The sequence below is a fragment of the Lycorma delicatula genome, chromosome 6 (genome assembly GCF_047948215.1).
Source record: "Lycorma delicatula isolate Av1 chromosome 6, ASM4794821v1, whole genome shotgun sequence".
In the NCBI taxonomy this organism is placed as follows: domain Eukaryota; kingdom Metazoa; phylum Arthropoda; class Insecta; order Hemiptera; family Fulgoridae; genus Lycorma; species Lycorma delicatula.
The window spans coordinates 58,573,794-58,645,882 of record NC_134460.1 but is presented as its reverse complement, the minus strand read 5'-3'; the positions used below and the strand labels follow the sequence as shown (position 1 = coordinate 58,645,882).

General features: G+C 33.2%; 1 protein-coding gene across 2 annotated transcripts; it reads right to left on the bottom strand.

Annotated features, from left to right (window-relative positions):
- Positions 1-15,653: 15,653 nt before the first annotated feature.
- LOC142326632 (uncharacterized) lies at positions 15,654-33,220 on the bottom strand. Of its 2 annotated transcripts, none has more exons than XM_075369224.1 (3): positions 33,146-33,220; positions 30,217-30,339; positions 15,654-16,163 (listed from the first exon to the last, which is right to left on the bottom strand). In XM_075369224.1, the coding sequence occupies exons 2-3, from the start codon at positions 30,313-30,315 to the stop codon at positions 15,900-15,902; spliced, it is 363 nt and encodes a 120-aa protein (XP_075225339.1). In that variant the 5' UTR covers positions 30,316-30,339; positions 33,146-33,220; the 3' UTR covers positions 15,654-15,899. The 2 variants fall into 2 exon arrangements, with proteins under 2 accessions (XP_075225339.1, XP_075225341.1); XM_075369226.1 differs by lacking the exon at positions 15,654-16,163 and adding an exon at positions 20,789-22,343.
- Positions 33,221-72,089: the final 38,869 nt, after the last annotated feature.

The window sequence follows — 72,089 nt, the reverse complement described above, 5'->3', positions numbered from 1 at the left end:
AAGTGGTATCACTGTTACAACTCTGAATAGCCGAACTGCAATCCAAAACTTAATTCATTAGCTCTATTTCAGCAGTTTATTTTTATTTTTTTAATTTACCTTAAGCATCGATTATTGCACTTATAAATTTCAAAATGTCTGTAATTTCCCAAACAAAAATAGTCAGAAGGAGCTAAGTTCGGACTATATGGTGGGTGATCGTAAATCTCCCATCCAAATGTTTTCAGTAAATCACGTGTCGGACCCGCAACATGTATACGTGCATTAGTGCATTATCGTGCAGCAGGACGACGCCGTCGGTCAGCCGATCACGTCGCCGATTTTGAATGGCGCGCCGTAACTTATATAGGGTTTCGCAGTAGGCTAATGCATTTATAGTCGTTCCACTTGGTATGAAATCAATCAGCAGTATGCCAAACCGACCCCAAAAAAGTGCGGCCATCAATGTGCGTCTAAATGGTTGTGGCTTGACCTGTTGGTTGGTGATTGAGGATGACACCATTCACTTGACTGCCGTTTTCTCTCTGGCGTGTAATACGAAATCCAGGTTTCATCGCCGGTAACAATTGAATTAAGGAACTCATCACATTTTTCTGTGTAGCGCATCAAAAATTCTAAAGCAGATTCCATTCGGATTTTTTTATGACGTTCTGTTAAGACGTGCGGTACCCAACGCGCACTAATCTTTCTGAAGCCTAAATGGTCATGAACAATGCAACCGATAACAGCTCCTGAAACATCAGGAAAAAGAAGGGCCAGATCGGAAATCGTTAAGCGACGATCTTTTTTGATTTCACCATCGACGCGTTTCAACAAGTCCTTGGTGATTATGGAGGGCTTCCCCAAACGTTCTTCATCATGTACGTTAATTCTGTTATTTCTAAACCTTTCACACAATTTTCGGACGTTTCTTTCATCCATTACAGTATCACCGTAAACAGCAACCAACTGCCTATGAATTTCAGCCGTTTTAACGTTTTGATGGTTTAAAAAACGTATGACTTCACGTATTTCACAGTCGACGGCAACATCGATTTTCCTATTCATGAGGTTTCGGCAATATAGGCACAGTTGTATGAGGCATTTCCGCTGCGTGAAATGTGGGAAGGGCCATCGGACAGCTGACTGTCCCAGAAAGGGCAGGAGCACTCCTGAAACCTGCTCCTTGTGTCAGTCCAACCATCCGGCAAATTACCGAGGCTGCAGAGTATATCAACAGATATTGGAAAGGAAGCGTAGGCGGAAAGCGAACTGAAACTCGCAACTTCCTCCGAGAATCGAACCCGCTAGCTATGATAAGAACTTACCTTCGTTGGATCGTAGGGTGTCGAGGACAGTGAACGCAAAGCCTGAATCTCTCCATTAAACGTATGCTGCGGCAGCTTGGCGTGCTAGTGAGGGCAGTGTGGACAAACTGGACATGCTTTCATCAAATATAGACTTCCTGGTTCAACAGATTGGGAGTCTGATAGCCTTGCTCACCAGGTGCTCTCCAAAATCTGTTGATGTCCAGATTTCTACGAATCACTGCATGGAACATTAAAGGCCTACTTTTTAGCCGTGAGGAGCTAGGGGTTATGGGAGTTTCTAATTCCCTGCACGTCATTTTGATATCGGAAACGCACTTTACTGACAGGAACTACCTCAGACTTCAAGGTTATTCTGTGTATGTGACGAATCACCCAGATGGGAGGGCCCATGGAGGAACCGCGATTCTGATTCGTAGTTCTCTCCGGCATCATGAACTTCCTGGCTTCTGCACTGCCCAGATTCAGGCAACCACGGTTGAAATTACAGACTGGTTGGGGCCTATTAGGCTGACCGCTGGGTACTGCCCTCCATGGCATACTGTAACTGATGATTTGTTTTCTGATTTCTTTGCGACTCTGGGTCCAAGATTTATTGGCGGAGGAGACTGGAACGCGAAAGACCCATTATGGGGTTCCTGGTTGATTACCAGCAGGGTTACATCTCTGAGGATGTGTGTTCAAAATTTGCACCTGGACGTGGTATCGGGATTCCAGTCGACATACTGGCCTACGGACCTGACAAAGATCCCGGATGTGCTTGATTTTTTGTTACCTCGGGTATATCATTTGCGTACTCTCTGGTGGAAAACAACTATGATTCACCGTCGGACAACTCGCCCATTCTACTTACATTGAGCACGACGGTATTAAGGAGGAAAGAGAGGCCTATTCTTCATTCGAGACGAACGGATTGGGTTTCTTACCAGGATTGGATCGAAGAGAAACTGACTGATCCGTTTCCACTCGATACCCCTGGGAATATTGATTACGTATGTACTTTTTGACGTCGATCATGCATGAGAGAGCATGGTGGTCTACATCTGTTGATTTGCACCCAGCCAGAGACAATATCTATCAGAGGGAAGTGACAGAACTAACGGTCTCGATGCGGCGTCTTCGGCGGAATTGGCAGCGTTTCAGAAGGCCAGAAGGTAAGGCTTCGTTACTGTCTATTTTCATCTTATATCTTAAGACTTCTTCCTTTAGATAAAATAATTCCCCTAAGAAATGTGTTTATTAATTTTAGTGTATACACGGCACAAATTCCTAATCACACACACACACACACACGCAGAGAGAGAGAGATAGAGAGAGAGAGAGAGAGAGAGAGAGAGAGAGAGAGAGAGAGGGTGAGAGAGAGTGTGTGTGTGAGAGAGAATAACACTTGCTCAGAATAACACTTAAGTTATAGATAACTTATCTTTGAAAGAACTATGTAATATTTTCCAAAAAAAAAATTGTATTTTGCTCTCAGAATAGAGAAAAACATTATACACCATAGAACTGCACACGAACTCTTCTATTTCGGTGTTGTTCCATAATCGATGTCCGCTCACTGCTTCTTTCAATAACCCAAACAAACACTAATCTTAGGAAGATCTTGATCTTACGGGCGATGTTTTAAGGTTCCTCAGTAAATTTCGTCCAGCTTATCCTGATTGCTAACGGCTATATGAATTCAGCGTTGTCATGATGAAGAATCACATTTCTGATCGATCGGCTGACGGTGCTTTTGTTTCTGTAGGCGGCTTACAGAAACCCGAGCGCCGGAACTATTACGTACCATTCATAGTGCAACGGTTGTGGAAAACATGACGTGCAATAGGCCTTCTGGTCCGAAAATATAGTCATGAGGAATTTAAGTAAACGAATGCGTTTTCGCCTTTACGATGCAAGGCTCTCCATTCCTATGAAACTGTACGAGCGGATTTAACTGACTCGAGAGTGTAATAATTACCCATATCTCACCATTTGAAATCTTGAAAACTACCTGTTATCTGAAAATTACCTATAGGTAGTCATTGTATAACTACCTATAGAGGTAAAGAATGGATGGACTACTAAAAATAGATCATACAAGAAGGAGGCAACATAAATGTAACTTTGAGTTGAGACACTACAACACAGGTGTATAAAAAAAAACTGGGGTTTTAAAGGTATGTAATATCAATTAATTTTGAATTATCGTATTGCATCACAAATAAAATAAATGAATAACTTTTATAGTTGTATTTCCCTACAAGTGATCAATGTCAAAATCTTTCTTCACAAGGATACATCCAACTGAAAGGATTCACTTTTGTTCCTTAAAAAGGGTAGATCAGAAGATTACGAAAACACATATATTCCTTATTTAATTTCCTAAAGAAAAAATCACATGGAGTCAGATTGGGTGATCTTGAAGGCCACCACAAACAAACTCTGTTTATCAGATCCATGATGATTGGGGAAAAGTCATTTAGCCAATCCCATACTCAGTTATGCTAGTGAGGAGGTGCACTACCTTGTTACCAAATAAAATTCTATAGTCCATCTTGCAGCTGAAGAAAGAGCCATGTGAAGCATATCCAAATAAGCAACTCCTGTTATGCTTGCTTCAGCAAAATAGAATGGCTCATAAACTTGCCATCAGGATATCACACAGAAAAGATTTAATTTTAGGGAGTTCTTTCGCATTCATGAAGAATTTCATGAAAAATGCGTTCATGAAGAATTTTTGACCCCAGTTTCAGATATTAAATATGTTAACTTTTCCACTAAGATGGAATGTTGACTCTCACAAAACACAATATGACTAAGATACTTTTCAGCTTCATGCTACAATTTTTAATGTGAAGTCATCATGCACAGCATAATCAATAGGTTTTGAAGCCTGTAACAGCTGTAAATAGAAAAATAACGAACATACTGAGAAATAAAATGAAATGATCCAGTGAAAAAATAGGGAGGAGAAATTTGATCCTCCTAATTTGATCAGTTCTGTAAATTAAAAAAAAATTCCTAGTACTATAGTTATTTGTAGAATGCACTAGACAAAAATATAAGCTTAGCTGTGAGAGGAAGGTGCTTGCAATACACATTATACTACTGTATTCGTAAATGTATTCTACATCAACTAGGTATTTTTCATGAGTAATTGTTTATAGTAATAAATAGAACTATTTGAATAAATGGAGATAATTTTTTATGTTCAGCTTTTTATTGTATCTAGTGAATAATTAGTAATTTTACATATAATTTACTTTAGTAAATTTATAGTGCAAATTTATTATTTTCTTTAAAAATGTTGTGTTTTTGGTTTTCGTTTCTCGAAACAAAACAAATTAATATTATTGTGAGGGAACGACCACTCCTTCCTGCTAATACACACTTGATATCTACGTCATTTGACAGGCAAGCCCCTACGTGTGAATTCCTACTTGTGTGTTAGTGTATTCTACCACGTAAGTGTAACGTTTTTTCGATACTCGCCCGTCTCGCGACCCTGTGTTGGTGTACACTGTGGAAATTTGAAGGAAAATGGCATGTGTCATTGTCATTCACCTATTCTGATCTACTCTCACCTAATCTAATAAGGCGGATCCCACGATGGGAGCCGAGGCCCCCATCGGGAACCCCCCTGGATCTTGAGAAGAAGCCGAAATTTTCTTTACCAACCCTCCGCTGGGGAGATACCCTTCCCGGTCATAACGTACGTTTAAGTTGAGGGGATGCATGCGCTTCCCCTCAACTTCGGCTAACTTGTTTGTGTTGTGTTTTTGGCATAATAACAGGATCGGAGCGGAGGTACCCTCTGTAAAATCAACTTAAAATTCATTCCAGTGACAAAGGCAGTTGTACGTGTATAATCTGTAACTCCTTTTAGAGAAATGAGAATTTATTAACAACGTTTCTCTAGAAACAAAATTAATCTATTTTTATTTGATTTTTTTTTTTATTGTTGAGAAATTATTTGATAATTTTAATAATTCTGGGACTATAAATTCCGTAATTTCTTCCCCTATTCAAATTATTTTAATATTTGACTTCCATCAAAACTTTTAGGCCGTGCAGTCCTATAGTGGAAAAGAACCATTCGTATCATCCATATACGTGGGTTATTTTTTTTCAAGATCCGATCGGTCACGAAATTTAAACCACAGTGAAAATAAAACATTTCTTATTTGTAACAAGTACTTACATAGTTACGCTATTTTTCTACATAGTCGCCACTCCGATTTAGACATTCGTCGTAGCGTAGTACCAACTTTCCAATATCCTTCTCATAGAACGGAGCCGCCTGTGTTTTCAGCCATGTTTCTACGCTATTCTGCAGCTCGATTTCTGTGCCAAAATGTTGTCCTCCTAGCCAGCGTTTCATGTGAGCAAAGAGGTGAAAATCGGATGGAGCCAAGTCCGGGCTGTATGGTGGGTGATCAAACACTTCCCAACGAAAACGCTGCAGGAGTTTCTTTGTTTCAGCTACAGTGTGCAGCCGAGCATTGTCATGGAGAAAGACAAAGCCTGATGACAACATTCCTCTCCGCTTATTCTGAATTGCCCTTCGTAGACGTTGAAGAGTCACGCAGTACGAGGCTGCAGTGATGGTCGTGCCACGTTCCATGGATTCCACCAAGAAAACTCCATTTCGGTCCCAGAACACAGTAGCTTTCTCCAACTTTCGGTTGGAGAAGGTTCGCTTGAACTTCTTTGGTTTACTGGGAGAATAAGAATGCATCCACTGTTGGGATTGTTTCGAAATGGACCCATGTCTCGTCCCCTGTGACAATTTTGTTCAAAAAATCTTCTCCTTCATTGTAGTAGCCCTGGAGAAACGTTAGAGAGGCGTCCATTCTCATTGTTTTGAAATGGTCGGACAGCATCTTGGGAACCCATCTCGCACACAGTTTGCGGTACTGAAGTCTCTCACTCACGATGGTGTAGAGAGCTGACTTTGAAATTTCAGGAAACGAATCACTCAATACAGAAATTGTGAACCGCCAATTTTCTCGAATTGCCTCATCCACTCGCTCAACGAGATCATCGGTTGACACTCGCTTCCTTCCCTGACCACCTGCATCATGAACATCTGTACGTCCTGCTTTAAAGTTCCTGCACCATTGTCGCAATTTGCTGTGACTCATTGAAGTTTTACCGTACACATTACTTATTCGTCGATGAATTTCAGCTGCATTACACCCCTCAGCCTGAAGAAATCGAATTACTGCACGCACTTCACGTTTGGCGGGAGATACTATTGTTGTAAAAATGTTTACGTGCTAGCTGCGTGTTCAGAACTAAACGAAGTGACGCGGCCTGATTGAAGGCCATACTAGAGACGCTGCGCAACACATATGCGCAAAGGTTCATCCGATTTTTGCGGGGGTTTTATTTCGCGACCGATTGGACCTTGAAAAAAAAATAACCCTCGATATATAATATATATCAGAATTCACCTTAAACAAGTGCAACATGTTTCTTAGATCTAAAGATATTTGCGAATAAAATGCATTTATAAATATTAAAACCAGTTGGTATTACTTATTCAACAAACCTTTTTTGTTAAACTTTATTATGACATGTATTTTTAAAATGCAATAAAGATCCTGTTTTAGATATTAATATGTGTCAATTAGCTATTTTTATTATTTAATGAAACTCGTCTGATTTATATAATTTATTTTCATTCCCTAATGAAAAATTGAATTACACTAACTTGTAAATGGGTATATAATCATATCAAATAAATAATTTATTTTTTATTTACATCATAACATTAAAATGCAGGTACTTCCTTGTGGATGTGAAAGGAGGTGTAAGGAGTAAAGTATGACATTGACTGACTAAAATTTTTTAACAGCTGGTTTAGGTATTATAATTTAATAGTACTAAAAGGTTTGAATCTTTGACTTATGATTTTTGTTGAATAAAATTATCAATACTATTACAGATAATATTATAAACAATTTTATTGTCTTTTAAATACTTAGTAACAGTCCAACTATGAATGTTTTTCCCTCACTCTGAGGCAGTAATTATTAATTTATTAGTATCATGAAATATTTTTAAATTGCATATATTGTAAAAAAATGGTGATTTTTTGAGCAGTTGATACTCTTCATTATTAAATTATTACGTAAGTAATTGTTTTTAGATAGTTATTTTTAATGTATGTATTTATTAATACATTAATATTTATTAACTAATTAATATTGTCACCTAAATATTCTTATCTGTCAGTAAATAATTTACGATTCTTGTGCAAATTAATGTGAATATTTTCAAAAATAATCATATTTATTAGATGTGAAGAATGTACAGCGTTTATTACAGTATTTTTTAGTATTTAATATGTCCTCCTCAGTATTTAATAACCATTTCAATTCGTTTAGTCATTGACTCTATAAGTTTTTTTTACATATTTCATTAATTTCTTGATCGGTCACACCTTTTCATAGCCACATTTATTACACACCTTTAATATAAACCATACTTTTATAATAATACAAATCATCTTTTCTTTGGTAGTGTAGTCCATTTTTCTCAATCTTTTTTTCTTAATTGCTCACAAATTTTCAATTGGGTTCAGGATTGGTAAATTTCCAGGCCAGTCCAAACACTGAACCCCTTTTTGATACATGAAAAGCTTAACTTTCTTTGATGCGAGGCAAAGGCCAAATCTTGTTGAAAAACAGTGTTTTTTACTCCAAGTACATCTGCAACTTTTTGAAGTTCTGGTAGAACTTATTCCAATAATGTTCTTTTCCAACAATAGGTTGTACATGTTACTGTTCATCATCCTACTAAACCTTTAGGTCCAAAGTAACTGAATCTTCCCCAAAACAAATTTTTTAAAGAAAGCCTTACAAATTGTTTGATGTGTTTTGGGGAAACCCATTTATCATTGCTTCTTCGCACATGTAACACTCTTACACCCTGAACTAGAAAATGACTTTCCTCAAAGAGAAAGACTTTTCTTCAAGTCTCAGCAGTCCATGTTTTGTATTTTTTTGGCTGAAAAAGCCTTTTCTTCTTCATGGCAACTGTAAGAACTTGTTTTCTTTCAGGCCATTGTGCTTCACAAAGCATGATGGCCAGAAGTCTTCTGCGTACAGTAGAATCGTGAATTTTCACACAAGATGATTCTAAGTCTTTTTGTAACTCAAATTTATTTTTCTGAGGGTTAATTTTACTCATTCTACGTAATGTATCATCATCTTTTAAGGAGGGCTTACTTATGTTTTCTTTCACAATGATCTTTTCGTTGGGGTGAAATTGTACACATCTCAAGATTTTGTCTAATTATCTTATTAACTATATCTAGACTAACCTTACACTCTGTTGCTAACTGTTTTTGCTGTCGTTGCTAGCTGTCATACGAGTATGTTTACTGAATGTCATTAAATTGCTTCTTTTCATAGAAGTTAAATCCATATTGCTACTATTCTAAATTTATTAATCGGATACTCAATGATAGGCTCCCAGGCTCTTACTCCTCAATGTGGTGTTAAAGTAAAGGAGGCTGTTCATGCTTCCTTCAAGTCTTTCCATTCATGCGTGTCAAGGTGCTCCTTGACGCATATAATGAGTGTCTCAAGGAGGGAGTCTTTCCGGAGCCCTGGAAGAAGCAGTGGTTGGTTCTTATACACAAACTCAGGAGAGATCCATCCAACTCAGGTTCCTATAAGCCACTGTGTTTTATGAATACAATGGGCAAGCTTTACGAGAAGATGATACCGCAGAGGCTGGTTGAAAACGTCGGCGGTGCAGTGGGTTGTCAACTAACCAGTATGACTTTCGCAAGGGTAGGTCAACTATACATGTTGTGTTGGGGTATATGCTATTGAAAATAGTGCCATCAATTACACAAGATCAGGATGGAATACCAAGTACTGCATCCTCGTCACGTCTTTAATAGCGCATACTGGTCAAGGATAATGCAGGCAGTGCCTAGCACTTGACATACCTGCATCTCTGAAGAGCGTAATACCCTCATTCTTATCAGACAGAATTCCGTTGTGCAACACCGATGAAAGAGTCAAGATGCATAGGGTCACCAGAGGCATTTGGGTGTTCGCCCTGGGGCCCATACTATGGAACCAGATGTATGACGGTATGTTCAGTGTTCCTCAGTCTGCCAGGGCAACTCTGTAAGTTTTTCCAACAATCAGGCATTGGTCGTGGTCTTAGATAACCTTAAAGAACTAGTTGAGCATGTCAGGCCTCTTACCATGCAGTACATCTTTGGATTGAGGAGGCAGGCCTGCAATTGGTGCCAGATAAAACTGAGATGGTTTACATTTCAGGTAAGAAAAGAAATGTAAATATTGCTGTACTGCTATCAGGTTGCCAAGTCAAGTCCAGGTTATCCACGTACCAAATGCCACAGAGAAGGCGAACAGAACAGCATGTTTGATTGCCATTTGGGTGTTACCTAATAGGGGTGGCCCCAAGAAGACGTGAAGAACATTAATACCTAGCATTGTCACATCTGTGCTGCTCTCTGAGGCCCCTATGTGGGTGGGGGCACCGAGCATTGCAACAACAAATGTATGGCAGCTCTGTATAAGTGCAGCTGCCTTAGGATCTGCTCCACCTATCAGACGGTGTCCAGAGGGGGCACTGAGGTTCTGGTGGGGCAGATGCTTATTCATCTTTTCCCAGAACTCAGGAGGAATGTATGTAAAGTTGTAGGGTCACCCGAAGACTGTTGTCTTGAGGGTGGGTGGCTCAGGATCTCCCTCATTGCCGAATGGCAGAAGTGCTGGATGATTGCAGAGAAGGGACATTGCATTTTCTGGCTCATTAGTATCGTTGACGTATAGTTATCCAGGAAGCATGGAGAGATGTATTATGCCCTAACCCAGTTTCTTCTGGTCACAAGGGATTTAGAGCCTACCTCTTAAATTTGGGCTATCCTTTGTCCCAGCTGTGTACAAATGGAGGAAACGGCACTGCAAATTTTTTTTGAATATCCTTACTTCATCTCTGAGAGGAACATACTGATAGCTAGACTTGAACTGGCAAGAATGTTTGCACTGGATGAACTGTCCAGTATCATGATAGCATCTGCCAGGAATTGGCAGGCAGTTGTGACTGAGCTAATAAGGTCATGACCAAACTGGAAGTCCTAGAAGACGCCAGGAAGAGAGGGACGGCTCATTAATGTGATGCCTGTGAAGTTCTTGGGGGGTCCTGGTTCACTGGGATCGTCCTAGTGTGACAATGTAGATAGCAATCCCTCAACCTATGGCCCTGGGTTTGGGTTTGGCAGTGGCATCTAGCTACAATACCAGGTAGGATGATGAGGGGGTTGGAGGTTTAGTCGGTATTCACAGCCATACATACACTCTACACAACACCTAGCGGAAGCTGTTGCGAGTTCAACATACTTGTTACAAGTGTCCATAAGTGGATTCCTCCACCTAAATTAAAAAAGGGACATAACAGTTTACACCTTACCAATAAATTTTGATCTATCTCTTTCAGACCTGAAAAGTTTGATGAACATATAATTGTATTTTTGTTGTTTTTTTTTAACACAAATTTAATATCTATAATTGTAAACTACATTAATTATATATTATCACAAAATTATATTTAATGGTGTAAAATCAGGGAAGAATTGGTGGGATGGCATAATTAATTTATTTTAGTTAGATATTTACTGTGTATTATGAAAAGAAACAGAAATACAAAACTGTACAAAAAGTGAGTTTTACAGTAAAATAATTTTCCAAGTCTTCTATTGTTCCTGATGTAACCCGAAATAGACAAACAAACAAACTCTAATTCATTATATGAGAGCTACTGAGAGTGTAAGTTACATTTTAAACATAGTGTGAGGATTAAAGGTAATTATACTACAATTCAGCAGTATATTGGGCTCAGTAACTAGCAGTATGCATCTAGCATTAGTAGAAACATGTAGGTGTTGCAATTATTCTTTAAGTATGTGCCCTGCAAAATCCCTTTCCCCTTAGTAGGAATTACATTTGGTAATAAGATTCCTGTCATAAAAATTATAAAGTAGCTGAAATCCATCATTAACTTTGCCAAGTTTATGTGGAGTGTGTGTTTATAATTGCACGCACTCATAACACAACACACATTTTCACACAGAATATAATTAAATTAGAAAGGTTTGTGTAAGACAATGCGATTTGTTATATTTAGAAACAGGTGAACCAATCTCCATAATAAAGAGAAACTGGATGACTGGCCATCATGACTGATGAATTGTTAACAATATGATTCAAGATAATAATGAATCATTATTTCAAAACTTTTTGACCTTTTTTCACATTTCTCACCTAGTTTTTCATTAAGTGATCATATTAATCCTATGCTTTAATTTTTGTAGCCAGTAGTTCATAAACTTCTTTTACAACACAAGATACAAAGTATGGCATTGACATTAATTTTTCTTAAATATTTCATAACTGTGATGATTCTTTTTGGTTATAACTGATATTAGCACTGAGATTTGGATTTCTTATCTAAACATAAAAAATAAAATCAATGTCTAGAGTAGAACCTTAGTCACTCACTAACAAAACCAAAAAACATCACAAAGTGTAATGTCAGAAAAATCATAGCAACTGTCTTTTATAACACAAGAGTCTTGTTGGTTGTTTTCAAAGAATCTAGCACCACATTAAATTGGAAGTTCATTGAAAAACTTTAAAAGAGTAAAGAAGGGCCATTTCAAAGCATCATGTCATGATAACCTGTATTGTAGATTTCTTGTCCACCCATGTAAAAAAATATATATACTAAACTTACATACTCAAAATATAAACATTCTCCCAAAAGCCAAAATCTCACTCCTAGTGATTATCATTGCATCATCACACGATGATAAAGTAAATACTGACAGATTTGATGACATGCTTTTATCCCAGCAGTTTACAACAATGACGATAAGCTACCATCCAGTAAGGAAGATGGTTCAAATCACAGGTGATACAATTTAATATAATGGAATTCAAAATCTTATGAAACACTATGAAAAGTGCATCAACTGGCTAGAGGATGTTGAAGACTCAGGATTATTTAAATGACTTATTTCATTTTTAAATACTCATAAATGTTTACTTTTTTGTTGCTCCCATTTAAATGTTGGAACTTTAATTTATATTTAATATAGGCCTTTTAAATTTTAAGATCTTCAGCTTCAGTCGGATTCACTTGGCTCTTTACACTTCGCTTGGCTCCTTTCAGATGCACTTGGCTCCTTTCGGATGCACTTGGCTCTTTACAGTTCACACAGCACCTTTTGGGTGCACTTGGCTCGTGACAAATCAGCGAATCCACCAACAGTGTATAAGCAAACTCTTACTACATTTGTAGTAATTCTATGCCAGTCCAGTTCCAGTTCTACAATTCAGTTCTAGTTCTAATCCAGTCATTTCACTTAGAGAAATATTTGCAATTACAGTAAAACAGTTATATTTCAATCATACTCAAAAAATTAATGTTATATAATATTTCAACCACAATAAAATATTTATAATAACAAAAAACTCAAGACTTAAATTATTAAAAGAATCGACACCACTTTTCAACATACAATCATTTTTTGGTCCTCCAGGCCAGATATACGTCATAATCAGCATTTTCAAGAATGCTACATTTTTTAATCTACCAGAACTGTGGACAATTACAAAAAACATCATTCAAGAATCACCAACTTTGGTCTTCCAGCATCGCAGATATAAACTGCAACCTTTTAAAAATATTCATATACAACAAACTTCATACAACCAGGGATTGCAACAATTATATCTACAACATTATCTATCGTAATATCTTTTAATTTATTATTACATTTAATTTACATTGTCACAATTATAATCCTATACAAGGTAATATTTTCACCTTACAAATTAACTTGAGGAATCTTCTTAATTTGCTAGACAAATTTAACACCATTCAATCAGAACTTGAATTGGAATACGATGATGAGGTTTTAGAACCTGATCGTATACAAATCAAAGACAATTTGTGTACTATAGAATCCAAATTACAAAATTTTATAGATAATAGCCAAAAAAATCTAATCAAGACAGTTCAATTGTAACAATTAAACACAATTACAGCCAATTAATGTACCTGTATTAAGAGGTAATGTGTTAGAGTGACAGCACTATTTTAATATATTTATTGATTTAGTTCATATAAGAGATGACTTGACTAATATTCAAAAATTACACTACTTATATTCTTCTTTGAAGGATTAAGCTTTAGCTATAATTAAAAATTTACCACTGACAAATGAAAATTATACTATAGCAGTAGAATTGTTAAAAACACGATTTGACAACAAATAATAATTGCAGGTCATAATGTTGAGCGCAATATAAGATCAAATTCTATAAAAAGAAGAATTCATAAATAATTCATCCAAATATACTAATGAAATTTCATCATATGTGAATTCGTTTGAAGCAATGCAACTTCCTATTAAGACATGAATTTATTGTCGTTCATTTTCTAACATCAAAATTGGACTACAATACTTCAAGATTATGGACGGAAAGGTTGCCAAATCAAAGATTTCCACTTTTAAAGATTTTATAGAATTTCTAAATTCTAGATGACAACTTTTAGAAAATATTAATCCATCCACATCAAACATGCACGTCAATATAGATAATGAAACCAAGGAACAACGTCATAAAAATACAACCGATTCTTTAACCAAAAGTTTTAATTTAAATCCTAATAAGCAAGATAAAAGACATAAAATTTGTTATTATACAAAATCCAGTTCTAATTAATGTTCATTTTGTAATTAAAGTCATTACATATTTCAATGTAAGGAATTTTTTAATTTGTCCGCTGATTATTGTAAAACCTTTTTGGCAAGTAATAATTGTAGTTATAATTATTTGTGTAAGGGCCATTCTATTAATCAATATTATACAAAAGGCCTGTAAGATTTGTAGAAAGAAACTCAGTACTCATTATATGGCCAAAATTAATCATTCTAAGATAGATAGCAATAAGCCTAAAGTATAACTTATTGTTCATTTAAAAATCAACCAATTAAAAATATAATTCTGTCAGCAGCTGTTTGTAATACCAATGACAAATATTTCAGGTGTCATCCATGTAGAATCTTATTAAATTCAGGCAAATTTTTGTATGTACAACTTTGTTCGAAAATTAGATCTTAAACTTAAAAAAAATGATCTATCATTTCAGGCATAAATCTCTCAATCCAAATACAATGTAACACTTACATTACACTCTTTAAATAAGAATTTTTCATTCAAGGTGAAATGTGCTGTTTTACATGTTCTGCCTTCTTTCAACTACGTTAAAAATAGTACTTCTAATCTTAATCTTCTTCATAATATATTTTTACCAGAGGATATGTAGAAAAATAGGTGGAAGTTGTGGTTTGAAGTTGAATATAATAAAACATAGTAACGGTTTTGCAATTTTTTATACCCTCGTATCCCCTCTCATGGCTTTGTCTGCACTATGTGTATATAGAACTTCAAAATATGGAAATAATTTTTTACTAGTTATGTGTGGACTGTTGCACTTGTAGTTATCACTGTTCACAACTTACCGGATAAAATAGATTTATTTGGATGAAAAACAACTTTTCAATAGTTAAATATGTATAATGGTTGTCATTCTTCTTTAATTTTATTAGCAAACTAATTTGTTTTTATGTATATTACGATAATACAAATTGTTCTTTCATAGACAGAGTTTAATTTAGACAATAAAATTAGATTTATTAAAAAATGTTCTGGATTATTTATTTATAATTTTTTTTTATTCATGGCTAATACTGAGTGAGTGAGACTGACAATGAGGTAGAAAACAGTTGAGATGAAATAGTGACTCACTCTCATAACAGGGTAAGGAACAAAACAGTTGTACACAAATTTTGAACTTTAATTCTTAATAATTTTTGAACTAAGGATGCTATTAGAGTCAGGCAAATTGCACTTTGTAGCGAATTTTATAGGATTTTAGAAAATCACCACTTCGGTCAATCTCCTCACCATTCTCAAGATATTCATAAAAAACCCTAAAGCTGTGCTTAAAATTTTGCATAAGTGGTTGGTTGGAAGGGGTGTGGGAGTAGTTTTTTCAAAATGTATGTGGATAAAAATTTCCCTCTTGTTTGGTACTGTTGTGCAATATTTCATCATGACTTGGAATAAGGCTGTGGATCTGTAAAAAAGGCAAATGGACATACAAAAATTTTTCTTTAAATCTATAAAAAAATTAAACATTAAATCATTTCCTAGGTGACCCTCAAATAATAGTATAAATTTCAGTCAGTGCTAATTACTGTCTTTTTAAAGATTGTAAGGTTTAGTAATTAATAGAACCAAATATGATTTTAGTTGTAGGATTTTACTTACTGAAAAATAAATACATAAACATGAACAAAATAAAATTTATAACATTTAACTTAATATATACCCTCATTAAACATTCCATCCTGATACAATTATATTTCATAACTATTGTTGAACATTATAACATTAATATCAATATGACTTTAGACTTACAAATATATCTTCTTCTATATCTTCCTAAAATGTAGTTATGATAAAACCATTTAACCAATAAAGTCATTTATTTAGGCCACATACTGCGAAAAAAATTTTGCATACGATCTGCTATCTTACTACCTGCATTACCACCATTACCATCTTCTCCATTACCAGCTTCTCCATCACCACCTTCCCCATTACCAGCTTCTCCATCACCACCTTCTCCATTACCACCTTCTCCATCACTTCGCCGTTTCCTATCATGTACTTTTTCAACATTATCTAAAATTCTGTAAGGTTCCACTGAACGTATAAATCTATTTCTTTCTATTTCACCTCTAAGTGCCTGAAACATAAACAACTTTTATTAGTTAAATCACCACTTAAAATTAAAAACTGAAGTTTTAAATTAATTTTTTAAATAAATTCTTAATGATTCCTTGATCCTTGACTTTTTTTTGTACTTCATAAGAAAAATTAGGCTATTAAAAATTCATGCAAGGCTAATGAAAAAAAAAGTTTGACCAAAAGTAAAAATGTTTGTACAGCTGTACCACAAAGAAATGGAGAAACTTTCAGTGCATGCTCTAACTGGTGAAAGTATTGAAAAAGCTCATCTAAACATATTTATGGAAATGCTTTGTTTTCAAGTTATGGCTAGCGAAAGATTTCAACCAAATTTCAACTCTTCTTATAAAAAGAAACACTACTGTAATTTTGAGATCCAAATTAAGGAGTAAAGTTGGTGGTTTCTTATGTAATTTGATGTGAGAAATAGGATAAAACAGGTCCCAGAATTGTAACTCCAGTATCTTTTAAGATATCTGATGTGAAACACAAAGTTGGTGTCAAAAAACAAGTTTTTTTAGGTTTGTAGTATAATAGCTTTGTTAAATGACTTATAAATGCAGAAGAATTAGTAACAAAACTTGTAAAGAATTAAATTTTATGAAAATTAATGTGAATACAGTCAATAAACAAATCAGACAGAAAATTGTATTATTTATTTTAGGAAACAGGAAATATGAAAACTATGTTTTTTTGGTTAATAAATTGTTAGGAAACTACAAACATTTAGGATGTAGGATATCAATAAAAATTCATTTCCTACACTCCCACCTAATCTTTTTTCTGAAAATTTGGGCTTTGTGAACAATGAGCAAGGAGAGTGTTTCCATCAGGATATTCTGACCATGGAGCATTGGTATCAAGAAAGATGGGATCCAAAAATTATGGGCAAGTACTGTTGGTTTTGTTTAGAGAAACTGATCAAATATTATACAAGTGAAAAAGTTTGCCAACATATTTCAAAAATTAAAGGCAAGACAATTCCAATGAGTAAAATTTTTAAAAACCTCTTATTTTGAAACCTCTTATTAATGTATTTCAATTTAACTGTGTTTGAATAAATAAAAATTAATTGATTTAAATGAATTTTAAATGAATACATAATTTTTTTTTTAAATATTGATTTTACTGATTATACATTTATTGATAAGTAAATCATAAGCATCTAAAAAACATGTGACCTATTACACAAATTCTGATAACATTTTTGAATTCAGCATCCAAAAATCAGTTAAAATCACCTTTTACAATTCCAGGTAGATGAAAAATTATTTGTTTTTTTGACTAATGTAATCTAAGGCAATTATCTAGTTCTTTTATAAAATGCTGATTATAACAAAAATTGGTCTGCATTTTTCCAAAACGGACAGTATATTTTCAATTTTAAATGAGGTTGAAAAAGCATTCCTCATCAAATAAAGATTGCAAGATATTCTATACAATCAGAAGAAAAATTATCTTTCATTAAGGAGTATGGAATTTTATACATTCAGATAAAGATTAAAAAAAAGTCTTTATAAGAGCTAAAATTTAACAGTACATTCATCTAACTGAAATATGTAGGAGGTATACTATCCATGTAACAAGATTAGTTTATTGTTATTGGTATAAAACCTTATCATCCAATTTGGTTAATAAAAAATATGATCAATAAGTAGACTTGTTAAGTTTGTGAAGCTACAATTTTAAGCAGAAATTGCATTATATTGCCTTTCATTCCTTACTAATTGCCAGTTTTCATTTGCTTTCTTAATGATTTGGTGAACAAAATTTGGAGAAAAAAGAGACTGTTTTTATAGAATTACTTCATGTGATTCTAGATCAAAAGTAATCCTATATCATTTGTTTTAATAATTTATTTTTAAGGCATTTCTTAAGATAATTTTATAATCACCACATAAGCTTGAAGTTTGTGCGTGAGATATGGAAATGTAGCATATGAAAAATTCCATGAATGACCAGGATGTAATCATAATAAATCTTCCTTACTATATCAGATGTCATGGGAAATGATAATTTGCTGGCTATTATTGTATTAATTTATAATACAATATATATCTATTTTTTATGAAAGATTCAGATTATTCTGGTAACACTGATAAATTTTGCAGAATTCAATTTTGGTTTCTATCAAATCCTAAGTACTGAAAAATAGTTTCACAGCTTTTTATCACTCATGTAATTGATTCACAAACAAATCTAGAGTTTTAGCACACTTAACTCACAGATGTTTTAGTATAAGTTTTATAAGTTTCTGATAAAACTTAAGTTTTTTCCACCCTTTCTAAGTTAAGTTAGCTTAGAGTCAAAAATTGGATCTAGTTAAATAAATGAAATTATTAAAAACCTCCTCAGTGTTTAACAATACAAAGCTTCTAAGATGATTAGAAGAGACATATGTAAATAAATAGTTTAATGATATACAATGTCAAGATGTGAAAAGAACTGGCAAAATTAGTTTTATGCTGCAGAAATGAGGCAAGATTGAAGGACATAATAAAGAATAATACAATAACAAAAAATTAAATACAGTAACAAGTTGGGAAATTATAAAACATTAAAGAAGTAAGTTTAAGTTGTATGAATATGTAATAAGAAAAACGGACTATCTCAGAAGAGTTTTTTGGGAATTTACTAGCAAGAAAAGAGACCAAATGATAAACAATAAAAATTGATTGTAGAATAGAAATAATTGTTGAACATACTTCTAGGAAAGACCACCCTAATTTGATGAAGTTCTTTGTGTGTGGGTTGATCATCTCATTCTTGAGTTCTTTTTGTTATTCTTTAGCTTTTCTTTTTTGATTAAGTGCCATGAGAATTAAATCTGCTGACATCCTAGCTTCATTAATGGAACCATGTCACAGATGATGACACCTTCTGTTAGTCAGGAGTTACTTAGAGCTCTGTCAGGTGTAAGATTAATTTGAGATATGTATATCAAAATGTCTAAATTCAGTTCGCTGTTAAGGGATTCGCTGAAATGCTTTAGTGTTAAGCAAAGAGATCACCTGCTCCTATTAAAATCCAGTACTCTGATTGTCAGAGAAATTCTCTCTAAAATGGTGTGTACAACATTCTCTAGGCCACTAGTGCAATTCTTTTTTTCTGAATTTTATTTCAAAGATGCTAGCAAAGATGTGTTTCTAACAAAGATTATTTATAAATTTAAATATTATTCATGAATTTCATTATAATTTAACATAAACAGAAAAATAAGTCATTTATTCTTTTCTTCAACAAAAAATGAAAAGAATGGTAAAAAATATGAGAAGGAAAATTCACATATTGACATTTAATGACTCACTTGTTGCTGCCAAATGACAATGAAGAACGATAATTGAAACAGACATCTGTTTAAAAGATATGGAACAGTTTAATTAAAAGTCCAAAAAGCAGTACAAAACAAGTATTTTGCAGATCAAAAAGGTGCTGGAAGACCAAGGAAACACATGAATTTTTGAAAATGGAATGAATCGACCTTGGATGAGTACCAAAATAATGTAAAGATCAACAATAATGTAAGTATCAATAATGTAATGTAAAAACAATAAATTAATATTTTAAACAACAATTTTCTCAAAAATGAAATTATTGAACAAATTCTGCCAAAAAAAGAACAGAAACATCAGTATACTGAATACTTTCATTAAATTTGAATTATAAAATCTAATTAAAAATTTGTAAAAGAAAAATAAAATAAAAAACAATCATTGTAAGTTATTTAGCGAAAAAATCATAGTATTTATTTTATTATTTTAAAATAGGATCTACGGTCAGGAACCTACAGAGTAAGTAAAATGTCTGAACATCAATTTAATATTTTAATAATTTTAATTAATTATTCCATTTTAAGTACAGTAATATAAATTATCATTTACAAAAATGTCAAATCAGTAATATCAAAAATAAAAATAAAAATGTTACACTCCGATAAAAAAATTATTGTTCTAGATTTTTCATTTATATATGTAGTAATTACAAGTCTAATTCACACTATATTGAAATTAGTTTTATTATACTGAAATATTTATTAAATTGAATTACCATAAACTATTTTTAAGAATATATTTTTTTTACAAGAAAATTAAATTAACATGATTAGCAAAAGAAAAATAATAAAGTGATAAAATAAAAAGACAAAACAAATTTTTAATAAGAATTTTTCTGCATCATAATAATCTTAATTAGATACAAATCATTAACGAGGTTCACATAAAACACATATGAATCGGTTAGTTACTTCATTTCAAATAATAAAACCAAGTGAACAAGTATAATTCATTAAATAGTATTATCTCAATTAAAATATATAATAAAATTAATAAATAATTAAATATCTAACTTTCAAACTAATTCAATCACTTCTTCCAAAGGATTTTTTTAAAGCTAATCAGTTGTAACTTTTTCAGTGGAATTACATCCATCAAGCAAGGTGATGTCAGTTAGCTTTGTAAAGTCCATTGGAAGAAGTTCCGTTATTTTCAGTTGTTTAATGATTTAATTGTAAACTTTTATCATGTTTCATTATGTTGTTTAATGAATTTTAAATATGTAAGTAAGAGGTTATTTATTTTGCAGAGAATAAAGATAGTGTAAAAGAAATTAATTAAACAAGTGAAATCTTTTCAAATGGCATAAAATACCTTTTATTTTTTTACAATAGTTAAATTTAAACTTATTAATTTTTATTATTTTATTATATTTTTTTTAAGATTAATTTCATATTGATACTATGTAACCAAATCAAAGTAAAGCATGATGATAAAAAATATAATTTTTTACCAATTAAAGATAGCCAAATAAAAATTTCTACCAATTGTTTTTATGCTTCACCAGACCTTCATGACATAACCATGGCATATAGTATTAAAAGCAGCAGATTACATTTAGTGAAAACAACAAGAAACTAATACCAGATTTTTTATTCCCAAATCTTAAATCCATGTAATCTCAAGATGTTTTAACAAGATGGTAATCTCAGTTTGTTAAGTATCTTGGAAAAAATATTACCTCCTATTCAGATTTTTGGGGATGGATGGAAAAGTAAGAAAAAATCCATCTACTCCTGAGAGTTAAGATATAACAATAACAGTGAGAATTTTACTTTCTCATCACATTATTCATACATGTAAATAAATTTACTCATCAATGTGAAACAAAATTAAAAGAAAGGAAAAGATAAGGGTGAAAAACAAGAAAAAGAGTGAATTGTTGAATTGTAATAGACATGTAGATGTGAGCAATTACATAAAAAAACAATGAGTAAGTAATCTAATTAAAAACTAATTACTACAAGTTACAGGAGAATTCAAAGGCCCATTATTATCCTGAGATAAATTTTATTTACAGTAGATTGATTAATCATATCCTACTTTTTAAATACTTCAAAATGTGCTTTCAGAATATCTTTTCAGGGCTGTAATCCACTCCTGACATCAGTTGAATTGCAAATGGTGATGCTGTTAATGATCCTCAGAGAATCTATGAAATTTATTAAAATATTACATTAATGGGATTAATTTTGTTAATGTTGTTAAAGTGGTTTGGGATACCCAAATTTAATATTAAGTGAAATAGTATATTTGATTTTGACTTTGTTTAATATATATATTTTTGTAAAATTTAAAGTATTTATACAATCCATGACATTCGTGGATCTTTAGTTTTATGTTTTTGAATGCTGCCTGTAAAATTTTGATGTTACTATTAATGTATTTTAATATATAGTATGAATACAGCTGTCTTTTAGTTCATTAATAATTTAAATTGTGTGCGTTATGTAACTTTCATATGTTATTTCATGTCATAATAAATCACTGAGGCCCTAAAATACTTTTTATTTTATGGCTTACTACTGCCACTAAAATTTATTTTAATATTCTTTTATTGTCTAAAAGAATAATAAACCACCTAAAGAAAACCATTCAGATTGTTATATAACTGTGGCAATCAATGAGAAAATATTTTTTAAATCATTGAAAGTTAGTGTTGACAAATTTATTGAACTAAAAAAAGTTGTTAAAACAATCCGTATAAGTTTAAACAGAAAAATAAAATTGTTCAATTGTCGACGTAATCTTAAATTATTTCTATTACTATTATAATCTTTAATTGGATCAATATTAGATTCTTGTTTAGAGTGTAAGATTTCTCCATTGATGTTATACATGAGTTCCTGAAACACATGATTTTTTTTTAACTCAATACACTATAAAGAATGATTAATATTTATAAATCTTTTAAAAACTATCATAATTTTCAAATAGGTTAAAAAAAATCCTGAATTCATCCATGTATAAAGAACACATTACTCCTTTTCAAAATCTAACTTCTACATAAAATTTATGAATTTATTCAATTTAAGGTACTAATAAATGCGATCAAAATAAAATTTCCAAAAGAATTAACGATCAACATAACTGAATAGGCACAATTTAGATTGAATATACTTATATTATTTTATTAAATATTTAAGAAATTCCTAACATTTTTAAAATATGCATCACTGAAAAATATTCTGATAATTAGTTTTGAAAGGCCTTTGTAAAAAAAAATTCCAATTTATTTAAAAACAAATTGTTAAATTTTCAGTTATTTTAAACCCAAATACTTTATTTATGTTTCGTGATCAATAGAAAAACTGTAATCATTTTTCAAAATAAAGAATGTAAAATAAGGGCAAAATGTTGTTCTAATTTATTGATCTATGTAATTAATAAACTAATTAATGTTCATTATTTTAAAATTTGTAAAATTATCTTTAAGAACTAACAAATAGATATTAATTATTTTAAACACATTTAACATGAATAAATGGTAGATATCAGTAAAGTTTTTGAACCACTAATGTCAGTTTCTCTTTTAGTAATAAAATATTTAAGTATGTGTATTGCACATATATTTTTATCTTTAGATGTTTATAATAAAAATTAAGCTTAAAAGACAGTATATAATTTGAAAAAAAAAGTTAATTTGGAATTTCTCTTGAATCTTAATCGGATTCTAACAGATAAATATTTTCCCTCTTTCACTGCAGGTTTAAAAGAATCCTACTAGTGTATTCTTTAAATATACCATCAACAGATCATCTGATCTGTTGTAAATTGAAATCGTATCTTCTGAAGTTAAAATCCAAGCCATATCTTCAACTTTTTTCCAGTTATTTATCAGGTTTTCTTTTTTAATTTTAAATTTGCGGAATTTTATGTACAATAGAATGTTTTGCCAAAGGCTTCTATATAAGGAAAAACTAGTTTTTCCCACAAATTACCTTAATATTTATTTACAACTTTCTCCTAAATCAAAAGAGATAATTCTGTGGCTGGTGTAAGAACTCCAGATCAAACCTCATTTAAGGGACTGCTTTGTGAAAGAAATCACTAATATATTCCTACGTTCTTCAATTTTTTGACTCTAAACTGCACTGTAGATCTGAGTTTGATTCTAATTTGGTTAAAAATGTTGGCCTGATAATTATTTATCCTTATTCATCTTCATTATTGCATTCTTCATTAAAGGATCATATATTTTCCATTTATTATTATACATCCCTTCACCAAGCATGATCTACATAACTTTCATAATTAACAAATACTGATTGGAGAGGAATGAGTAAACTATTTTAGCAACTTTTATCATACAACCTTTACTCATACTAATGGTAATTACTAATTTAATTAGTAATTTATGATCAAAAACATTTTTTTTAAATTTTAAAGTAAAAACTGTAATATTTAAAGTAAATAATATCAGTTAATTTAGCCATTTAATTTGTTATTATGTTGTTAATTATTAGTTATTGTTTAATAATATCAATATTACAGCACTGTTTAAAGTTTGTTATTGTATGCATTATGAATGTAAAATGCAATAAAATCGTTCATGCAGCACACTTTAATACGATTTTTCCGTCATTGCAACTTTGAACCCTTATAACTTGATAATGAAGGCTTTATCAGCAAAACAGGTTTCACCATTGTTTTTCTTGTGAAATTTTAAATTAAAATCATGTCATACGTCCACCTTCCTACTTAAAAAATTAATTCTGATTCAATATGGCGGACCCACGAAGGTGAACAAAAATTAAAAACCCTAAATAATGCAGATTTTTTTAAAATATGTAGAACCCCATTTCTTTCTGCCTTTAAATACCTCTCATATATTCGATATAAAACCATTTTCATACTTAAATATTTCCCGGTGTATATATACATATATATATATTCGTGCACGCACATGCACCTGGCACACCATAAATGCAAACTACAAAGGAAACCTTTCTTTGCAACCATCTTATACAATCAACAGTACACTGCCTTAAATGTCAAGCAGCTTATGGCCAGCAATAAGTATTAACCAATTATTCTCTCAAATTGTCTTCAACTGATGTTTCACAATGCAGGCAAATCAAAATGAGCGGCATGATTCATGAAAAATCACTAATTGCATTTTGATCTAAGTTAATTTTTTTTAATTCCAGTTTCAGTTTTAACATATGAACTTCAACCAAATTTGCACACATCGGAAGAGAAATAAACTGTCTTAACATACATATTATGATTTGAAAGGTTAGAAACTAAGTTTGTTCAATTTTACAACTTCCTGGAATTCAAATGTTGGTGACAAAGTAGTTGATATATGATAGTATATGTAATCTATTTTCTGAATGGAATATTGAAGATTACAGTTAAAACTTTGTTTACTTATTAAAATTATATGGAATATTACAAGCAAAATGGCAATCTACACTTCATCAATGGTGAAGGTAGGAGGCAAAAACAGGTGCGAAATAGGTAAGTATCTGATGCTGCGCAATAAGAATCCACAAAAAAAGCTCAGTTATGTAGTAATCTACAACCATAGTCAATATAACAGTTAACACATTACTCGGTTGATGCTTGCTTATTGGAAACTGTGGTGGGTATTTTTTTCTGTGATATCTTTTATTTGTGGTGAAAACATGAAAGAGTTCATTTGAAGTTAAGTATCAAAAGCAAGCTAAGAAGAGAAGAAAGAATCTTAACTGTTCACAAGAAAGACGTTTCAGTAAAATGAAGTTGATAAAAACGTTTATTTCCAAAACACTGTATACCAACAAAGACTTACAAATGTAAGTGACAGAAGAGATTGTCCCGAACCAAACAACTTTTCCCCACACAACCAATGATGGAGTTACCTGAGAAATGATACTGACATAATTCAGCATGTTTTCCGTTTAGAACTCTGAAACACTCAACGGCAAACAGCCCTTGCATTGCGGAAGGTGCCTAGCAATTCAGTTGTAGGCCTCTGATTAAAATTATGTAAAGCCCTATGACAATTCCTTAGTGCACTCCATAGTCTTCATCCCACCAAGGAACAGCAGGCTTTCCAGTTGTTAATGGGATAAATTTATTTGCGCTATCAAGTATCAAGAATCTGCATGACTAATGTGACTTCCTTCAGGAAAACAGGCACTCCTTCATGACCCTACCCTCAGTTGGATAGTGGCATCTCTCACAGACATAGCAGCAAAAACATGTTTCATCCTGGTGACAGAGGTGAGTTTCCTGCAGACACAGTATCAAGAGATTTTCTTCTTTAAGCAAGATTTCAATGTCCTCCAGGTGAGAACCGAGACCACAAACATTCCACTGATAATATTTGTACACTTAAGAAGTACTTTTTTCTGTTATATATAAAAACTCTATCTGTAAATTACTTATCAAATACTATGTAGTTTTTCTTTTTTGATTTTATGACTTTTAAGAAGTGCTTTGCTTCTTCGGGTACTTTATCTATTACCACACCCTTGTAGAAACCTTGGTGACCAGGTGATGATGTTTTTATAGACCCCATCAATGCTGCAATAGCAGCCTTGAGGAACTTTATTTGGTCTGATAAAGCTTCTACCATTTTAGTTAGCTCTTTGCATGATGTGCATTCTTTCCCTTTTTGTATATTGTTAGAGAAAGTCTGGACAAAACTAACACCAGGTTGTACAGGATTCCTCCTGCTGAGAGATTTTCTCTATTTCCAATGAGCCACATGATAGGACACTTTATGCTCAGTACATATTATTAATATAGCCTTTTCTTCTTTATAAAGAGGGAATTCTCGAAACTTTGCTGAGTGTACACCTTTAAAATTAACACATTTTTCTATTTCAGTACTGTGTTTCAGCAGCAACACACACAAGCATTTTCCGTCTTGAACAATCTTTGTTATGACCCAAACCTTGACATTGAAAACAGTGTCCTTGGGTTTGGTATATAAAGTTACACACAGACAGGTAGCCAGTTCTTATTTTCTCAGGAATACATGGGGCAGAAAAGGTTAGAATAAGTGAACATGTTGGCATACCAACACCATTCTCCTTCCTCACAATTCTCTGCACAGATGTCACTGACTGCAGTAATAGCTCTTCTGATATTTCAGTTAAGTCAACATCAACCAAGTCACAACAAAAGATAACTCTCTTGCTAAATGTAATGTCTTATGGGTCTGCACTATTAACCCATCTTTTCCTATATTCTTAAGGGCTAGAAGTTTTTGACATTGCTCTTCACGTTATACTTCAGTCAACAGGATGCCACTTCTAAGATTCTTAATAGATTTCGGAGACCCACATGCTGTTACGACACACTTATCTATCAGGAAGGAAGAAACCTGAGTAAAAGATTTACCTTCTTCATTGCACTTCACTAGAGAAACCTTGTACATGAAAATTTAACACCCTCTAATGTTTTTGTTTCACTAGACAAATCAGTGACTGAAAAAATGGGTTAAAGTCTCTTTAAACTACCCACTTTGGTGGTTTTTTCAAGTGGATCAACAGCCACCGAAATATTAATTAGGACTGACATACAGTTTCCATGAGTATCAGTGATATAACAGCCATAGCAATATAGCACCCACGTATTGGAGCTAGGACTTCATACAACTGTGTTCACCAGGTGCCCAGAGGACATAGTTTGAGACTCGCTATATAGAGCCATCCACCCTTCAGCATGATAGTTTCCACTTCGGGTTATGGTTGCGTTTCATATAGTGTCACAACACCACTGAGTGTAAGTGTAAAAATGGACTGTTGTAATGCTGAGTAAGGATATGTATATTAATTTGTGTAGTGTTTGTGGTGAGGTGTACGTGTATGGTGTAAAAGGTTAAGCTGTTCAGTGTGTAGTGGGAAGAAAAGCTAGGCTAGGGCCATGGGGACGCCAATCCCCAAAGCGTCGTAGGGACGCTTATCCCTGTCTCAAGAGGGAGTAAGACTCCCTCCCGAGACATCACTGACTGGAAACTGTGAATGACTGACTTCCACTACACCCCTATTTATCTTCTTATTTTCTTCTATTATTTTTTTGACTGAGGAAACATGGTCCTGTTATATCCCAATTTTTTGGTTGTTTGTTTATTATATTTATGTATTTTAGTTTAGTTATCTACCTTTTTTTTTAACTCTGTGTATAAACTGTGATGTCAAATTCGAACCGATGTGCCTTCTCCTTGTAAGATTAAAATATTTCATTAATTAAGGTTTTATTTGGCTACAACTTTTTTATTTACGCAATTTACCTGTGGTGGCCACTTTTGTTATGGTGCTTGTACCTAATTTTGTGATTGAAAGGGTTTACGGAAAAAATCATTGGAAGGATGAAAAAAAAAAGCAATTTATTCATATTTTCAAAATGTAAAAGATTGGTTCAGTGATTTATTTACCTAGTTCGTTTCTTTCTACTTGAAAATTACAAATAAAGTTGAACATGAAAAACAGTATCTCAAAAATCATGAAAAACCTGTTAAAAGCGATACCATTTTGACTCACTAAATAAGTGCTCCAAGGGAGCTTCTTGTCTTCTTTGCACTTTATATTTTTTATATCTAGCCCCTATGTTGTTGAAGTTGACGTTTTCAATATTTTTAAAATGGATTTTTTTTTAATTATTAATGATAGTTCATAATTTGATGATAACTTAACCAATACGACTAAACTTATACAATTTTGATTCAAAAATGCTTATAAAACTTACCCAAACTGAGATTTCAATGAATAGCCTACATCTTTTTTCGACAATTCATTTTTATTTTTATATAGGTTTATTTTTGTAAACACTATCGAAGAAAAAAAAATTTTAACAAAATTTTAATTATTCTTCAATGAAATAGCGTGTTTCTGTAGCAATGAGTTTTTTATTTAGTGTAGTTAACCAGCAGCTGTGATATCTCTTCTGATAATTCTCTTCTAAGAAAAAATACTTTTGAAACAGTTAACACAAAGAGACTTTTCAGGAACTAAATTTAAATTTGAAAAAATGTGTCTTTAAGACCTTGCTCTAATGTTATTTGTCTTCAGTTTTTCTTTACTAGTTTATTATGAGTTCTCAAAGGGTCACAACAGAACTGTTTCATGACACTCTTTATTCACATAAATTTCTATGGAACATTGTTATATGTAAAATTACTTGAAAATAATATAAAAATTTAACCAATTTTAAAATTTGTAAATGTAATATTATTAAATAAAACTTACAAATAAGTTTTATTTAATAAACACTTCCAAACACAAGATGAAATTTGAGACATTCAGTAAAGATGTAAACAGGTTACTGACTAATGTCAGACAGACCAGTCTGTAAGTTTAAAGCTAAATGAAGCAACAAGAATAAGTAAGCATGTTGTAAAATGGATTTTCCTGACAACTGGAAATAACTTCAAGCGGTTGTTATAACATGAGCACTGCAGTTGAATGGTTCAAACAAGTCTATTTCAACTATAGTAATAAGTATAAAAATATTAAAGTGTCAAGCAGACAAGAAACCCTCTTGGAGCACTTATTTAGTGAGTCAAAATGGTATGGTTTTTAACAAGTTTTTCATGATTTTGAGAGGTTGTAACTTTTTTATTAGTATAATAAACAAATTTTTCTATTATTTGCCATAAACATCTACAAAAACACTGTAAGTTGTGTAAATTTGAGATTTTTAACATCAGCCCCATCAGAGTTATTTGAAGCCAAAATTTGAATTTAAAAAAAAAATTAGTTTTCAAAAATTCATAAAAATTTAGGGATAACTGTATCACCATTAATATTATTTATGGTAAAATTACTAACATATACCTACGTATAAAAAAATAATTCAAACTATGTATGCCATTCCAATTTGAAAAATATTAGCGAAAGTGAAATTTTACTGTTTTTCATGTTCAATTTTATTGGTAATTTTCTCATAGAAAGAATAGAGATAGGTAAATAAATTACAGAACCACCTTGAGAAAATATGAATAAATTGCTTTTTGTTTCATCCTTTAAGGACCAATAGTGTTTTAGTTATGATTTTTTCTATAAACCCTTACAATCACAAAAATAGGTGTGCGCACCATAACAAAAATGGCGCCACAGGTAAACTGCTTAAATAAAAAGTTTAAAAATAATAGTTTTACGGTGCTAAAACATGTAGGAAACAGTCTACATGTGGGTAAATTTTTTTTTTTGAATTGGTCAAGTAACCATCCTTGGGTCACTTCAAATGGATTGACCCAGACATGAATATTCAAAATAATGAACGAAATAATCAAGAATCCTTCATTTCATTATTCAAGTCTCCTTCCAAGCATTAGTGTTGTACATGTATGTATGAAATGTGGATGTATTTACTGATGTGCATGTATGTATGAAATGTGGATGTATTTACTGAGCATCAAAATATGGGGTTTAATGGGAGGGAGGAAAGCTGATGAGAGAACTTTGTGCCAAGTGAAGCAGAGGTTAGCAGCAACAATGAAAATTTTCAGTTTAATTTGAAAGCAAACCAATAAAAAACTGAATATGTTTTTAAAATATTAAAAAATATCTTTTCTCCTAATTTTAATAGAAGAAAAACTGAATTAAAACTTAAAATTTAGGAGTCTAATTTTTTCTGAAAGTCTAATTAAAGTCTTACCAACCCACATGTTTTTGTCAATGTGACACAAACTTGAAGTTGATTAGATTCCGCTAATATTTTTTGTCTTAATAAAAAGTTAATTGCTTCTTAAGAGTGGTTTATGAATAGAGTTTTGAAACTCACCTGATCATCTTCAATGATACTTGGTTTATTAGGTCTGCTTTCTACCACAACAACCAAAGAAATTAAAGCCACAGTAATTATAATCTTCAAATTAGCCATATTGTTTGTATCTAGGCTTCCTTTCTGTAAAAAAGTAGATGAAAAATTAAATGATTATATAAAAAAACAGACAAACTCAGACATGATTTTCTTTATTACAGTTGCTACAACAAAAAAAACATATTTACAATTTATTATGTTTAAAAGTCTTATTTGTCAATTTCAGAACTTTCTGGTTTACAAACACCAATAGTACCACAAAATAGCTTATAACTATTGTCAAATAAGCTGGCACAAAAAGCTACTAGCATTCAGCAAACATTTGGCACGGTACTAGGCCGACTGAAAACATTGTCAGTTTAATATACATGATATTTATAACTAAAAATTCATACGATGTTATTTATTTAAAACTAGTTTAGTATCCCAATTAATATTATTATTTTAAAGTACTTTAAATAATTATTCTTTCTATTCATTTTATTGCTGTAGCTCACAAATTCCGAAGTTGCTGTCGTCGGTATGTTCTAAAGAGCTCGTGTCCGATTCTGAATTCACATTTATCACAAAATTGTCGATGTGCACATGATATAAATGTTCATCTTCAATGTATCTTTTTTCAATGTTGACAGCATGCTCGCAAACATTGCTTCACTCAGCTTCAGATACTTCTTTATGAAATTTCTCTTCAGCTAACTTATGAACGTCTGACAAGTTAAGTCTTTTAGCTACCTGCCCCTTTACTTGACTCCAAATCATTTCAATGACATTGAGTCAGGGTGATAAGGTAAAAGTGTGTGACGATAATTGTTGAACTGTTTTAACAAACATAACAAATCTGTTTTACTTGCAACAGCTGTAGTTAACATCAAGGATAACTTATCACTTGTTAATTGATATTTTAAGTTAAAAATTTTTTAAAGAAATTAAATTTTATTAAAACATTTAAATTTAATTTATCATACTTTAAACAAAATTTACAAAACTTATTTAAACTAAAAATTTTGAATTATAAAATCAAAACCAGATGTAAAATATTAAAAAAAAAGTTTAAATATTATAAAGATTAATTAAATAAAATTGATATTAAAATTAATTTAAATTAAGCTAAAAAATTAAAATGTATCGATTTTTTACAAATGTTCATAATGTGACATCAAATTAAAATTAAAAAACTTTTTAAAATAAATCAAAAACTTAAGTAAAATTATCTGCTAACTATTTCACTGAATTTACTTTATTAACCAGGTTGGACTGCATCCTTTATAACATTGTCTTCATACTCTGTCTGAAGGCTGATCACATTAAATTTTATCCTTATATATATTGCATTTTTTAATTTCTAATATTTTTAAATTTGTCTGAATCTGATATTGTGTGCTTATTTTTAATGAAATGATCTAATATATTTGAAAAACCCAGCTTACCTTTTTTATAACTTCTAAAATGTTCCATGAATCTGGTTTTAAAAGATCTAATGATCTTACCAGTATAAATAGAGAATTTTTAATTTATTTGTTTATATTGTCGTCAGTACACGTATGTAAAAAATTGATACATTTCAATTTTTTAAATTAATTTTAATATCAAATTTAATTAATTAATCTTGATAACTTTTAAACTTTTTTTTTATTTTACATCTTGTTTTGATTTATAATTTAAAATTTTGAATTTAAATAAAATTTTTTAATTTAATTTAAAAGATTTTAATAAAATTTAATTAGTTTAAAAAATTTTTAAGAATACATAAATTAATAAGCAATACGATATATACAGTGAGTTTATGATGAGTTTTGAAATATATATATAAATGTAATGCAGCTGATCATGCAAATTAAGTTCGTGAAAATGCTTCTGCTTATGTAATGAAATAAGTAATCCTATTTCAATTATTCTGTACTTGGGTTAATCTATAAAATGAAAATTAAATACAATATATATTTATTTCATCATATTCATATTTTTAATTATGTAGGTCAGTTCAGAAGTTTTTTGTTAGCTGATCCAAGTTAAGTTAAAAAAATTAATTTCCTTAAAAGTTACATGTTAATTTTTAAAAAAGTAAATAAGTTACTTTAGATTGATATATTTTTCTTCCTTTATGAATTCTATTTCAATAATTTTCAAATTGCAAAATCTACTATTCAATTTATTTGTATTTTTTTTACATACTAGTTTCTCAGTTATCTACTAATGATAATTTGTTAAAGTGATTATCTACTTTTAAAATTCAGAAATTTTACTGGCAAATGATTTCTGAGCACTTTTTCAATTTATTCAAAATAACAGTTCAAGAATTTAAATACTTACCATTTAATAGGAAATCTATTTTAAAATAAATATATTTGTCAAAAATAAACATGTAAATTAATTCTTTATTATTAACTAATGCATTTTGGGTTTACCCAATTGAATACTTCATTATTCAGTTTTTGCAAATGTGTGTGCGGGGGGGGGGGGGGGTCATGCACGAGTGTACATAGCATATGCATACATTGTAGATTTTCATTTAATCTAGATAACTTTAAATTCTAACAGAGTAATTCAATTGCAAATTTAAATTTCATTTTTTAAACATTTAAATAAGATTCAAAATTTTGTTAACAAAACGAACCGTAGAAATTTGCCTTCTTTATTCAACGTAAAAACGTAGAAATTACTTTTAATTTTTATCAAATAAAAAATATAGTAGTCTGTTCATGTAGAAGGAATCAAAACCCTAATTTAAATATTAGCAAGATTAGAATATAAACATCTATTTAAAATAAGCAGCACATTTTTGGTTTTATAATCAGTAATAACAATTAAAATAATTTTTAGATACTGGTACTCTAAAAAATAATTTTTAAATCTAAGCTTAATACATTTAAGTAAATGAACATAAACTTACCAGAGTTTTCAAAACTGAACACCAAGCAATGTATAACGATAATTTGCACTATATATACATATTATAATAGTGTGCTTTATCTCTTTTTCTAACACAAGCATAATTTCCAAGTTCTTAAATATTAACAATAATTAAATTTTTATTGATTAAATAACCTACAATAACAACTTAAAAAATAATAAACCTTTGTTTCCATGCATTAAATCATACAAAAATTCTAAAAAGCAATATATTATTAAAAACAATGATATACAGTACTGTATATTATTATATCAATTCTTCACTAAATTAACATGTAAACATTATAATTACTGTATCTCAAATGGCATCAGAACTGAACTAATAGCAACTAATATAAATAAAATTTCGCTAATTTTCACAAATTCAAATTAAAAACATTATTGCAAATTAGTTTTGCATTTTATTAAAAAACTAATTACAAATATAAACTTACCACAACTGTATTATTTTCAGAATAACTTTCATTCAGGATAAAATATGTAACATGAATAACAAAATAAAATCTATGGTTAATCATTAAAATCTTATTAAGTACATTGATTCTTCTTAAAAGTATCAGTATTATCCGGTCTAGTACATTTTTTCCTAGGATGTGCCGAATCTCCCTCGGTAGTTTAAATTTGCAACATAGGACCACATAACATAGGCAGTCTATAAAGATGTGATGCACAGTCAAGCAGTATGCATAGTCGTATGCGTAGTGGTGTGTACGATTAAAACTTAAATGATATTAAAAATTAAAATTTAAAGTCAATTATAAACTATCAAAACATTTCTTTGTGTTTAATTAGAAATTTCTCTTTTGGTTGAATGCGTTTATTTTATTTTGTAAAATAAATAAAATTAATATTTGTAAATGGACCACAAAATATGCATTTATATAAACAAACAAGCCACATTTTTATTTATATTATACAGAAATAAAGGAGAGGGTAACTTCTTCATATGGGTAAAAAGGGAGTTTTAAAGACATACATCATATATCAATTAACTACTTAATTTTATTTTTTGTCATTTAAAAATTCTGAATTGAAATTATGGTTAGGGTTTCATTATTTTCATTATATGCTTTCACTGTGCTTTTTTTGCATGAAAACGTAAAAATATTATTACTTGTTTGTATTTTAATGTTTATTTTATACTTACACATTCAGTTAATTCATTGTAAATTTGAATTCCCTTTAAAGCTCCATTTTGTAAACAAATTTATTAATTTTGTTCAAAAACATTTTTTGTTTTAATTAGTGAATTTTTGAAAATAAAATCCTCAGTTTTAAATAAAACTAGCATATATGTGCAAAATTAGAAACTACAGTTATTGATTATAACTATGGTTATATACCCAAATGTTCCCATAAAATGTTCCTATTACTTCACAATATCTTTATACTTGTGTTTTATCAACAATCAGAAAGTGTCAAACATTAATATTGGTGAGTTGGCTAGAAAATATATACTATGTTCATTAGGAAGTAAATCAACAATTAAGACAGTTTATGTGATAGAACTTTATTACATAAACTTTTAATTCTAATTTTTTTTTTTTAAGTATAGTTTATTTTATTAAAATTGATCAATACTAGAAGGTATAAAATAATAATTGATTAAAATAAATAATTTTCTTGTAAAAAATGAAAAATCTTATCAAATTTTTCAGTTAAGTTTTTGTCAGATCATAAATACAAGTCCGTAAAGATAATATCCTTTCTAAGTAAAAAGTGCTTAAAAAAAATTGATTTATTCAGGTGGTATTTCATCTTGCATTCTAGTGAGAACAATGTTTCTATCAGTTTGAGTTAGCGGTGGAGCTCTATCACCTGTCATAAGCCTGTTACGTAAATCAAGACACTGTAAATCTGTTTGTAGAGAGTGATTTTTATTTGCCAATTCCTGATCAATGCATACCAGCTGCTCTTCCAGTGCATTATATGTGGCTCTATTAAAACAAAAAGCAATATAATTAAATGCAATAATATAATATGAATGCAAATAAACAATAAATTTGGTTTCTGTTACCTCAAGATTACTTTTTATTTTCAAAGGTACTAAATGAAATTTTTATGGTTAATTTTTACCCATAAGTTAATTGTATGAAATAATAAATTGAGTTTTCATAACATTTTTAACTATGATCTAGTACTGGTTGTTAAAAATGTTTGATTTGTAAAAATAGCTCTAAAATAATCAAATATTTAATGAATTACTTTCAAATTAATGAGACTAATTATGAGGTCCACTTCACTATTAAGGTTCTCTTTTAACCATTTTTCTCTAACTTTTGAAAAATAGTTTTTCAAAAAAATGTAAAATAGCAATTCATAGACAGAGTATCATAACTTTTAATAAAAAACAGTATTGGTTTACATCTGGTATGTTTTTGTCCATAGTGATCAGTGATGATGATAATTTTAAAATTAAAAATTTTTCATCACAAAAAAGTTGTTTAAAATTTACAAAGTATATCAAATTTTATAATAAAACTTTTATAGTCTACTGTTCAGCATTTTTTAGTTGTCATTCAACCTTCTTCTGTGATTGGTGCTGATGTTTTCACTCTGGCATCAACTAATATTGGCAGCAACTATTAAAATTATTATTTACAGTAATATTGGCAATAACTTTTAGCATTTTTTTTTCAAATTAGGCAGATACATATTTCTATCAGTCAATGTGTGTGTGTGTGTGTGTGTGTGTGTGTGTGTGTGTATGTGATGGTGTTTGTATGTAGTCATGAATATGAGTTTATTATTAAATTTTTTTTTTAGAATTACATTATTTCAATTTTATTCTAGGCATAAAAGTAATTAAATATCTAAATATAAATGATAATAAAAACTTATTTACTTGGCATTATCCAGTTTTTCTTTCAAATCACACTGTGTTTGTCATAATTGAAGTACTTCATTTTTAAGTCCAATCATGGCTTCATCTCTGCACATCTCTGATCCAGGACGATATAAACGATTTTTACAGCATGTTTCAGCAAGTTTTAAAGCATTAGTTTTGTCTAAATAAGCATTAGAAGTCCAATTTCTTTATTTAGTCGTCCCATATCAGCATACATCTAAAGCAACATTTCTTATTAAAGTAAATAAGGAAGTGAGTGAGTCTGTGAGTGTGAGTGTTGAGTGAATGTATGAGCGAGCATGTGTGTGAATGAGCGAGTGAGAGTGTGAGTGTGAGTGTGAATGACTGAGTGCACAATTATATGTATGTGTAACGAATTTACAAATATTAGTATTTTTGTATTAGTCAATTACAAGTACAAAAATTACTTCCTTTACTAGTAATTCAAATAAATCATTTTTAATTTACCAGCCAGATTTTATTCCACACCATTTACACAGACTTCTTTTTAAAAATCACTAAAATTTGTGATATAAATGCTCAAAAACAATGGCAAAATGAATGTGTTGATTTCCTATTCTTTTTACAAAGAATTTAATTTATGAATTTAAATTGTGTAAATTATTTTTAAGTAATTATTTTGAATTGTTACTATCCAACAAGTTTTCTTATTACTTTCTACATATCATGGTTATATTTATAATTCTAATGAATGAGAAAAACCTCCATGCTGGTATATTTCCTTCTTTTATGATTTTCAACATTGCATTTCCCACTACAATATCATTTTCCATGCAAAACTCAACTAATCTCTCTCCTCTTTTTCTCTATAACGTAAATCATATTTTCCTATTATCTTGCCTTCCTGTTCTTTACCAACCACAGCATTCCAGTCTTCCATCATCAGTACACATGCCTATTTCCTTTCCTTCTGTAGTATATTTTCCCTCACTATTTTGATGTAAAATAGTCATTTAAAATAAAACTGATGAAGTAGAAAGGATATTACACAAACTCATATAATTAAAAAAATGAGAAAAAAACAGTAAATAAATAAGCATAAGAATATAAACAAGTTGAATTTATTCTAAACTAAAATAAAATGCTCTACTCATTTGGAATTAAAAAACTTAAATAGCACAAAAATGGCTTAATTTTTTATGATGCAAATATAATTATGGGTATTATATAATAAATAAATAACATGCATCAATATTTTTTTGTTTTATCATATATATTACATACATGAAAAGCAAAAAAATAAGTAATACATGTTAAATAATATCAATAATTTTTTTTTCTCAAAATCAGTTGCAATTTACTTACATTCAGATGCTGCCAGTCAAGTTCATTTTTAATTCTTTGCGTTTCATAAATTCTTTTATGTAAAGTAAAATTAGTAACATCATTTTGTGCCTTCATATCATTTTGAGCACGTTCCCATGGAACATACATAGATTCACGTATGTATGTTCAAGTTTCACTCATTGCTTGTTGTTTCAAAAATTTGCAATTATCAAGCCATCCTTCATATGACATGTCCCTAATATATTAATAATGAAATTAATTAATAAAAATTATTTTAATAGTTATAAAACATATTTAAAATCCACATATGTGAACATCCAAGGAAAAAAAATTGAAATAATAGCAAAATTAATATACAAAGAAAACCTGTGACCCATAGTGTGCTTTATAAGAGATTTTTATTATCATGGCTAAAGTAGTAAAAAAAAATGTTAAAATAAGTTCATCAATTAAAAAATCTATTGGAATGAAGATCTTACCAGCAACCTGCAATCCTTTTTTATTGATTTTTTTTTAGTGCTTTTGAGGCCACATTGGACCACTTTAGTCATTCCATGTCATCTCTTTCTTCGAAGACCAGACTGTTCTGGCCTTTTGGTCTTTCCAGTACTTCTTTGAACATTCTGAACTTTGTTTCCTTACTTCATGTGGAGTACACCCATGTATTTCTCTTAACCTTGTGAATGTGAGTCTTGTGTTTTTGTCTTCCAATTTTTCATTTATTTTCTTCTTGTTCACAGTGTTCAATTGTCAGTCCAAATTCTTCCATATCCTCTTTTATCTCTTTAATCCAACTGCACCCCTCTTGCTCTTCTTGTTCCAAAGGTATAGTACTATTCTCTTCAGTACCCTCTGATCAAGTGTCTTCATGATATGGCCAAAGAAAGCTAGTCTTCTCTTATGCATAGTATCCATGATGGGCTCTAGTTCCTTGCAGATGACCTTTTTGGACTGAACCACCATTGTCCATGTTTGAAAGGACATTCAAGATATCCAGACAAGACCTACAGTGAAGGGAATAAGCTGAGTTATTAAATCACTGATGCAAATATCTACAGAGGCATTTACGTCGGTGGCATCCCAACGAGGCCAGGCTTATTACTGTGAGATGTAAAAAGTCTGAGGGTGACAGACAACTCCCATTAAAGCCCAACATGGCATGGAACTGTGGGGGGGGGCAACCAGAACATCACTAGGTGGGTGTCTTCCCCTTTCTTTCTTTTTCCTGTTTAGCCTCCGGTAACTACCGTTTAGATAATTCTTCAGAGGATGATATGTATGAGTGTAAATGAAGTGTAATCTTGTACATTCTCAGTTCGACCGTACCTGAGATGTGTGGTTAATTGAAACCCAACCACCAAAGAACACCGGTATCCACGATCTAGTATTCAAATCCATGTAAAAATATCTGGCTTTACTAGGACTTGAACGCTGTAACTCTCCACTTCCAAATCAGCTGATTTGGGAAGACGCGTTAACCACTAGACCAACCCAGTGGGTTGGGTGTCTTCCCCTATGAGGTCGGGATGTGCATGTTTAAAGTACTTCTTGTTCATGCAAGTTCTTCCAATTCTTCTTTCTGTCTTCTAAATTCTGTCAGTCAGGTTGAAAAGTTTGTCTCTGCAGTGTAGGTTGCTTCTGATTTTTTGACTGTTATGTAATAACTCAATTTTGTATTTATGGATAGGCATTTTTTGTTATATTTTGACCAGGTCAGTCTTTGTATTTGTGGAGTTTGTTGTTCTGTTTTGGATTGAAGATCTTTTATTTAAATTGTTAGTTATTATTTCACAGAGATATTTGAAATGGGTGACTGTTTTTATTGTTTTCTATCTTCTAATTTATTTTGTTAAGTTGGGAGTTGGCTTGATGGTCATTAATTCTGTTTTTAAAAGATATTTGGAGTCCAATTTTTTCAGCTATGTTTTGGCGTTTAGGTTTTTGCTTCATTTATATCTTCTGCTAATAGAGCTAGATCATCTACTAAGTCTAGGCAGTTTAGTTTTATTCCTTTCTTTTTGTGCCCAATTCTTATATTTTAGCGGAATTTTTTGTACCATTCTCTCATGATAAACTTGAGTGTGCAGTTGAAAAGGAGTGGTGATAGTCCCATCTCCTTCCCTCATGTCTACCTTTATCTCAAATGGTTCTGATAGTTTCTCTCTGAATTTTACTGTTAGGCTTAACTGTTAAGCTAAACAGTTAGCTTAACTGTTTGTTAAGGTTAGCTTTATTATTATTATGTTGATGTAGGCTGAAATTTCGTAATATTTGGAGAAGAGAGTCTTTGTGAACACAGTTGTAGGTTTTCTTTAATTGCAAGTTATTTTATGAGGCTCTTATTATTCTTTTTGTATACTTGCATCACTAGTTTCAGATACATGATTTGATCTGTGCATTTCTCCCAGATCTAAATCTTCCTTGTATTCGCAGAGTTCTGATTCAAGTTGATCCTTTTTTTCTGTTATACCTGATCCTTGAGAGAATTTTGTAGGTGTTGTTTAGGAATGATATTCCTCTGTAGTTGCTTGGGTCCTTTTTGTCTCCTTTTTTGTGTAGACACTAGATGATGGCCAACATCCAGTGTTCTGGTAGCTTTTCTTTGATCCAGATATTGACTAGATATTAATGTAAAGTGACATTGCTTAATTCTGCTGCACATTTCCATATTTCTGAAAAGGTTTGCTTCTTACTACTTATACTTAGCTTCTTATGACTGATAAGATAATTAATATTTATTAACATTATTTAGTTGAATGCTTAAACTTAAATTCTTTGTAATGTATGAACAACTGAGTAATTAAAATTGAGAGAATAATAAGAGAGGTAATAGTTAGAAAGGGAGACTGAATTTGAAAGAAGAATGTAAGGCAAAATATTATGAATAAATTCAATACATATTTTTAAAAATAAATTCTGTAATGGTGAAAATGCATGTATATTGATAAAATTGTTGTTTAAATTTTAGTTTGAAAAACAATTTGGAAGTTGTAAACATTATAAAGATTGATTCCAGAGGAAAGAGAAATAATTTTTTAATAGATTGTAAAGCTTGAATTGAAGTTTATGAATTTGTAAAAATTTTAAACAGATGCTTTTAGTACATCAATTTACACTTTTGAAAAATTAAAATGCTTTTGACTTAAAAAATGCTTGAAAATTAAAATAATAAAAAAAATGTTCTAATTTGCCACCATTCACATGATACACTTTTCAACTCATTTCCTTACATTTTCTGTCACCAACCTAATGATATCTTCCCGTTTCTTGATGAGGGCAGCACCATTAACAATGTGTGCAATCAGCTCATCACATGTGTGTTTACATTTTGCTTGTATACCTTGTATTTCATCCATCCCCATAAACAGTAATCTAAGAAAATAAGGTCCAGTGTCTAATTTATTGGCCTTCTATGTCCAATCCATTTGTCAGTAAAGTTTTCATTTAAGAATTGTCTTACTTCATTTGTGAAATGTGTTGGTGCTCTATCAATTTGAAAGTTTCTACATCAGCACTCTTCCACCCAAGCTGGAACACTTCCATCACAAAAGTCATATAAAAAATCACATCAGCATATTCTGCATGAGTGAAGAGATGCAACATTTTTCAAAACAATGAATCCAAAATGGAATTTCACTTTTTTAAATTCACATTTAACTGGAAAAATATAGGTACAGTTTAGAGTTCAACAAAAATAAAAACACTACATAACTTGATTCTCAAAGTAATTAACACAATAAACATTATGCCAAAAACAACTAAACTGCCTAATGTTTATTATTACTGAATAAACATTATTCTTCATATAATATTAATGGGGGGGGTGGGGGTGAAGCCCCTGGACTCCCAGGGTCTACATTGGCCCAAGCAAATTCTGAAGCCGATCCATGGACACCTCAGGGCTTTCGAAAGCCACGGACCCTATCCCAGAGGCTCAAGACTCTGCTTCACTTACCATTCCTGTCTAGCCAGAGAGCTCCAATCCTAGGAGACAAAGACTCTGCAATTTTTGTTACCTTCATGGTTGTGAAAGTAATACTAAAAAATAATTAAAGTATTCAGGTTTTATAGAAACCTAAAAAAGAAACTAAATTGCAAAAGACAAAATAGTAGTAATTATGATAACTAAAATACCAAATTGCTTTAAACCGTAGAATATTCAACGTATAAAATATTTTAATTTCAAAAGTTTGTTTTTCTGATCATGTATCCATCAAGTAACTATCATAATTTAGCCACTACTAAAAGATCTACAGCACCCACTTAGAAATATTTCCTTTCTTTAGATAGCCAACATTATGGCAACATTACTTTCTGGCCATCTGCTTTTCAGTCGTAAAGTTTCTGTTTGAGAAATATGTCAGCTTATCCTAACATGGCACAGTACCTTGACTGGCTTTAAAAAAGAAAAATTAGAAATAATGTCTTCTTCTTAGTCAATAGCCCTCTAAAATATCTATTCTTCGATATGGCATTTTTCACCAAGCATCTTTTTGAGAGCCTCAAGTGTTGCCAATTCCTGAAAAAATGTTAATTCTCACCTAATTAAACTACACATAATTAACAAATACAGTTAATAAGTACTTTAATAACAACAATCTTCTTCAACATTAATATCAGTGATTTATTATTTTGCAATATGTGTTTCCCATGTAAAACTGCTAGCCTTTAAGACACATCCTCAAATGGCAGGGGAGGTAATGCTCTCGGAATTTGTATATGGGGAAATAGGCTATTCAGTTCCGACCCAGATTATCCATACTTCTTTCTTGCAGATTAGGTGCTGGTTATCTAATAACTAAAGAAAGAAATCCAAGATTAAAACATCTCCTGGTTTTTAGAGCAGCACAAAGGAAGTAGAAAGACTAAAAAAGTGTCCTGCGCAGGATAGTAGACTATTCAAATTTACCTCAATGGATTGACAATCCTTTCTCACCTGTTATCTCTAATCTCTTTTATTTATCCTTTCATCTTCAGTAATCAGTTCTGTGGGCATAATTCTGATCTTGCAGGTCTTGGTATCAAGGAACTGAAGGTGCTTTTGGACTTTCCAAAAAGTCTAATGATTGTGAAGTAAGGCAAGACTTCAATTCAAAAAAAGAAGGGACAATAGTGAAGAAGGTTAGAACAATAATAAATAATAAACTTGGGTGCTGGAACAATTAATGTCATGTCTCTAAAGATTGTAGATTTCTGTATTGACTAATGTTCAGAGGAAAGGTGCTACCATTATTCAGTCAAGGGGACGAGGTATTTCACGACCTGGTGATTGAGGGGGCAACATAGCAGGATAATTGCAATTTTGCTTGACCTTCAGGAGACAGAATCTGGAGAATTTGCAGTAATGAAAGATGACCAAAACTTCTAGGTAAAAACTACAACAGGATATAATTGGTTATAGGGCACCATGGGCTAGAAGAAATAACTCTTCATGAAGAGAGGTTAAAGAATGGATGGACTACTAAAAACAGATCATACAAGAAGGAGGCAACATAAATGTAACTTTGAGTTGAGACACTACAACACAGGTGTATAAAAAAAAACTGAGGTTTTAAAGGTATGTAATATCAATTAACTTTGAATTATCGTATTGCATCACAAATAAAATAAATGAATAACTTTTATAGTTGTATTTCCCTACAAGTGATCAATGTGAGCATCTTTCTTCACACGGATACATCCAACTGAAAGGAGAGTTCATTCCATTATTTAACCAGCAAGTCTGGAATAATAGAAGCAACAACTGTTTCACTTTTGTTCCTTAAAAAGGGTAGATCAGAAGGTTACATAAACACATAAGATCCTTATTTAATTAACTAAAGAAAAAATCACATGGAGTCAGATTGGGTGATCTTGAAGGCCACCACAAACAAACTCTGTTTATCAGATCCATGATGATTGGGGAAAAGTCATTTAGCCAATCCCATACTCAGTTATGCTAGTGAGGAGGTGCAATACCTTAATAAAATTCTATAGTCCATCTTGCAGCTGAAGAAAGAGCCATGTGAAGCATATCCAAATAAGCAACTCCTGTTATGCTTGCTTCAGCGAAATAGAATGGCTCATAAACTTGCCATCAGGATATCACACAGAAAAGATTTAATTTTAGGGAATTCTTTCTGCATTCATGAAGAATTTTTGACCCCCATATATTAAATATGTTAACTTTTCCACTCAGATGGAGTGTTGACTCTTATTAAACACAATATGACTAAGATAGTATTCAGCTTCATGCTACAATTTTGAATGTGAAGTCATCATGCACAGCATAATCAATAGGTTTTGAAGCCTGTAACAGCTGTAAATAGAAAAAGAACAAACATACTGAGAAATAAAATGAAATGATCCAGTGAAAGAAATAGGGAGGAGAAATTTGATTCTCCTAATTTGATCAGTTCTGTAAATTAAAAAAAAATTCCTAGTACTATAGTTATTTGTAGAATGCACTAGACGAAAATATAAGCTTAGGTGTGAGAGGAAGGTGCTTGCAATACACATTATACTACTGTATTCGTAAATGTATTCTACATCAACTAGGTATTTTTCATGAGTAATTGTTTATAGTAATAAATAGAACTATTTGAATAAATGGAGATAATTTTTTATGTTCAGCTTTTTATTGTATCTAGTGAATAAGAAGTAATTTTACCTATAATTTACTTTAGTAAATTTATAGTGCAAATTTATTATTTTCTTTAAAAATGTTGTGTTTTTGGTTTTCGTTTCTCGAAACAAAACAAATTAATATTATTGTGAGGGAACGACCACTCCTTCCTGCTAATACACACTTGATATCTACGTCATTTGACAGGCAAGCCCCTACCGTGTGAATTCCTACTTGTGTGTTAGTGTATTCTACCACGTAAGTGTAACGTTTTTTCGATACTCGCCCGTCTCGCGACCCTGTGTTGGTGTACACTGTGGAAATTTGAAGAAAAATGGCATATGTCATTGACCTATTCTGATCTACTCTCACCTAATCTAATAAGGCGGTTCCCCACGATGGGGGCCGAGGCCCCCATCGGGAACCCCCCTGGATCTTGAGAAGAAGCCGAAATTTTCTTTACCAACCCTCCCCTGGGGAAATACCCTTCCCGGTCCTAACGTACGTTTAAGTTGAGGGGATGCATGCGCTTCCCCTCAACTTCGGTTAACTTGTTTGTGTTGTGTTTTTGGCATAATAACAGGATCGGAGCGGAGGTACCCTCTGTAAAATCAACTTAAAATTCATTCCAGTGACAAAGGCAGTTGTACGTGTATAATCTGTAACTCCTTTTAGAGAAATGAGAATTTATTAACAACGTTTCTCTAGAAACAAAATTAATCTATTTTTATTTGATTTTTTTTATATTGTTGAGAAATTATTTGATAATTTTTATAATTCAGGGATTATAAATTCCGTAATTTCTTCCCCTATTCAAATTATTTTAATATTTGACTTCCATCAAAACTTTTAAGCCGTGCAGTCCTATAATGGAAAAGAACCATTCGTATCATCCATATACGTGGGTTATTTTGTTTTCAAGATCCGATCGGTCACGAAATTTAAACCACAGTGAAAATAAAACATTTTTTATTTGTAACAAGTGCTTACATAGTTACGCTATTTTTCTACATAGTCGCCACTCCGATTTAGACATTTGTCGTAGCGTGGTACCAACTTTCCAATACCCTTCTCATAGAACGGAGCCGCCTGTGTTTTCAGCCATGTTTCTACGCTATTCTGCAGCTCGATGTCTGTGCCAAAATGTTGTACTCCTAGCCAGCGTTTCATGTGAGCAAAGAGGTGAAAATCGGATGGAGCCAAGTCCGGGCTGTATGGTGGGTGATCAAACACTTCCCAACGAAAACGCTGCAGGAGTTTCTTTGTTTCAGCTACAGTGTGCAGCCGAGCATTGTCATGGAGAAAGACAAAGCCTGATGACAACATTCCTCTCCGCTTATTCAGAATTGCCCTTCGTAGACGTTGAAGAGTCACGCAGTACGGGGCTGCAGTGATGGTCGTGCCACGTTCCATGGATTCCACCAAGAAAACTCCATTTCGGTCCCAGAACACAGTAGCCTTCTCCAACTTTCGGTTGGAGAAGGTTCGCTTGAACTTCTTTGGTTTACTGGGAGAATGATAATGCATCCACTGTTGGGATTGTTTCGAAATAGACCCATGTCTCGTCCCCTGTGACAATTTTGTTCAAAAAATCTTCTCCTTCATTGTAGTAGCCCTGGAGAAACGTTAGAGAGGCGTCCATTCTCATTGTTTTGAAATGGTCGGACAGCATCTTGGGAACCCATCTCGCACACAGTTTGCGGTACTGAAGTCTCTCACTCACGATGGTGTAGAGAGCTGACTTTTAAATTTCAGGAAACGAATCACTCAATACAGAAATTGTGAACCGCCGATTTTCTCGAATTGCCTCATCCACTCGCTCAACGAGATCATCGGTTGACACTCGCTTCCTTCCCTGACCACCTGCATCATGAACATCTGTACGTCCTGCTTTAAAGTTCCTGCACCATTGTCGCAATTTGCTGTGACTCATTGAAGTTTTACCGTACACATTACTTATTCGTCGATGAATTTCAGCTGCATTACACCCCTCAGCCTGAAGAAATCGAATTACTGCTCGCACTTCACGCTTGGTGGGAGATACTATTGTTGTAAAAATGTTTACGTGCTAGCTGCGTGTTCAGAACTAAACGAAGTGACGCGGCGTGATTGAAGGCCATACTAGAGACGCTGCGCAACACATATGCGCAAAGGTTCATCCGATTTTTGCGGGGGTTTTATTTCGCGACCGATTGGACCTTGAAAAAAAAATAACCCTCGATATATAATATATATCAGAATTCACCTTAAACAAGTGCAACATGTTTCTTAGATCTAAAGATATTTGCGAATAAAATGCATTTATAAATATTAAAACCAGTTGGTATTACTTATTCAACAAACCTTTTTTGTTAAACTTTATTATGACATGTATTTTTAAAATGCAATAAAGATCCTGTTTTAGATATTAATATGTGTCAATTAGCTATTTTTATTATTTAATGAAACTCGTCTGATTTATATAATTTATTTTCATTCCCTAATGAAAAATTGAATTACACTAACTTGTAAATGGGTATATAATCATATCAAATAAATAATTTATTTTTTATTTACATCATAACATTAAAATGCAGGTACTTCCTTGTGGATGTGAAAGGAGGTGTAAGGAGTAAAGTATGACATTGACTGACTAAAATTTTTTAACAGCTGGTTTAGGTATTATAATTTAATAGTACTAAAAGGTTTGAATCTTTGACTTAATGATTTTTGTTGAATAAAATTATCAATACTATTACAGATAATATTATAAACAATTTTATTGTCTTTTAAATACTTAGTAACAGTCCAACTATGAATGTTTTTCCCTCACTCTGAGGCAGTAATTATTAATTTATTAGTATCATGAAATATTTTTAAATTGCATATATTGTAAAAAAAATGGTGATTTTTTGAGCAGTTGATACTCTTCATTATTAAATTATTACGTAAGTAATTGTTTTTAGATAGTTATTTTTAATGTATGTATTTATTAATACATTAATATTTATTAACTAATTAATATTGTCACCTAAATATTCTTATCTGTCAGTAAATAATTTACGATTCTTGTGCAAATTAATGTGAATATTTTCAAAAATAATCATATTTATTAGATGTGAAGAATGTACAGCGTTTATTACAGTATTTTTTAGTATTTAATATGTCCTCCTCAGTATTTAATAACCATTTCAATTCGTTTAGTCATTGACTCTATAAGTTTTTTTTACATATTTCATTAATTTCTTGATCGGTCACACCTTTTCATAGCCACATTTATTACACACCTTTAATATAAACCATACTTTTATCATAATACAAATCATCTTTTCTTTGGTAGTGTAGTCCATTTTTCTCAATCTTTTTTTCTTAATTGCTCACAAATTTTCAATTGGGTTCAGGATTGGTAAATTTCCAGGCCAGTCCAAACACTGAACCCCTTTTTGATACATGAAAAGCTTAACTTTCTTTGATGCGAGGCAAAGGCCAAATCTTGTTGAAAAACAGTGTTTTTTACTCCAAGTACATCTGCAACTTTTTGAAGTTCTGGTAGAACTTATTCCAATAATGTTCTTTTCCAACAATAGGTTGTACATGTTACTGTTCATCATCCTACTAAACCTTTAGGTCCAAAGTAACTGAATCTTCCCCAAAACAAATTTTTTAAAGAAAGCCTTACAAATTGTTTGATGTGTTTTGGGGAAACCCATTTATCATTGCTTCTTCGCACATGTAACACTCTTACACCCTGAACTAGAAAATGACTTTCCTCAAAGAGAAAGACTTTTCTTCAAGTCTCAGCAGTCCATGTTTTGTATTTTTTTGGCTGAAAAAGCCTTTTCTTCTTCATGGCAACTGTAAGAACTTGTTTTCTTACAGGCCATTGTGCTTCACAAAGCATGATGGCCAGAAGTCTTCTGCGTACAGTAGAATCGTGAATTTTCACACAAGATGATTCTAAGTCTTTTTGTAACTCAAATTTATTTTTCTGAGGGTTAATTTTACTCATTCTACGTAATGTATCATCATCTTTTAAGGAGGGCTTACTTATGTTTTCTTTCACAATGATCTTTTCGTTGGGGTGAAATTGTACACATCTCAAGATTTTGTCTAATTATCTTATGAACTATATCTAGACTAACCTTACACTCTGTTGCTAACTGTTTTTGCTGTCGTTGCTAGCTGTCATACGAGTATGTTTACTGAATGTCATTAAATTGCTTCTTTTCATAGAAGTTAAATCCATATTGCTACTATTCTAAATTTATTAACCGGATACTCAATGATAGGCTCCCGGGCTCTTACTTACTCCTCAATGTGGTGTTAAAAGTAAAGGAGGCTGTTCATGCTTCCTTCAAGTTTTTCCATTCATGCGTGTCAAGGTGCTCCTTGACGCATATAATGAGTGTCTCAAGGAGGGAGTCTTTCCGGAGCCCTGGAAGAAGCAGTGGTTGGTTCTTATACACAAACTCAGGAGAGATCCATCCAACTCAGGTTCCTATAAGCCACTGTGTTTTATGAATACAATGGGCAAGCTTTACGAGAAGATGATACCGCAGAGGCTGGTTGCAAAAGTCGCCGGTGCAGTGGGTTGTCAACTAACCAGTATGGCTTTCGCAAGGGTAGGTCAACTATACATGTTGTGTTGGGGTATATGCTATTGAAAATAGTGCCATCAATTACACAAGATCAGGATGGAATACCAAGTACTGCATCCTCGTCACGTCTTTAATAGCGCATACTGGTCAAGGATAATGCAGGCAGTGCTAGCACTTGACATACCTGCATCTCTGAAGAGCGTAATACCCTCATTCTTATCAGACAGAATTCTGTTGTGCAACACCGATGAAAGAGTCAAGATGCATAGGGTCACCAGAGGCATTTGGGTGTTCGCCCTGGGGCCCATACTATGGAACCAAATGTATGACGGTGTGTTCAGTGTTCCTCAGTCTGTCAGGGTAACTCTAAGTTTTTCCAACAATCAGGCATTGGTCGTGGTCTTAGATAACCTTAAAGAACTAGTTGAGCATGTCAGGCCTCTTACCATGCAGTACATCTTTGGATTGAGGAGGCAGGCCTGCAATTGGTGCCAGATAAAACTGAGATGGTTTTCATTTCAGGTAAGAAAAGAAATGTAAATATTGCTGTACTGATATCAGGTTGCCAAGTCAAGTCCAGGTTATCCACGTACCAAATGCCACAGAGAAGGCGAACAGAACAGCATGTTTGATTGCCATTTGGGTGTTGCCTAATAGGGGTGGCCCCAAGAAGATGTGAAGAACATTAATACCTAGCATTGTCACATCTGTGCTGCTCTCTGAGGCCCCTATGTGGGCGGGGGCACTGAGCATTGCAACAACAAATGTATGGCAGCTCTGTATAAGTGCAGCTGCCTTAGGATCTGCTCCACCTATCAGACGGTGTCCAGAGGGGGCACGAGGTTCTGGTGGGGCAGATGCCTATTCATCTTTTCCCAGAACTCAGGAGGAACGTATGTAAAGTTGTAGGGTCACCCGAAGACCCTATGTTACAAGTGTCCGTAAGTGGATTCCTACACCTTAATTAAAAAAAGGGAGAAAACAGTTTACACCTTACCAATAAATTTTGATCTATCTCTTTCAGACCTGAAAAGTTTGATGAACATATAATTGATTTTTTGTTGTTTTTTTTAAGACAAATTTAATATCTATAATTGTAAACTACATTAATTATATATTATCACAAAATTATATTTGATGGCGTAAAATCAGGGAAGAATTGGTGGGATGGCATAATTAATTTACTTTAGTTAGATATTTACTGTGTATTATGAAAAGAAACAGAAATACAAAACTGTACAAAAAGTGAGTTTTACAGTAAAATAATTTTCCAAGTCTTCTATTGTTCCTGATGTAACCCGAAATAGACAAAAAAACAAACTCTAATTCATTATATGAGAGCTACTGAGAGTGTAAGTTACATTTTAAACATAGTGTGAGGATTAAAGGTAATTATACTACAATTCAGCAGTATATTGGGCTCAGTAACTAGCAGTATGCATCTAGCATTAGTAGAAACATGTAGGTGTTGCAATTATTCTTTAAGTATGTGCCCTGCAAAATCCCTTTCCCCTTAGTAGGAATTACATTTGGTAAGATTCCTGTCATAAAAATTATAAAGTAGCTGAAATCCATCATTAACTTTGCCAAGTTTATGTGGAGTGTGTGTTTATAATTGCACGCACTCAAAACACAGCACACATGTTCACACGAATATAATTAAATTAGAAAGGTTTGTGTAAGACAATGCGATTTGTTATATTTAGAAACAGGTGAACCAATCTCCATAATAAAGAGAAACTGGATGACTGGACATCATGACTGATGAATTGTTAACAATATGATTCAAGATAATAATGAATCATTATTTCAAAACTTTTTGACCTTTTTTCACATTTCTCACCTAGTTTTTCATTAAGTGATCATATTAATCCTATGCTTTAATTTTTGTAGCCAGTAGTTCATAAACTTCTTTTACAACACAAGATACAAGGTATGGCATTGACATTAATTTTTCTTTAATATTTCATAACTGTGATGATTCTTTTTGGTTATAACTGATATTAGCACTGAGATTTGGATTTCTTATCTAAACATAAAAAATAAAATCAATGTCTAGAGTAGAACCTTAGTCACTCACTAACAAAACCAAAAAACATCACAAAGTTTTCTGTCAGAAAAATCATAGCAACTGTCTTTTATAACACAAGAGTCTTGTTGGTTGTTTTCAAAGAATCTAGCACCACATTAAATTGGAAGTTCATTGAAAAACTTTAAAAGAGTAAAGAAGGGCCATTTCAAAGCATCATGTCATGATAACCTATATTGTAGATTTCTTGTCCACCCATGTAAAAAAATATATATACTAAACTTACATACTCAAAATATAAACATTCTCCCAAAAGCCAAAATCTCACTCCTAGTGATTATCATTGCATCATCACACGATGATAAAGTAAATACTGACAGATTTGATGACATGCTTTTATCCCAGCAGTTTACAACAATGACGATAAGCTACCATCCAGTAAGGAACATGGTTCAAATCAAAGGTGATACAATTTAATATAATGGAATTCAAAATCTTATGAAACACTATGAAAAGTGCATCAACTGGCTAGAGGACGTTGAAGACTCAGAATTATTTAATGACTTATTTAATTTTTAAATACTCTTATAAATGTTTACTTTTTTGTTGCTCCCATTTAAATGTTGGAACTTTAATTTATATTTAATATAGGCCTTTTAAATTTTAAGATCTCCAGCTTCAGTCGGATTCACTTGGCTCTTTACACTTCACTTGGCTCCTTTCAGATGCACTTGGCTCCTTTCGGATGCACTTGGCTCTTCACAGTTCACACAGCTCCTTTTGGGTGCACTTGGCTCGTGACAAATCAGCGAATCCACCAACAGTGTATAAGCAAACTCTTTCTACATTTGTAGTAATTCTATGCCAGTCCAGTTCCAGTTCTACAATTCAGTTCTAGTTCTAATCCAGTCATTTCACTTAGAGAAATATTTGCAATTACAGTAAAACAGTTATATTTCAATCATACTCAAACAATTAATGTTATATAATATTTCAACCACAATAAAATATTTATAATAACAAAAAACTCAAGACTTAAATTATTAAAAGAATCGACACCACTTTTCATAAAATATTTAATAAATATATTTAATAAAATATATTTAATAAATATTTAATATTTAATAAAATATTTATAATAACAAAAAACTCAAGACTTAAATTATTAAAAGAATCGACACCACTTTTCAACGTACATCATTTTTTGGTTCTCCAGGCCAGATATACGTCATAATCAGCATTTTCAAGAATACTACAATTTTTAATCTACCAGAACTGTGGACAATTACAAAAAACATCATTCAAGAATCACCAACTTTGGTCTTCCAGCATCGCAGATATAAACTGCAACCTTTTAAAAATATTCATATACAACAAACTTCATACAACCAGGAATTGCAACAATTATATCTACAACATTATCTATCGTTATATCTTTTAATTTATTATTACATTTAATTTACATTGTCACAATTATAATCCTATACAAGGTAATATTTTCACCTTACGAATTAACTTGAGGAATCTTCTTAATTTGCTAGACAAATTTAACACCATTCAATCAGAACTTGAATTGGAATACGATGATGAGGTTTTAGAACCTGATCGTATACAAATCAAAGACAATTTGTGTACTATAGAATCCAAATTACAAAATTTTAAGATAATAGCCAAAAAAATCTAATCAAGACAGTTCAATTGTAACAATTAAACACAATTACAGCCAATTAATGTACCTGTATTAAGAGGTAATGTGTTAGAGTGACAGCACTATTTTAATATATTTATTGATTTAGTTCATATAAGAGATGACTTTACTAATATTCAAAAATTACACTACTTATATTCTTCTTTGAAGGATTAAGCTTTAGCTATAATTAAAAATTTACCACTGACAAATGAAAATTATACTATAGCAGTAGAATTGTTAAAAACACGATTTGACAACAAATAATAATTGCAGGTCATAATGTTGAGCGCAATATAAGATCAAATTCTATAAAAAGAAGAATTCATAAATAATTCATCCAAATATACTAATGAAATTTCATCATATGTGAATTCGTATGAAGCAATGCAACTTCCTATTAAGACATGAATTTATTGTCGTTCAATTTCTAACATCAAAATTGGACTACAATACTTCAAGATTATGGAAGGAAAGGTTGCCAAATCAAGGATTTCCACTTTTAAAGATTTTATATAATTTCTAAATTCTAGATGACAACTTTTAGAAAATATTAATCCATCCACATCAAACATGCACGTCAATATAGATAATGAAACCAAGGAACAACGTCATAAAAATACAACTGATTCTTTAACCAAAAGTTTTAATTTAAATCCTAATAAGCAAGATAAAAGACATAAAATTTGTTATTATACAAAATCCAGTTCTAATTAATGTTCATTTTGTAATTAAAGTCATTACATATTTCAATGTAAGGAATTTTTAAATTTGTCCGCTGATTATTGTAAAACCTTTTTGGCAAATAATAATTGTAGTTATAATTATTTGTGTAAGGGCCATTCTATTAATCAATATTATACAAAAGGCCTGTAAGATTTGTAGAAAGAAACTCAGTACTCATTATATGGACAAAATTAATCATTCTAAGATAGATAGCAATAAACCTAAAGTATAACTTATTGTTCATTTAAAAATCAATCAATTAAAAATATAATTCTGTCAGCAGCTGTTTGTAATACCAATGACAAATATTTCAGGTGTCATCCATGTAGAATCTTATTAAATTCAGGCAAATTTTTGTATGTACAATTTTGTTCGAAAATTAGGTCTTAAACTTAAAAAAAAATGATCTATCATTTCAGGCATAAATCTCTCAATCCAAATACAATGTAACACTTACATTACACTCTTTAAATAAGAATTTTTCATTCAAGGTGAAATGTGCTGTTTTACATGTTCTGCCTTCCTTCAACTACATTACATATAGTACTTCTAATCTTAATCTTCTTCATAATATATTTTTAGCAGAGGATATGTAGAAAAATAGGTGGAAGTTGTGGTTTGAAGTTGAATATAATATAACATAGTAACAGTTTTGCTTTTTTTACACCCTAGTATCCCCTCTCGCGGCTTTGTCTGCACTATGTGTATATAGAACTTCAAAATATGGAAATAATTTTTTACTAGTTATGTGTGGACTGTTGCTCTTGTAGTTATCACTGTTCACAACTTACCGGATAAAATAGATTTATTTGGATGAAAAACAACTTTTCAATAGTTAAATATGTAAAATGGTTGTCATTCTTCTTTAATTTTATTACCAAACTAATTTGTTTTATGTATATTACGATAATACAAATTGTTCTTTTATAGACAAGAGTTTGATTTAGACAATAAAATTAGATTTATTAAAAAAAGTTCTGGGTTATTTATTTATAATTTTTTTTTATTCATGGCTAATATTGAGTGAGTAAGACTGACAATGAGGTAGAAAACAGTTGAGATGAAATAGTGACTCACTCTCATAACAGGATAAGGAACAAAACAGTTGTGCACAAATTTTGAACTTTAATTCTTAATAATTTTTGAACTAAGGATGCTATTAGAGTCAGGAAAATTGCACTTAAAGTGCAATTTTCATAGGATTTTAGAAAATCACCACTTCGGTCAATCTCCTCACCATTTTCAAGATATTCATAAAAAACCCTAAAGCTGTGCTTAAAATTATGCATAAGTGGGTTGGTTGGAAGGGGTGTGGGAGTAGTTTTTTCAAAATGTATGTTGATAAAAATTTCCCTCTTGTTTGGTACTGTTGTACAATATTTCATCATGATTTGGAATAAGACTGTGGATCTGTAAAAAAGGCAAATGGACATACAAAAATTTTTCTTTAAATCTATAAAAAAAATAAACATTAAATCATTTCCTAGGTGACCCTCAAATAATAGTATAAATTTCAGTCAGTGCTAATTACAGTCTTTTTAAAGATTGTAAGGTTTAGTAATTAATAGAACCAAATATGATTTTAGTTGTAGGATTTTACTTACTGAAAAATAAATACATAAACATGAACAAAATAAAATTTATAACATTTAACTTAATATATACCCTCATTAAACATTCCATCCCGATAGAATTATATTTCATAACTATTGTTGAATATTATAACATAAAAATCAATATGACTTTAGACTTACAAATATATCTTCTTCTATATCTTCCTAAAATGTGGTTATGATAAAACCATTTAACCAATAAAGTCATTTATTTTTGCCACATACTGGAAAAATAATTTTCCATATGATTTGCCATCTTCCTACCTGCATTACTTATGTCAGTCACATATGACTTAGCTGAAAACATCTCTCCAGCTTTACTCCTCCACCAACCTCCATTACCACCTTCTCCATCGCCACCTTCTCCATTACAAGCTTCTCCATCACCAGCTTCTCCATCTCCACCTTCTCCATTACCAGCTTCTCCATTACCACCTTCTCCATTACCACCTTCTCCATTACTACCTTCTCCATTACTACCTTCTCCATCACCACCTTCTCCATTACCACCTTCTCCATCACCACCTTCTCCATCACCACCTTCTCCATCACCACCTTCTCCATCACCACCTTCTCCATCACCACCTTCTCCATCACCACCTTCTCCATCACCAGCTTCTCCATCACCACCTTCTCCATTACCAGCTTCTCCATTACCAGCTTCTCCATTACCAGCTTCTCCATCACCACCTTCTCCATTACCAGCTTCTCCATCACCACCTTCTCCATTACCACCTTCTCCATCACCACCTTCTCCATTACCAGCTTCTACATCACCACCTTCTCCATTACCACCTTCTCCATCACCACCTTCTCCATTACCACCTTCTCCATCACCACCTTCTCCATCACCACCTTCTCCATTACCACCTTCTCCATCACCACCTTCTCCATCACCACCTTCTCCATTACCAGCTTCTACATCACCACCTTCTCCATCACCACCTTCTCCATTACCACCTTCTCCATCACCACCTTCTCCATTACCAGCTTCTCCATCACCACCTTCTCCATTACCAGCTTCTCCATCACCACCTTCTCCATTACCACCTTCTCCATTACTACCTTCTCCATCACCACCTTCTCCATTACCACCTTCTCCATCACCACCTTCTCCATTACCAGCTTCTCCATCACCACCTTCTCCATCACCACCTTCTCCATTACCAGCTTCTACATCACCACCTTCTCCATTACCACCTTCTCCATCACCACCTTCTCCATTACCGTCTTCTCCATCACCACCTTCTCCATTACCAGCTTCATCACCACCTTCTCCATTACCAGCTTCTCCATCACCAGTTTCTCCATCTCCACCTTCTCCATTACCAGCTTCTACATCACCACCTTCTCCATCAACACCTTCTCCATTACCACCTTCTCCATCACTTCGCCGTTTCCTATCATGTACTTTTTCAACATTATCTAAAATTCTGTAAGGTTCCACTGAACGTATAAATCTATTTCTTTCTATTTCTCCTCTAAGTGCCTGAAACATAAACAACTTTTATTAGTTAAATCACCACTTAAAATTAAAAACTAAAGTTTTAAATTAATTCTTTAAATAAATTCTTAATGATTCCTTGATCCTTGACTTTTTTTTGTACTTCATAAGAAAAATTAGGCTATTAAAAATTCATGCAAGGCTAATGAAAAAAAAGGTTTGACCAAAAGTAAAAATGTTTGTACAGCTGTACCACAAAGAAATTGAGAAACTTTCAGTGCATGCTCTAACTGGTGAAAGTAATGAAAAAGCTCATCATCTAAACATATTTATGGAAATGCTTTGTTTTCAAGTTATGGCTAGCGAAAGATTTCAACCAGATTTCAGCTCTTCTAATAAAAAGAAACCCTATTGTAATTTTGGGATCCAAATTAAGGAGGTAAGTTGGTGTTTTCTTATGTAATTTGATGTGAGAAATAGGATAAAACAGGTCCCACAATTGTAACTCCAGTATCTTTTAAGATACCTGATGTGAAACACAAAGTTGGTGTCAAAAAACAAGTTTTTTTTAGGTTTGTAGTATAATAGCTTTGTTAAATGACTTATAAATGCAGAAGAATTAGTAACAAAACTTGTAAAGAATTAAATTTTATGAAAATTAATGTGAATACAGTCAATAAACAAATCAGACAGAAAATTGTATTATTTATTTTAGGAAATAGGAAATATGAAAACTATGTTTTTTTGGTTAATAAATTGTTAGGAAACTACAAACATTTAGGATGTAGGATATCAATAAAAATTCATTTCCTACACCCCCGTCCTAAACTTTTTTCTGAAAATTTGGGCTTTGTCAACAATGAGCAAGGAGAGTGTTTCCATCAGGATATTCTGACCATGGAGCATTGGTATCAAGAAAGATGGGATCCAAAAATTATGGGCAAGTACTGTTGGTTTTGTTTAGAGAAACTGATCAAATATTATACAAGTGAAAAAGTTTGCCAACATATTTCAAAAATTAAAGGCAAGACAATTCCAATGAGTAAAATTTTTAAAAACCTCTTATTTTGAAACCTCTTATTAATGTATTTCAATTTAACTGTGTTTGAATAAATAAAAATTAATTGATTTAAATGAATTTTAAATGAATACATAATTTTTTTTTTAAATATTGATTTTACTGATTATACATTTATTGATAAGTAAATCATAAGCATCTAAAAAACATGTGACGTATTACACAAATTCTGATAACATTTTTGAATTCAGCATCCAAAAATCAGTTAAAATCACCTTTTACAATTCCAGGTAGATGAAAAATTATTTGTTTTTTTGACTAATGTAATCTAAGGCAATTATCTAGTTCTTTTATAAAATGCTGATTATAACAAAAATTGGTCTGCATTTTTCCAAAACGGACAGTATATTTTCAATTTTAAATGAGGTTGAAAAAGCATTCCTCATCAAATAAAGATTGCAAGATATTCTATACAATCAGAAGAAAAATTATCTTTCATTAAGGAGTATGGAATTTTATACATTCAGATAAAGATTAAAAAAAGTCTTTATAAGAGCTAAAATTTAACAGTACATTCATCTAACTGAAATATGTAGGAGGTATACTATCCATGTAACAAGATTAGTTTATTGTTATTGGTATAAAACCTTATCATCCAATTTGGTTAATAAAAAATATGATCAATAAGTAGACTTGTTAAGTTTGTGAAGCTACAATTTTAAGCAGAAATTGCATTATATTGCCTTTCATTCCTTACTAATTGCCAGTTTTCATTTGCTTTCTTAATGATTTGGTGAACAAAATTTGGAGAAAAAAGAGACTGTTTTTATAGAATTACTTCATGTGATTCTAGATCAAAAGTAATCCTATATAATTTGTTTTAATAATTTATTTTTAAGGCATTTCTTAAGATAATTTTATAATCACCACATAAGCTTGAAGTTTGTGCGTGAGATATGGAAATGTAGCATATGAAAAATTCCATGAATGACCAGGATGTAATCATAATAAATCTTCCTTACTATATCAGATGTCATGTGAAATGATAATTTGCTGGCTATTATTGTATTAATTTATAATACAATATCTATCTATTTTTTATGAAAGATTCAGATTATTCTGGTAACACTGATAAATTTTGCTGAATTCAATTTTGGTTTCTATCAAATCCTAAGTACTGAAAAATAGTTTCACAGCTTTTTATCACTCATGTAATTGATTCACAAACAAATCTAGAGTTTTAGCACACTTAACTCACAGATGTTTTAGTATAAGTTTTATAAGTTTCTGATAAAACTTAAGTTTTTTCCACCCTTTCTAAGTTAAGTTAGCTTAGAGTCAAAAATTGGATCTAGTTAAATAAATGAAATTATTAAAAACCTCCTCAGTGTTTAACAATACAAAGCTTCTAAGATGATTAGAGGAGACATATGTAAATAAAAAGTTTAATGATATAATAAAAAGTTGAGTGGGAGAACTCTGACTGTTAAGACGTGCTATTTTCGCTCCGCTGTTTTTTGCTTTTTGATCGGGTTTTTTCGGCTTTATCTATCAGGAAAGTGCTGTTTAACATTGTGATTGGACTACTGGACAAGTCTAAAGAAAAAATAGAATTTTTGGTTAACGGATTACTAAGTTTTTTAAATTTTTATAAAAAGCTTTTTTGTTTTTTGTTTTTTTTTTAAACAGAAATTTTGGATTCACATCGAGGATGGATATACAAATAAGTGTTTACAATTTTGTGAAAATTAGACAACGGGCAACTCAGTTATTTCTGTTTTTCATAGTGGACATTTCGTGCAAGTGAATACAGGAGAGTGACGTCACTGTATTTAACGTAAATAAGGACTTGGAAAATTTTCACTAATAGCAGTAGGTATACTGAATTTTTTGTGTTTACAGACTTTTATAAGGGGTAACTTTAAACGTTCATATCTTGTTACCCGTTGGTCGTAGACCAAAACTGTTCAAGATCTATACGAATTGGGTCATTTCCTATCGATTGACCCCCCTTATATTTTTTTTATTTTGGGGGACTGTTTTGCCCCCCTTTTTTTGAACGCCCCGTTGGTCCTGGATCAAAACCGTTCAGGATCTATACGAATTGGGTCATTCCCGATTGATTGACCCCCTAATTTTTTTTCGATTTTGGGGGACCACTGACTCCCCCTTATTTTTGGCTACCCCACGTGTGGGGTATCAAATTAAAGGGAATTACTTGGAGAACACAACTGCTACATAGTTGTTGAGTTTATTTATCATCCATGGCGGATAAAGCAGAACAAAGTTATGCTAGTGGACAGGGATCCTCAGGCCTTCTGCGGCTGAAACCGACTGATCCCAAGGGCAAAAAACGAATTAGACAATCCTCCTCTGAAGAAGAGGTCTATACTGGTGGCTTAAAGGAGGTTACTCTTCGACTAGGACAAGCGATGATGCGTTACAAACAACATCTGGGAAAAAACATGTTAAATTATATGTATGACCATAGTAAAGAATTAAGAGAAATACACACTGCTTTAAAACATCTGCAGGAGACTACGACTACTCCAGAGACCAGTTCGCAATATACACAGACTGATATGCCCCTTGGTGCAGATCAGGAAGACATATTAAGTCTTGAACTAACTGATGAGGAACTTCTGGATAAGACCGCTAAGAGATGGTCTGCCTGGACAATGTCTAAAGCCAAATTAATTACCTTGCCTGTAGAGGGCGTTACAGATACCTGTCAATTTATTGATATCACCAAGTCCAAAAGGGCAATGGCAAATGGCAAGAAGCCTGGAATGATAGCTGTAGACACTTCTGTCATTACGGATGACGAATATGATACTCAGACCAATAAGTATACTGTTTTCTACGACTCGTCAGAGGGCAACAGGGCTGCTGCTGGGTGTATACTAGGCGCGGTCAAGAAGATCTTACTAAGGGCCCCCAATGCGGCGTTCGTTCTGCCAAGTGGTCCTATTGGTGTCATGATTAAGAAGATGGTTATCTATCTGTTCAGGACTAGTGAGACGCCTGCATTGATGGTAGTACCAAAAAAGACTGAAGAGAGTAGAACGCGTTCTAGATCCGCTTCTGCTCGGCGATCAACACCTCCTGTGGAGGGCAGCAAAGTGGTGGTTGTCCGGTCACAGGGCAAATCGTATGCTGAACTACTCCGGACTGTAAAGGATAAAATCTTTAAAGACGAGGCAGGGGAAATCCTGTCCCTTCGCAAGGGTAGAAATGAAGACTTGGATGTCAGAATTAAAGATCCTAAAGATGCGGCTCAGTTTACCGCAACATTGAGAGACAGGGCTTCTGACCTTCAAGTGGATTTTCGTACTAAGGGCGACCGACGCGCAGTGGTACACGTTAAAGACATGGAAGAGATTACCACAGCGCAAGAATTAAGCGAGGCTATTACGGCTGTTATTGGAGACACTGAGTCTTTCAGAATTACCTCATTACGGCAGGCTTATGGAAATACTCGAAATGCGACAGTAATAACCAATCAGAGAACTGCAACTAATTTAATTTCCAGTAGAATTAAGGTCGGCTGGGTTCACTGCCGGACTTATATCAGGACTGATAATATGAGGTGTCAAAGATGCTGGGCCGCTGATCACACGAGTACGGTATGTAAGGGCCCGGATAGGTCAACCCTTTGTTACAACTGCGGTCAGAAAGGCCATGTGATAAGAGACCGCAAGGAGGCCACTAAATGCCTTGACTGCAACGGCACGGACCATTGCACGGGAGGAGTGCAGTGTGGACTACCTAAATAATGGCTAAAATAATACTATCTAACGCCAACAGGAGCATTCTTTCCCACGATCTGGTGGGGGAGACTGCGAACGATCTTGAGGTTGACTTTATAGTCACCACAGAGCCCAACCTGAGAACGGCGGCCAGAGGTGACTGGTGGGCTGACGCGGTTGGGGATGTTGCTATCAGTAATGTCTCCGGCCGTCTTGGCTGGCACCTACTTCATAGAGGTGAGGGAATTCTAGCACTAGCACTCCCGGACTTTGTCCTTATAGCCGGTTACGTAAGTCCAAACATTAATATCGGGGACTTTGCGCAGTACATCAACGATTTGCAGCGAGTCATACAGCGGGCACCTAGTAGATCTATACTCTTAGGCGACTTTAATTGTAAGTCCATTTTAACTGGCAGCTCTTATACCAATGCAAGGGGACGAATCTTCATTGACATGATGATGACCACAGGGCTGATCTGCCTGAATGACTGCACTTATACCTACGAGGCAAGAGGCCATAGATCAGTGCTGGATCTTACGCTGGTGGACGGCAGATGGAATCCTTCCGTCTTTAGTTGGAGCGTTCTTGAATTTGAAACCGGAAGCGATCACCTAGCAACTTTGCTTGTTATGGAAGGCGCAAGACCTTCAACATCAGCCACTGCACGATTTAAATTTAGTTCAAGACAAGTTGAGGTGGTGGTTAACAAGATTGCCAGGACCCTATCTGATGGAAGAATAGTAACGCCGCAAGTCCTTCAAGAATCAATTATTACAGAACTGTCTAGAGTCCAGTAGTTTGGAGGGGATCGTCACCCAGTATACTGGTGGACGTCTGAAATTGCAGATCAGCGAAGAGTATTACAATTTTGGCGTAGGAAAAAGCAAAGGCTGCGGCCCGCTGGCGGTGCGCCATATGACCAGGCGAAGGAAAGATTTGTCCAAGCTAGGCGTACTTTGATCATCTAATAAAGACTAGTAAAAGAAACTGTTGGAAACAGTTGTGTGCTGACTTGGATTCAGACCCGTGGGGACGGGCATACAAAATAGTAATGAAGAGACTAGGACGCCGCTTGCCTGTCCTAGTTACAGAAACGGCCAGACTGCATCTTCATAGCCTCTTCCCTGTTCATGACGAGGGACATACGGACATAATAGACTGTGAAGCTAAACGCTTTACACAAAACGAGGTCGCTATTGCCGTTTCTGGTCTGAAGGATAAAAAAAGTCCGGGTCCGGATGGAATCCTGGCTGCCCTCCTCAAAGGATTAATGAAGATAATCCCCTGGGAAATCACTGACGTGGCCAATTATGGAGTACAAAACAAGACTTTCCCCGCATGCTGGAAGGAGTCACGGACTGTTTTCCTGCCTAAGAAGTCCGGCAATCAGGAAATCATTAGCTATCGGCCGTTGAGTCTCATCAATAATATGGGAAAGGTTGCCGAGCGCTTGGTAGCGAACAGACTTATCCAAGAATTAGAGTCCAAAGACGGGCTTCATGATAACCAATTTGGGTTCAGGAAACATAGATCCATGCTGCAAGCTCTGGATAAAATTACCAACTGGGTATTGTCTGTCAGATCTGGTACGTGGCATACCAGAAGAATCCCGTTGCTTATTCTGTTAGATATAAAAAATGCCTTTGGATCGGTCCGGTGGGATACGATTATGGCAGCTCTCACGGACAAACAGATTAGTTCCTATATCAAAAGACAAGTACGAGAATATCTGACTGATAGGTGGACTTTGGTCGAGGCGCTTGAAGGTAAATTTAGATATCAGCTTCATGGAGGGGTGCCGCAGGGGTCTGTGTTAGGCCCCTTGCTTTGGCTAATAGTAATTGATGGAATACTCAGACTGAGATTACCTGAAGGCTCGGAAATAGTTGCTTATGCCGATGATTTGGCTATATTAATTGAAGCGAAAACTGAACGTGACCTTGAAGTTGCCGGTAATGAAGTGCTAACATTGGTTAATAACTGGCTCTCGGACCTGCAACTCTCCTTGTCTTTAGATAAATGTCACTATATTTTTCTGGCTGGAAGAAGGCGACTCAGAGACCTAAATCTCCGCGTGGGCGATCGTAGACTAGACCGTGTGGCAGTAACAAAATATCTTGGTGTCATTATAGACCCAGCGCTAAAGTTTAGTCCTCATCTCGCACAGAAATGTAAAGAGGTCGAGAATACCGCAAAGGCTTTAACAAGACTGTTGGCTGGACATGAAGCTCCACGTGCATCTAGGCGGCGGGTCATTGCCTCAACTTTAACCTCTGTATTATTGTATGCTGCACCTATATGGGAAAAAGCACTTTGTGTTGCAAGAAATGTCACAAGACATTTGCATAGGCAAGCTCTTATAAACATCACTTCTGCATACCGCACCATCTCTTACGATGCGGCTTGTGTATTATCATCGGTTCACCCTATCGACCTCTTAGTTAAAGAGCGATCACTTAGGTATCGTGGCATGCCAAAACAAGAAGCCCAAGCCAACATCAGGCGCATATGGCAGGACAGATGGAATTTTTTTACTAAAGCTACCTTCTTTTTTCCTGTCAGCTCCCCTGGGCCGGTCCGACTCGTTGGTATTACGCCGCCCAGGGGAGTGTCTTTAAACTCAAATAGGCCTCCCCACCTACCGGCTATATACCGGCATGGCAGATCGGCCTACCGGTTAGCTCTTTTTGAGAGTTCTTTATTAATATTGCCCTTTTGGACACCACGCCAGACCCAGTTCGCCGCGACGCGGCGCCGGGTCCCTTCAGTATTCAGTGTGCTGTTACCTGATTGTTACCCGTGGAGTCCTTGGTGGCTCATCAGTGCCAAAACACCGCAGCATGCTGGACCTCACCAGCAAGGCTGTCCACCCAGTCCTATTCTAGCCAACACCTTGTCTTCTCTCATCGGAGTGTTTCTGTAGAACAACTTGTCTACCAAAACTAGCAAAATTATTCCAGTTTGACTCGCTTCTTAGCATGTAGTCTATTGTTGTCTCTGGAGTTATACCTAAGTGCCTTACTATGTCTAAGTGTGTCCCACCTATTGCACTCAAAAAAGGTGTGCTCAGCATCATCTATCTCGTTGCAGTAGTTGCAAATTGGCTCTTCTCTCTTGCCTATTTTGTGCAGGTAGTTATTGAAGGAACCATGTCCTGTAAAAAACTGCGATAGGTGATGATCAACCTCACCAAATCTTCTCGACAACCATGGCTTGATGTTGGGGATGAGGGTTCTCGTCCATCGACCCACAGCTTCCTGCGACCATCTTTCCTGCCAGATATTATAAACGGCATCCCTGACCTCTTGTTCTGGCTTGCCTTGTGCCCACTCCACCCTCTTTTTTGCGATTAGGTCAATAGGAGGTGTACCCGATAACACGCACAGGGCGGCATAGGACACTGTCCTGTATGCGGACACAACACCTAGGAGCACACACCTGTGCGTCCTCGCCAGTCTCTCTTTGTTGCCCCTGATGGCGATAGAGCGCCACCAGGCCGGAACGGCGTACATAAGCGAAGACACGACGATGGTCGCCAGTAAACGGCGCTTTAAGGCCCGAGGGGCATTCTGCGATGACATAATGATGGTTAGGCTTTTTATCATCCTTTCTGCCTTGTTACATACATTGACTATGTGCTCGATGTATCTACCGTTTTTCTGGAGGATAACTCCTAAGTACTTGATGTTGTTCGCTTCTTCTATAGCATGACCGTTGATGGAAATATTGAACGGTTCTAGCACTCTTCTACCCGTAAAGGCAATACACCGGCATTTTTCCGTAGACAGTTGCAGACCCCTGGACCTCAACCACTCCTGTATAGTGTCGATGGCCGCATACACCCTCTCCCGCACCTCCAAGACCGTCCTTCCCTCTACGAGGACTGCAAGGTCATCTGCATAAGCCAGGACCTGGACGCCGACAGGAAACTCCTTCTGAAGGAGTTCATCTATAATCACCAGCCACAACAACGGCCCCAGAACAGAGCCCTGCGGAACTCCACCGTGCATTTGAAAATGTACTGTTTCTTCCTGTGCTTCTACCAGACATCCTCTGTTGGACAAGTAACATTCAATTTGCCTACGCAGGTACGGGCTGAGGACCCTAGCCGCAATTGCGTCATTAATGTGACCCCAACCAATAGCCCCGAACGCGTTTTTTATGTCTAGTGACAGCATCAGTGGAATTCTCCTGGTTCGCCAAGTGCCTCTCTTCACCTCATCGGCCCATCCCGAAATTCGGCAGATAGCCTGCACGGTGGATGGCCCTCGCATAAACCCGTACTGGTTAGGACTGATTCCGGCTCCCTCTTCTAGTTCTTTGATGATGCGGCCAGCCAGCATCTTTTCTACTAGCTTCCCCATCATGTTAAGGAGGCTCAGGGGTCTATAGGTTATATCTTCCTCCGAAGAGGTGCCTTTAGGTAGGAATACCACTCTGGCCTCCTTCCAGCAGTCGGGGAAGTCTCCGTTCTCCATGCCGTGGCTGGCAATCACGAGCATCTCCCAGGGAGCCTTCTGAACCAGCCCCTTGATCACTGCCGCGGGAATCTTGTCCGGGCCAGGGCTCTTTTTGGTTGCCAAACTCCTCGCCGCAAGTTGTAGCTCTTCCATGGTGAATCTTCTATTGTCACAAGGTGTGGATCTCACGATATCAGGCACTGTATGCGGGAACAAACTGGCTACCTCCCTTGCAACATTGGCCTTAATGAGGATAGGCATACGTCTCCCGAACTTTTTGGTCACAATACGATATGCCTGGCTCCAGGGATTGCTGTCAAGCTCTTCGCAGAACCTGATCCAGCAATCCTTTTTACGTCTCTTAATAGCCTTATTGAGCGTTCTTCTTGCCTTGAGGTATCTATTGGCTATTTCCTGGTACCCTTCTCCGTTATTTCTACGAATACATTGTTTCCTTCTCCTAAGGGACTGGTGCTCTTGTCTCATTGCTTCAATTTCAGCAGTCCACCAATATACGGAGCGCCTCCTTGTATTGTTAGCTGCCATTCTGTCCATTTCCTGCTTTATTATATTAGATAAAGCCTCAGGTGATTGTTGTTGTCTATCAGACAGTCTACTTGCAGTCCTGTAACTAAAGCTACCTGGACCAGGAGATTGATACCCGAACTTGGGCATGTGGCTTGATGGAGGACACGGGGAGGTTGGTTATTATCTTACTCAAATACTTTCTGGGCATGGTAGCTTCGAATATTATTTACATCAATTCGGTAGAAGACCAGCACCTATTTGCATGTTCTGCCAGGATTCGGATACTGCCGAACATACTCTGTTCCCCTGTAATAGATGGACTATACATAGACGACATGCAGGGCTGCAAGAATTAAATCCGGAGAATCTGCTTCTTTTTCTCCTGCGATCCACTGACAATTGGAACAAAATGGAGGAGTTTGCCAAGATAGTGCTAAAGGCTAAAGATGATGTAGCCCTTTTAAGAGGCCATTGAGGCCCGTGGTAACTTAGTAGTTTAATATGTTCGTTAAGGCAAGCAACTATGAGGAGAAGATTCATTCCTTCGTTTGGGGATCATAACAAATGGGTAATGAAAAGACCGAGACCCGTTCCCTCGGCGGGGGCTAGGGATGGCTTTGTCGGGCCTGGTTCTCTGTCGGGGGGGCATGAGGCAGGCACATTAAAACAAAAGATCCAACCGGGGAGGCTGACCTGCTGTGCTGGACGTACAGCCGGCGGTGGGGAAACCTCCCTTGAGTTTAAAGGACACTTTCCCGGGCTGCGCATACTTGAATGGATACCCGGCCCGGGGAAGTAGGGAGAAAAAAAAGATATGAAAAGAACAGGCAAAACTAGTTTTATGCTGCAGAAATGAGGCAAGATTGAAGGACATAATAAAGAATAATACAATAACAAAAAATTAAATACAGTAACAAGTTGGGAAATTATAAAACATTAAAGAAGTAAGTTTAAGTTGTATGAATATGTAATAAGAAAAACGGACTATCTCAGAAGAGTTTTTTGGGAATTTACTAGCAAGAAAAGAGACCAAATGATAAACAATAAAAATTGATTGTAGAATAGAAATAATTGTTGAACATACTTCTAGGAAAGACCACCCTAATTTGATGAAGTTCTTTGTGTGTGGGTTGATCATCTCATTCTTGAGTTCTTTTTGTTATTCTTTAGCTTTTCTTTTTTGGTTAAGTGCCATGAGAATTAAATCTGCTGACATCCTAGCTTCATTAATGGAACCATGTCACAGATGATGACACCTTCTGTTAGTCAGGAGTTACTTAGAGCTCTGTCAGGTGTAAGATTAATTTGAGATATGTATATCAAAATGTCTAAATTCAGTTCGCTGTTAAGGGATTCGCTGAAATGCTTTAGTGTTAAGCAAAGAGATCACCCTGCTCCTATTAAAATCCAGTACTCTGATTGTCAGAGAAATTCTCTCTAAAATGGTGTGTACAACATTCTCTAGGCCACTAGTGCAATTCTTTTTTTCTGAATTTTATTTCAAAGATGCTAGCAAAGATGTGTTTCTAACAAAGATTATTTATAAATTTAAATATTATTCATGAATTTCATTATAATTTAACATAAACAGAAAAATAAGTCATTTATTCTTTTCTTCAACAAAAAATGAAAAGAATGGTAAAAAATATGAGAAGGAAAATTCACATATTGACATTTAATGACTCACTTGTTGCTGCCAAATGACAATGAAGAACGATAATTGAAACAGACATCTGTTTAAAAGATATGGAACAGATTAATTAAAAGTCCAAAAAGCAGTACAAAACAAGTATTTTGCAGATCAAAAAGGTGCTGGAAGACCAAGGAAACATATGAATTTTTGAAAATGGAATGAATCGACCTTGGATGAGTACCAAAATAATGTAAAGATCAACAATAATGTAAGTATCAGTAATGTAATGTAAAAACAATAAATTAATATTTTAAACAACAATATTCTCAAAAATGAAATTATTGAACAAATTCTGCCAAAAAAAGAACAGAAACACCAGTATACTGAATACTTTCATTAAATTTGAATAATAAAATCTAATTAAAAATTTGTAAAAGAAAATAAAAATAAAAAACAATCATTGTAAGTTATTTAGCGAAAAAAACATAGTATTTATTTTATTATTTTAAAATAGGATCTACGGTCAGGAACCTACAGAGTAAGTAAAATATCTGAACATCAATTTAATATTTTAATAATTTTAATTAATTATTCCATTTTAAGTACAGTAATATAAATTACCATTTACAAAAATGTCAAATCAGTAATATCAAAAATAAAAATAAAAATGTTACACTCCGATAAAAAAATTATTGTTCTAGATTTTTCATTTATATATGTAGTAATTACAAGTCTAATTCACACTATTTTGAAATTAGTTTTATTATACTGAAATATTTATTAAATTGAATTACCATAAACTATTTTTAAGAATATATTTTTTTACAAGAAAATTAAATTAACATGATTAGCAAAAGAAAAATAATAAAGTGATAAAATAAAAAGACAAAACAAATTTTTAATAAGAATTTTTCTGCATCATAATAATCTTAATTAGATACAAATCATTAACGAGGTTCACATAAAACACATATGAATAATCGGTTAGTTACTTCATTTCAAATAATAAAACCAAGTGAACAAGTATAATTCATTAAATAGTATTTTTATGCCATTTGAAAAGATTTCACTTGTTTAATTAATTTGTATTACAGTATCTTTATTCGCTGCAAAATAAATAACCTCTTACTTACATATTTAAAATTCATTAAACAACATAATGAAACATGATAAAAGTTTACAATTAAATCATTAAACAACTGAAAATAATGGAACTTCTTCCAATGGACTTTCAAAGCTAACTGACATCACCTTGCTTGATGGATGTAATTCCACTGAAAAAGTTACAACTGATTAACTTTAAAAAAATCCTTTGGAAGAAGTGATTGAATTAGTTTGAAAGTTAGATATTTAATTATTTATTAATTTTATTATATATTTTAGTTGAGATAATACTATTATATAATATTATATAAATATAATATATCTTCAACTTTTCTTTTTTAATTTTAATATGTGCGGAATTTTATGTACAATAGAATGTTTTGTCAAAGGCTTCTCTATAGGGAAAGACTAGTTTTCCCACAAATTACCTTAATATTTATTTACAACTTTTTCCTAAATCAAAAGAGATAATGCTGTTGCTGGTGTAAGAACTCCAGATCAAAGCTCATTTAAGGGGCTGCTTTGTGAAAGAAATCACTAATATATTCCTACGTTCTTCAATTTTTTGACTCTAAACTGCACTGTAGATCTGAGTTTGATTCTAATTTGGTTAAAAATGTTGGCCTGATAATTATTTATCCTTATTCATCTTCATTATTGTTGTTATTATGTTGTTAATTATTAGTTATTGTTTAATAATATCAATATTACAGCACTGTTTAAAGTTTGTTATTGTATGCATTATGAATGTAAAATGCAATAAAATCGTTCATGCAGCACACTTTAATACGATTTTTCCGTCATTGCAACTTTGAACCCTTATAACTTGATAATGAAGGCTTTATCAGCAGAACAGGTTTCACCATTGTTTTTCTTGTGAAATTTTAAATTAAAATCATATCATATGTCCACCTTCCTACTTAAAAAATTAATTCTGATTCAATATGGCGGACCCACGAAGGTGAACAAAAATTAAAAACCCTAAATAATGCAGATTTTTTTTAAGTATGTAGAACCCCATTTCTTTCTGCCTTTAAATACCTCTCAGATATTCAATATAAAACCATTTTCATACTTAAATATTTCCCGGTGTATATATATATATATATATATTCGTGCACGCACATGCACCTGGCACACCATAAATGCAAACTACAAAGGAAACCTTTCTTTGCAACCATCTTATACAATTAACAGTACACTGCCTTAAATGTCAAGCAGCTTATGGCCAGCAATAAGTATTAACCAATTATTTTCTCAAACTGTCTTCAACTGATGTTTCACAATGCAGGCAAATCAAAATGAGCGGCATGATTCATGAAAAATCACTAATTGCATTTTGATCTAAGTTAATTTTTTTTAATTCCAGTTTCAGTTTTAACATATGAACTTCAACCAAATTTGCACACATCGGAAGAGAAATAAACTGTCTTAACATACATATTATGATTTGAAAGGTTAGAAACTAAGTTTGTTCAATTTTACAACTTCCTGGAATTCAAATGTTGGTGACAAAGTAGTTGATATATGATAGTATATGTAATCTATTTTCTGAATGGAATATTGAAGATTACAGTTAAAACTTTGTTTACTTATTAAAATTATATGGAATATTACAAGCAAAATGGCAATCTACACTTCATCAATGGTGAAGGTAGGAGGCAAAAACAGGTGCGAAATAGGTAAGTATCTGATGCTGGGCAATAAGAATCCACAAAAAAAGCTCAGTTATGTAGTAATCTACAACCATAGTCAATATAACAGTTAACACATTACTCGGTTGATGCTTGCTTATTGGAAACTGTGGTGGGTATTTCTTTCTGTGATATCTTTTATTTGTGGTGAAAACATGAAAGAGTTCATTTGAAGTTAAGTATCAAAAGCAAGCTAAGAAGAGAAGAAAGAATCTTAACTGTTCACAAGAAAGACGTTTCAGTAAAATGAAGTTGATAAAAACGTTTATTTCCAAAACACTGTATACCAACAAAGACTTACAAATGTCAGTAACATTCTGATGTCATCATATTACATCAAAAAGAGTAGGAAAAAACATGTGAAACTATTTAAGGAATAATTAAAATTAAACCTAAGTACAATAGTAACTATGTGTAGTTTAGTCGTGTATTTTTCTTCACATTATAAGGTAAATAAACAATAAATGAATGAAATAATCAATAAATGTTAATAAACAAAAATAATCAAATAAATGACATAAATCAAATGCAAAAGTATGAATATCATAATGGGCAAAATAGTCAAAATTAAATAATCTAATAAGTGTAAACAACAATGCTGCAAACAATACACACATAATTCATTTTGTAATAATTTTTTTTTTTTTTTTGGTTTCACAAACTTGTTTCCAAAACGTGTTCACTACATCGATTGGGGCAGTGTCTTGCATTTCAGTCCAATTGGCAGAAGAGATTGTCCCGATCCAAACAACTTTTCTCCACACAACCAATGATGGAGTTACCTGAGAAATGATATTGACGTAATTCAGCATGTTTTCTGTTTCGAACTCTGAAACACTCAACGGCAAACAACCCTTGCATTGCGGAAGGTGCCTAGCAATCCAGTTGTAGGCCTCTGATTAAAATTATGTAAAGCCCTATGACAATTCCTTAGTGCACTCCATAGTCTTCATCCCACCAAGGAACAGCAGGCTACCTTGGCTTTCCAGTTGTTAATAGGATAAATTTATTTGCGCTATCAAGTATCAGTTGTGTAAACTTGACAAGTGAATCACACTAGCACTCTTATCATATTGGCCAAAGGAATCCTTGTATCTGGGCCAGTTTGCTTACCCAAGTACCCTTCTGCATAGCTAACTATGAGGCAAATCATTAGTACTGACCGAGATAACATCTGGTGTATGATCACCCAAAGTAGTTTCTGGACACGCAACAGGTAAGACATGGAAGTAAGAATGCTGAACACAAGGATAGATCAAAGCACGAAGATGTACCTGATGAAGATGACATAAACATGTATGACCCATAATTCAATAAGCAGAGATCCAAGTTCTGTCTCAGTCAATCTACTGTAGTAACTCGAGAAGAACATCATGATGATCCCCAAGAATAGTGATAATGGGCATTGAAATTGCCAATTATTAAGCAGGCCAAAAGGAAACTGTGAAAACAGATTGGACAGATCATCCTCACTGACATCAGAATTTGGTATAAGTATAAGTTGCAGATATTCATTTTGAATTGTGCCAATATCTTCACTGAGACTGCAGGGATGTTTGTAGCTAGCAGAATCTGCATGACTAATATGACTTCCTTCAGGAAAACAGGCACTCCTTCATGACCCTACCCTCAGTTGGATAGTGGCATCTCTCACAGACATAGCAGCAAAAAGATGTTTCATCCTGGTGACAGAGGTGAGTTTCCTGCAGACACAGTATCAAGAGATTTTCTTCTTTAAGCAAGATTTCAATATCCTCCAGGTGAGAACCGAGACCACAAACATTCCACTGATAATATTTGTAAACTTAAGAAGTACTTTTTTCTGTTATATATAAAACCTCTATCTGTAAATTACTTATCAAATACTATGTAGTTTTTCTTTTTTGATTTTATGGCTTT

Excerpts from the sequence above, each read along its gene's own strand:
- LOC142326632 (XM_075369224.1), bottom strand. The coding sequence starts at position 30,315 with ATGGCTAATTTGAAGATTATAATTACTGTGGCTTTAATTTCTTTGGTT. Across the intron at positions 16,164-30,216 it reads GTATCATTGAAGATGATCAG|GCACTTAGAGGTGAAATAGA; the intron begins GTGAGTTTCAAA and ends TTTATGTTTCAG.